This window comes from Rhodamnia argentea, chromosome 4, assembly GCF_020921035.1.
Source record: "Rhodamnia argentea isolate NSW1041297 chromosome 4, ASM2092103v1, whole genome shotgun sequence".
In the NCBI taxonomy this organism is placed as follows: Eukaryota; Viridiplantae; Streptophyta; class Magnoliopsida; order Myrtales; family Myrtaceae; genus Rhodamnia; species Rhodamnia argentea.
The window spans coordinates 26,836,552-26,896,943 of NC_063153.1; the positions used below are offsets into that span (position 1 = coordinate 26,836,552).

Below are 60,392 nucleotides of genomic sequence, written 5' to 3' on the forward strand. Positions count from 1 at the left end.
TTATAAAGACCCAATATTGTAATCTTTTCCCTTAGAGCTTGCCGAGCTTCAACTCTCCTTGGCCTTTGGGGTGTTCTCGCATTTTGTCTTACCCATTGCATTGTTCCCGCAACGAATGCAGAACACAAATGGATTACGAAAATCTAATTATTTTGTAACTATTATGAACATATCATAACATATAAAATAATAGGTAAAACAAGACCCCTTAGTATTGACCAACAATACTTTTTTTTTTCCGGTCAACGGTCAAAGTTAACGGTCAACGGTCAAAGTCAACGGTCAACAGTCAACGGGTCAACAATCAACGGGTCAACGGTCAGACCGGGTCGGGTCTGTCACGGGCCCGGATCGAGGGCCGGTCTTAGTAAAAAATGAAATGGGCCGGCCCAATTTCCTCTCTCCTTTTTTATTATTAAATGGCCTGGGTTTTTAAGACAAAAGGGCTGGACTGGGCCTTTTTTGCTTCGGGCCTGTTTTTATAAAACAAAAGGGTTTTGTTATTGGGCTGGCCCCGACCCAATGCGCCACGGGCCTCCATCCATGCGCGCGGCCCAGCCTCCCCACGTGCGCCGCACGTGCGGCGTGTGGCTCACCGCGCGCAGCTCCGCCAGACGCGTGCCAGCGAGTGGCCGGCCGTCCGGCCTCCTCCGGCGACCAAATTTTCGCCAAAATTTTCGTCTTTTCGAGACGAACACGATGATATATTCATAACTCAAATATGACGAACAAAAATGGACATAAAAAGGACGAAACGCCACGGCCCCGCGGGACTTCGCCCTGTCGCGGCGCGTGGCGCGCATGTGGCGGCTTCCGGCGGACCCTCGGGGCCGACGACCACTCAAAACCATCGTCTCGACGAGCCCGTTCTAATGGTATGTTCAATTTACTATTTTGACCAACAAATCATAATCAAAAGGCTATGAACAGTAACTTCGCGATTAGGGTTAAAAATCTTCAAAACGCACCATATCAACACAAAAACGATCATGAATCAAGTAACACATGCTCTGATACCAATGATGGATACTAAATCCGATCTAATACATACTCATAAACAGCGGAAACATGCCCAATAAATCACCAATTTCAGCGATCGACGAAGATACATCACGAGAACATACCTTATTGATCACCGATTAGATGCCCTTTACGATCTCGGAGTTTTTCTCCGTCAAACGACAATCGACGATGGGAGGAGCGTTCTGCGTTTTTTTTTATTTTCTTGAAGTGACAAAATGAAGTTAGTGGTAGAGAACAACGGAGAGCACGTCGGTTATTGACGTAAAAAACCAACCAACGTAATCCTTCACGTTTGAGCGGATAATCGCTCAATGAGGTGTGGTTGCCCGCATGGGCGCACACCGTATCTCCTGTGGACCCCACTTTAATATTTAATCTAATAGAGGGAAAGAGCAGGATGTCTCCTATACTCTCTCTCTCTCTCTCTCTCTCTCTCTCTCTCTCTCTCTCTCTCTCTCTCTCTCTCTCTATACAACCACCGTATTCGCATGGCTCGACGATTGGGAGGAATTGCGGGGATGAACACTGGAATCTGGTTCTTGCCGAGGTGCTTCTCGGGAAGACAACCCTACTCACGAAGAAAATCCTATCGTAGCTAGGCACCGGCTTCGCGAAGAAGTGCTCGGTAGACATTCTTCCTCCAAATCGATGGCAATCGTGTTGAGTGGTCTTGAGCCTCTCTTACCCGAAAAAACTAACTCGAAGGGTGAGGATTTCCCTCATATTTATAAACTAACCATCAGCCCTGTCCACAAACCGATGCGGGATAATCTTAATGTTCTTCTCCTCACACATCGAGCCATAGGTCAAAGCACCAACACTGCGTATCTCCCGTGTAACTATGTGGACCAGATATGTTGGCAATTCAGGTTCTGATATTAGTGTTGGGTGGTCTTAGACCTCTCACCCCAAAAGTTAACTCATAGGGTGGGACTTTTTCTTATGCTTATAAACTGAACACCAACCCCATCCACAAGCGATATGGAATAACCCCGACAAATCCTATCTAGAAGGCCATTTGCATTATATGTAGCATTGTGCAAATGGAAAATCAGCAATCGAGACAAGCGACTTGAGGAGGCACCGGCGCCAACCCGAGGAAGAGAGATGCTTTCTTTTCCGCTTTTCCCTATATGGGATCAAACTTTAGGCTGTGTTTGGTCATCCAAATTTCTAACTAGGATAGGATTGGATAGAATATGAAATCAAAGGATTTTGTCATATCCTATTCACTATTTGATGAATCGCAAGATAAAATCGAATATGTTCATATCACATTATGAAAAATATAATTTAAATATAATTATTAGCATTAGAATGCAAATATAATTTAAATTTTATTATTATTTAAATTTTATTTTTTAAGAAGTTCTTTATTAAAAAAAATAATTTTTATATCATGAATAGAAGAAATCATATCCACCTCTATCCCACCTCCCCCCATGGAATAATTTTACCTAGGCCATATCCCACTTTATCTTGTCTTGAACAGGAACCAAATGCGGGATATGACAAATTTTATCATATCCCGATTTTTATCATGACTACCAAACATAACCTTAGTAACCATGTCCCGCAAACTCATACGTTTGGTGATGCACTTTAGAGTCCGGATAAGTTCGGAATGAGCATTGGCCCGAGCACGATTGGCCCATGTTTGACTTTTAAAACATCAACTTAATTTTTTTATGAGAATAATTGATATAGTAAAAACCATTAACTGAGAAAAAATCATGGAGAAAAACCCATTTAATTATATATGGAAATGCAAGTACATCTTGAAATAATTTGATTAAAAAAAAAAGAAAAAGAAATGGTGGTTACTCAATAATGATTATGCAAAAATTACATCATATAGAATACCTAATAAGTTGGTGTGTTCGGGGCCAAGTTCCTCATTATGATTTATATGATACAATGTCGTCGTGGTCCTCCTACTCATCTTGGGCACGTTCGTCTTTCTTGCAATAAGAACCAACAATGCCCTACAACAGCCAATTCTACATTTTTGCAGACAAGCCGGACTTCGTATCTTCTAATATCCTTTGGCTAGTATTGAACGCAGACTCCGACACCCCCCACTAGAGGTGGCCATTTGGAACCATGGGCCCGGAATCGGCCCGTTAACCGGGCCCACGGTTCCATAATTTTGGGAACCGGCCCGGAACCGCTAGTTTCGAGCCGGTTCCGACCCATTAGTTATTATTAAAAAAAAAAAGAATATTGTGGTTGGGCTCTTTGCCCCCCCCAACCAACAGGGCCACAACAGCTCTTTGGGCCGTTGGCCCAAAGTGCCGTTGCCTTAAAATATATATATGAATTATTTTTAACTCTTCCCTATAAATACCTATCATCTCCCTTTCATTTTTCTCACAAATCCTCTCAATAATTCTCTCAAATCCTCTCAATTCACTCAAATTCTCTAAATTCGCTCAATTCTCTCAATCCCGCCTCAATTCTCTCAATCGGATTTTCGATCAATTCTCTCAAAAATGGCAAGTGGAAGTAGAAATACCGACAATGGCAAGATGACTATGGAAGATTCCGAGTATCCCATTCTTGATAATGATCCTCGTGAGTATGCATGTTGAGAAGACAATAACGATAATATCAACTATATCCCGATTCCGAACGTCGAGCACATCCCAACACAAGAAAGTCTTCATTCTCCCACCGGTGTCGAAGAAACGTCAACGGCAAATGAGCCGGAACGGAAGGGCCGAGATAATACATCCGACTTGTGGCTACACTTTGACAAGGTACGTGATGAAGGCGAAAGTAAGTTTAATATAAAATGTAAATATTGTTTGCAAACATATAAATTTACGAAAGGAGACGGCTACGGAACATTCCATCGGTATCTGACGAAAAAACATCCAACGCAAGCGGGGATGGACAATACGCAACAACAAATTTTCAGGTACGCCACTTCTAATCATCATCCTCTATTCCATTACATCGATGCACTTTAAAAACAAACATTAGCTGAATATCTTGCCCTTGATCATATTCCGTTTAATACTGGTGAAAATTTTAATATGAAATATTTGATAAACACTGCGTTGGTTCCGCAAGCACCAACTATTCCAAAAAATACTATTAAACGCGAAGTTTTTCATCTTTATAAAAAAGGAAAAAAATCTTTAGCAAAATTTTTTGCGGAATTCAATGGACGTGTGCATATAGATAGCGATATTCGGAGTGATCCTCGGCAAATTCATTCTTATATGAGTGTCACGTATCATTGGATATGTGACGATTGGACCATTCAAAAAAGACTTATTGCATTCCGAGTTTTTGATGAAAGACATTCGGCTCATAATATTTATATAATAATTAGGCAAGTTTTAGAAGAATATAATTTGATAAATAAAGTATTTTCAATTGTTTTGATAATGCCGCAGCAAATACCGTTTCTATTCCCGAATTAGAAAATATTTGCAAACCCACTTTTGGCGGACAATTTTTTCACATTAGATGTGCTTGTCATGTTTTAAATTTGTGTGTACAAGATGGTTTACGAACTCTTAACACTTCTCTCGCCCCAATAAAGGGTGCAATTAAATTTTTATGGAGTCGTCTCCATTTTATGAAATCATGGGGAAAATTTTGTAAATAACATGGGAGAATGGCAAGAAGATTTCCAAAGATATTCCGACTCGTTGGAATTCTACATACGAGTTGTTTCGGCAAACTTTTGATTACAAATATTTATTATGTATGTTTATTTCAAAAAATATTCCCGAAATTACTTTACTTCCGCAACATTGGGACGTTTGCAAAAAAAATTTAAATTTTTTGAAAATTTTTAATGATGCTACTAAGACTTTATCTGGTATTTATTATCCTACTACGCATTTATTTTTAATAGAGTGTGTTAATATTGGAAGTGTTTTTAGTGAATATGAAAATGATACTGAATTAGTTCGAACTATTTTAGTAATATGAGAAAAATGGTTGCATTATTATTTGCAAATTCCTCTTGTCTATTTAGTTTGTATTGTTTTTTATTCACGTATTAAATTAGACGGTTTACTAGATTATTTGAATGTGTATTATCATGATTGTTTACATTTGGAAGATTCAATAGATATTTCAAATATACAAGGAGATGTTAAAAAATCTATAGTAGTATTATATGGAGAATTTTGTAGTAGATATGGTTTAAGTGATTATGGATCTTTACAATCTACTGTCTCACGTAGCGAAGGTGGTAGTTCACTTAGTAGAGGGTATAATATGCTCAAGAGTAGGCAAAAAAATAAAAATAAAAAGGGGCAACATGTAGTATTTTTGAATTAGAAAAATATTTAACCACTCAATTTGAGTTTCGTGATGCAGAACATAGTACATATTTCGAAATCCTAAAGTGGTGGAAGAGTTACCAAACCGATTACCCAGTTCTCGCCATCATCGCTCGTCAAATATTAGCAATCCCTTCTTCAACAGTTGTAGTTGAACAAGCATTTAGCGCTGGAGGATTAGTTTTGGACTCTCGCCGTTCAAGATTAAGCTCGGAGTCTGTGGAAGCTCAAGCTTGTGTCGACGATTGGACGAGGGCGAAATTTCGACACCAAGAACTGAATCGAGAACACTAATTTTTTAGCGAGAATTGCGGAGATACCACCGCCACAGGTACCACAACGGGTAGCGACGATTGACGATGAGGTAAGTTGGAATTATCAAAGGTAAAAGAACTACATGGATTTTGATTCTTCTATCCCCAAGAAGATACGTAGGCGCTTAATGATAATTCATTAAGTTCAAGCCCATTCCTCCTCTCTCTCTTTTTTCCCCACATTTTATTACAATGAATAAATTTGATTATATTTTATAATTTATAATTTATTATATTTATTTTATTAATTATTATTTTAAAAATTAAAATTAAAAAAGAAACTGGAATGAATTGGCTCGGGAACCGGCCCGGAACCGCCAATTCCGGTTCGGAACCGAAACTGGTATTTTCAACGGCCGGTTCCGATTCCACCTTTTTGTGGAACCGGAACCGGCCATCTATACCCCCACCGCCCCAACCCGAACCCGACTCGAACCCGCGATCCAATATGTTTGATATGAAATACGCATGCGAGATGTCTTGGTAATATTTGAGCACATCTATCGATCTCACGGCCCTTATTATGTCTGAATCCTCGAGACATAGTTTATAGATAAAATCCATGCAGTAATTTCTCCTATATAAGCCAATGCCCTCTTATTTTCTCCACGAAGAATCTGAAATTTCCAAGTCCGTACTTGGCAGAGCACGCCGGATGCCAATAATCATTAGGAATCTGTCTCGATTTCATAATTGAAAAAGACAAGGTCATGAATCATTTTGTAATACCAGATTAATCACGTTTTCAAAAGCACTAGGACTAAATTTTAATGTATCTCATGCATGATGAGCCTATTTGATATCCCTTGCGGTCCATATTAAAATATGATTAGGAAACGATACAGAGCTAAGTCTACATTTCTCATGCATGCATCGTGCGTTGTTCACTCTTTCTCCGTCTAACGAAACGAAAATAAACAAACAGAAGTTCCAGCTGATAAGTTCTGTTGTGTAATGCCACGTTCATTGTAATTGCCAACTCCATCAGATCCTTAAGGGCACCTAGTTTTAGTAAGTAATTGGGGTCGAACATGTCAAGAACCCAAGGAACACAGGAGAGACAAGAAAGAACAGGAAAGCCAGCAGTAGATGAAAACAAGAATGAGCAGAACAGAAAATTACAAAAAAAAAAAAAAGTCTCCAGTTTATTGTAATTGTGTTAATTCAATCCTAAACCTTTTTTTTTTCTTGCCAATTCAATCCATAGGGCCAACTTTGGCCGGCCGGTACTGACGTGGCAATTTTTTGTAATATTTTAATATATTACCAATTTTTTTATTGTTTATTTATTTGTTATTTTTTTACCTTTTTTATTTTCTTTATTTTTCTTTATTTTTTCTCCTTCTTACTCCGGTCGATCGCCAAATCGGCGAATAGCCAGAGGCGATGGTCGAGGAGGGTGGCCTCGCCGACCACCGGCTAAGTCGAGCCTCGTACAATGACGACGAGGCTTGAGTCGCCTCATCGGCCTCGTCGACCAGCCCTCGCCTCTTGCCGATCTTGCTACAAGCTGGAGAAAGAAGGAAAAGAAAAAGAAAGAAAAAGAAAGGAAAGAAAAAATTAATAAATGTATAATTTTAAAAAATATTGAAATATTCTTAAAAATTATTCATTTCAAAGCCAAACGACCAATCAAAGTGGTTTGATTGGACTAAATTGGCACAAATACAAAAAGTTTAAAACTAAATTGATAAAAAAAAAATTTAGACTGAAGTGACACGATTACAATATATTTGAGAATTTTTTGATACTTTTCTCCCTAAAATATCTTGCCAAAGTGATTGGGTCAACGGAAGTATTATGATATATAAGGGAAACGAAATAACCACAATGATAAATGATATGCCTGGAGATTTGGGGGTCCAGGAAATAAAGAACCCTAAGAGAGAGACAGAGGGAGAGAGTAGCTAGGGTTAGAGCACAGGGAGAGATCTAGGCTTGAGATCTCAATTGGAATATTTGGTTGGAGACCATTCAATTTTGGGAGCAATAATAGGGGGTGCGCTTTTTGTTTGTTCTTCCTTCCATTTATCATCCTCCAGCTCTCGCTGTTCCAGAACATTTTGTCAGTCAACTCAAACTCAGGGCTCCATGTTCAAGTGGACTCTTCGTGCGGTTCTCTGCCCTTTGCTCTTTACTGTCCTTTTCTCGAGGCAAATGTCCAATCAGTTCTAAATCAAGAAAAGTGTCCAAAAAATTTTAAATTTATTATATTAATATCGATTCAGTCTTAAATATTTTAATTTGACCAATTTAATCTTAAACCTTTTTACATTCATAGAAATTCAATCTATCATAACAATTTAGCTTGAAAAGTGCTGACGTGGACGTCATTCCTCCTACGTAGCACAAGTAGGCTCGACATGGACTTTTTTTTTTGTTGTAATTTTTAACATTTTATAGTTTCTTTCCTTTTTCCTTTATTTTTCTGCTGGTGGCTAGCAAGGCTTCGTAAGGCTGCCCTGGCTTGAGCAAGGGTCAGCCTTGCTGGCCATTGACAAAAAGATAAGGGAAAGAAAAAAAAAAGAAAAAAAATATGAAAAAAAATGTCCACTTCAATATTGGTCTTACCACGTATGATGGTAAGCATCCACGTCAATAATTTTCGATCTAAATTAGCTAAATAGCCTGAATTAGTATCGATGTAAAAATGTTCAACACTAAACTAGCACAATTGAAAGATTTATAACCGATGTGATAATAATGCAATAGGTTTAGGACTTTTTGGGTACTTTTTTTATTCTAAACCTATTGTAAATATGTCAATTCAGCCCTAAACTTTTTAATCTTACAAATTTAAGCCTAAGTCTTTGTGAGAAATTTCGATGTAGTTCTTTAGAACAATTTTTGCCAAAAATTGCCAAAATGACGAAGTGTCACATGGGATAGCCGACAACGTCCGAACTACCGCGTTAGCGATTTTCTGCGAAAATTGACTATAATGACTCCATTGGAATTTAAAGCATATGTGTAAGATTAAATTGACAAAATTGATACAATTGAAAAGTTTAAGATTGAATTTTATCAATTCTATCATGGCAGGCTCTGGCATGGACTTTTTTTCTATGTAATTTTTAATATTTTATAATTTGTTCCTTTTTTTCTTTTATTTCTCAGCTGGTGGCTAGCAAGGCCTGGTAAGGCTACCCTAGCTTGAGTAAGGGTTGGCTTGTCGGCTGGCAAAAAGATAATGGAAAGAAAAAAAAGGAAAGTTATGAAAAAAAAATGTCCACGTCAATGATAATCCTGTCATGTAGGATAGTAGGCATCTACGTCAATGATTTTAGGCCTAAACTAGTCGAATAACCTAAATTGGTATTAATGCGAAAAGGTTTCAGACTAAACTAGCACAATTTGAAAGATTTAGGGCTGATGTGATAATAATGCAATAGGTTTAGGACTTTTTGAATACTTTTTTTGTTCTAAACCTCATGTACATATGTCAATTCAGTCATAAATTTTTTAATCTTACTAATTTAATTGTAAGCATTTGCGAGAAATTTCAATGTAGTTCTTCCGGACAATTTTTGTCAAAAATTGCCAACATGACGTTGTGCCACATGGAATGGCCGACAACATCTAAACTGCCACATTAGCGATTTTCTGCAAAAATTGACCGAAAGGGCTACATTGAAATTTAAAGCATATGTTTAGAATTAAATTGAAAAAATTGATATCAAATTGATAAACCTGTGATAAACCTATGGCAAAAACCCTAAACTAGTATATCTGTCAGCTACCCTATGTCATCCAACTCAACAATTTGATAGTTAAGTTTAATAAAAACTAATAGAGGGTAAATTTGTTATAAGTATATCGGTTTGGGATAAATTTGTTATAAGTGTACCAGTTTGAGATTTTTTGTGATAAAAATTTTTTTTAAGTAAATTTATCATAGATGTATCAGTTTGAGGTTTTCCGTGATATTAATCCCTATTAACTATGATGGTCAAACTTATAGCAAACAAAATGATGATAAAGAGGTAAAGGAAAAAAACGAGACTTAGCTCGGAAAAAAAAAAAATCTATCCTTGCAGAATGAGTCGGCCGTGAATAATGATAGTGACGTGGTTAATAGGTGAGCCGGATCATCGACAAGGCCCAATTGCCTTGACCTGATCATGATTTAAAAATAACAAATTCTCTTCATAAAAATCAACAGACTTTACCACGTGGGTTAAGGATCAAGAAAGAAACACCCGCGCCAAATAAGACGACTTAACACTCCGTTTGTTTTCCGAAACATATTTTTCGGTGAGATATTTTTCTCATTACGTGGGGTTTGGTTCGCTTAGTAAAATGAGTTAATTGAAAATGTTTTCCTAGTCAACCGGAAAACCTATACTTGAATTAAGGAAAATAATTTCCTCTTAAAAAATCAAAATTATTTTCCAAAATATGACTAGGTATCAGCATTTGGACCCGAAATTCTATGCTTGGACACGTAAAGCCCAATGCTGGTTCACTTGTCCTTGACATCCGGGACCGGATCTCCAAGACACGGGCCCAAGTCCATCAAGGTCGGTTTCGGGACCCCGACGGTTGTGCATGGGTCCATCTAGGCCGAGCTCGAGATCCTAGTACCTCGGCCTAAGCCCCCGGCACCTGTGCCCGAGTCCATCGAGGTCGGTCCTAAAGCCTCAATGCTCGTGCCCGGTGTTTTGACACCCGAACCCGTATCCACAAAGGTCAAGTGTGGGATCTTGATACCCAAGCTCGAATCCCCAACACTCGAGCTCGGGTCCACAAAGGTCGTGCCTAGATCCACAAAGGTCGTGCTCGTGACCTTGGTGCCCACACTTAAGTCCATAGAGACCGTGCTCGAGACCCAAATGCTCATACCTCTATCCCCAACACCCGGTCAAGGTCCATCTAGACCGAACTCGGGAGTCCGGTGTCCGTACGTAATTTTCAGTTGCCCATGCACAAGTTATTATCGCCCAAATTGTATATGTCTATTTGGGAAAATCAAATAAGATTTTTCATGCTAAACGACGGAAAATATTTTCTATTTCATTTTCGGGTTTCAAACAAATGCCAGAAAAATATTGTTATTTTCCTGAAAAATGGTTTTCCGAAAAACATTTTTCTAGCTGTCAATTTTTTTGCGAAACAAATAGAGCATAAGATTATGTTTACATGTTTACACTTCAAATCGAGTAGATTCTAGTTTTGCTTACATATTATTCAAACTTTAAAATATCACAACAAAATTGTAAGAAAATCTGCGTGTCAATATCTGATCGGCTTAAAAAACAATCAAACAGGTAAAATTCAGATAAAATAAAAGAAGTAACCTCCGAAAATCAATTGAAAATTGTCCAACAAAAGAAGAAATCGATTCTGCATTGTCTAGACCTACGAAATGACAAAAAACGACCTGCCGACTTGACGTTAATGAGCCACGTCGCCTACGACACGTTAGCCCTCGAAGTGACCCGGGGTCATGCGAGAAAATATTGGGTACAGACGTGGGAAATCCGACGTGGTCCGGATCATCAGTCAGTGCGTGACAAGTGGCGCATAAGGGTCCCACCACAAAAAAGAAAAACAAAAATTCTCTCCTCTCTCTCCACTGTCTCTCTCTCGTTGCATCTCGACCGGAAAATCAAGAAGACGTCGGCTGCCATGGCTACGGAGCTCGAGCTCCACAGCCATGGCGGCTGCGACTTTTGTGGCCGGGACGCCGACTGACGAGCTCATGCCACCACGGGCGAGGAGCTCGAGCGCACAGGTCGTGGCCGCCATGGCGACGGAGCTCGAGCTCTCGAGCTGCATAGCCATGGGGGCCGGGAGCCGTGGGCTCGAGTTTCGCGGCCAGAGACCCAGAAGACGTCGGCCCCCTTCGCAGAGCTCGAGCTCGCGGCCGCCATGGCCGCGGACCTCGAGTTCTCGAGCTCGACAGCCATGGCGGTCGCGAGCCGTGAGCTCGAGCTTCGCGACCAGGGGCAGAGAAGACGTCGGCCACAACAGCAGAGCTCGAGCCCACGGCTCCCGGCGGCCATGGCCGCGTAGCTCGAGCTCGAGCTCCACAGCCATGGCGGCCGGGAGCCTTAGGCTCGAGCTTCGCGGTAAGACGTCGGCGAACGAAGGGACAGAATCCATCAGCGGCGAGTCAGTTGTCAAAGACTCCGAGGGCGCCCTTCGACGCGGTCCGTAGCGGCTGTGGCTCGGTTTGAGGTCGGAAAAGGATAAAGAAATTAGCCGGAGGAAAGGGTGGATAGGAGGTCGGAGAGGTCCGGCGAAAGAGAGAGAGAGAGAGAGAGATAGAGTGGCAAGACAGAGAGAGGAGAGAAATTTTTCCTTTTTTCCTGCGTGGTGGACCCTATTCGACACGTGTCGTCAATTGAATGGCGAACTGGGCCACGTAAGCTTTACAAGGTCTGTACCCAATATTTTCTCGGGTCACGGCATTGACCATGACTTGGCCAACGCTCGATTTGATGGTTGAGGGCACTATCGTAATCTCGAGCGGTGCCACGTGTCGAAATCCCAATTCGCTCCTTCGGGGTCTGTCTTTTGTCTTGATCCGGGAGGGGTTTTGACTCGGGGTATGCATACATCCCCAACAATCAGGGAAAAAATTTAGGATTCGATGGATGATGAATGGATCAAGATTTCTTAATTTTTTTTTTACTTTTCATTTTGAAACGAATCCTAATTAGTGAATTATTTTTTTTTTAATGTAGGAAAATTCCCACCTGTGAGGAATATGGAAAAACCAAAAAATAAGAAGAAGTAATTATCGGTTTCGGGACTGCGGTTCCAAAATTGAGTAGGCCTGTTCTCAATTCTACAAACTGAAAATCGATCAACTCGATGCGATTTCAATCGCAATTTTGGGCTCCAATTCGGAGCTACGCGTCACTAGATGTTACTCGAACTTGAACCGTCCGATTAGGGTGGAGATGGGATCTAAAGGCCGGGGGGCATTAGAGTGCATAGTGCTTCCAAATCAGGACAAAAATATGGTCATGGTCCGGCGAGAGTCGGTCAACTCCAAAAGTGTTTCCCCGTGACGTCAGCATGACGGAGCGCGTGCAGGATTGAGAGTACACGGGGCGGCATGCAGCGCGCAAAATGTAAGCACACGTACAAGGACACGTCAATTAATTAAATGGGAATAGTAATTGGTTATTTTTTTTGGTGGGTCCTAGGAAATATTAATTGTTGGAACCAATACATAGTTTAGGCAAAATGATAAATAGCGCCCTTTTAAGAAAATGTTGTATTTTTCAATGCAACGTCCGCCCTCTCACAATACATTAAAAATCAAAACTTTACTTGATTAAGTATGCTTAACAAGTGACCGAAGCATTAGTCCATAAGACCCATACATAATACATGTTCTTTTTGCAAGATGACAGAAAGAGAACTACACCCCTGTTTAGGATGTAAATAATAATTACCAATTCGAGCTTTTAAGTATGGCATAACGAATCTCATCCAAGCTCGCGATTTCTTTTTTCTGGTAAGGTACAAATTAAAGGAATTATAGTCTAAAGTCTACAATCCCAACTTTATCACTAAACAAAATATGAGATAATTCCTTAGGAGGCCGCAAGTAAAACACAGTATCCAATCATTTCGCTATGCCAATATTGGCAAAGGAATCTTCTAATATTTTTTAAGCAGTGATGATAATGTGGTATCCGCCATACTCTTCTGATTATCCACTATACCATAGCGCCCATAATTCTGCCTTTGAAGATGAACATATTTCAAGAAATGATGTATAACCGCCAAGCCGGTCACACCATTCATTTCGGAATAATTCTCCAACTCGTGCAAGTCCATGATTCTTTTTTTATTTTGATAATATGACTGAATTGTGAAAACTCAATATCGAAATCATTCCTAAATTATTAACTTGAAATGCAAGATATTCGACTCAACCGTGGAACGGTATTATCCTTCCGATCTTAAGGATCTTTAACGGGGCATATCATCATTGGAGAAGTATTTCTACACCTAAATCAACGTTTTTCTATGGAAAAAATAAATATCCCACACATGCATAATAGCTTTTCTTTTTTTTATTTTGACGAAATGATGTTGACATTGGGGAATTTCTATGATACCGTTAATGATACCACAGAGTCATCATTTCAGCCGTCGGATTAGAGATGGAGCGAAGGAGTACGATGCAACATGTTGGAAATCATATTTTCCATGATGCCATATATCTTTTAGAATTGCCGATTATCTTCATTGATTAATATGATTGATTGGAAATGATATATTGATTACTCCATATAATTATTCCGTAAAACCTATAAATAGTGCCAATGCACTCTTCGTGATATATCAAAATATAGAAATTTCACAATTCTATTTTCGGCTTTATTATTATTATCTTGGTATCACAGCTCTTGATGTCCGAGGAAGTATCCATCGAGTCTTGTACAAGATTGTGGTCTTAGCAACGAGTCAACCACACCGGTTCCTTTTTGTTGGATTTGACGAGATACATCCAAATATGTGGCCTATCAAATTTATTATTTAATTCAATATAATACGGACATATATTTGCTATAGATTTGTTACATCCAATTAGGCTTATAGAACCATTATATTTAAACCTTGGTGGACGGTTGAGATTTGACAACTCTAGAGTTGGTCTCATCACTCTCTCTTTATAAGATTTCTTTTTGGAGCATAGCTATCTCTTTCTTACGCTTCCACATTCTTGCGCTTCTGTTTCTTCCACAAAATCACAAGCGAGAAAAAAATACACATTCCATCATAATTATTATAGAGGAAAGCGATAAAGATTCATACTCAGAAGAAAACATCTTATCTCTCATCAAATAAGAAACCGACTTCTTTTAATTCGGATATATTTATTTATCAATTTATATTCATGTGAGTCAAAGGTTCGACAAACTAACGCTTTTTTCCATCGAGGCAGTGTTTCATTATTTTTCCGTTGCTTATTTCTAAAAACCAACACGACAATCAGACGCATCGCTCGCCCTTAGACAAGCCGGATCCTAAAATTTCGTGGCAATCGGTCACTGCACGCGTTGTCACGCGCCACTTTGAGTGGGATTTACGCGCCTCCACCAAGCCAAGGCCTTTGAGGCTTTGAGTGCTACTTCGATGCTTTTTGGTGGCTTCTGACAAGTTAGATCCTGAAGAGCCTCGCCCCCTACCGTTGATGCATGCGGCTGCGTACGCCAGCATGTGCCACTGAGACTGAGACCTACCTACGCCAGACACCTTTCCCCGCGTCGCCGACGTCATCACCGACGTCACTCAAGTGCCGCCCACGTGCACGCTCCAGTTGAGTTGTTGACGTCACCCCACCTCATCATCGCGACATTATCCTACCACCTCATCAGTTCATGTTTAGCAGTTGATCGTTGATCAGTTCGGTTGCTTTTCGACCGTTCTTGGGATTTTTGACTAGCTCCTAAGGTATTTGGATGCTTCGAGTCCCATTTTTGCCTTACCTTTTCGCATATTTGTCCTTTGATCTGCCTCATGAAAAGTTTACTATAAATGGTAAATGGTGAATAAGAACAAAACAAAAGATAGATGGCACGGTGGAATGCCACAAGGCTTGACTAGTAGTAGAAGGCTTCACTCCAGTATGTGCCAGTGACTATGGTGAGACTTTTCCTCCAGTTGCTCATTTCACTTCTATTCCAAGTCTTCTTGTTGTCACCTTTGTTAAGCGAAGGCCTCTTTCCCAATGGATGTGAAAAATTGATTCCTTAATGGCCATCTGACTGAGGAAATATATATGAAACCTAAACGCTCCTAACAAAGTGTGTCAATTATGTTGAGCATTGTATATCTTGAAGCAAGCACCTCGTGCATGGTATTCCAAGTTCAATTCCATCAAGGAATGTCTTGGATTTACATCTGGGGAATGCACTCTTTGTTCAACGAACAACTCGTTAGTGTATTTTGCTACTATTGTATATGGACAATATGGTTATCAATGCGTGATGATCATGCCGGCATCGCAAAACTCTGGTAATATCTCAATCAACAATTTGAAAATGAAAGATTTCGAGTGACTTAGCTTTTGTCTATGCTTGAAGTTTGCTTCAAATTCAGACATCTATTATCTTTTTTCAAGAAAAATATGCCAGTGATTTTCTTTCTAGAGTGGAACTCACTGATAATAAAATTGCTGCAACTCCCGTTGAGATTAATGCCAAATTTAATGATAGAGATGGTACTCCTCTTTCAAATGATGTACTTTATTGACAATTGAAATATCTCGTTGTTATAAAACTTGACATTGCCCATGCTGTTTACGCTCTCAGTTTGGCTCAAGTTGGCACCGCATAGTCCCACACGACTCACTTTTGTCGTTGTTCTTTGAATTCTTCGTTACACATCCTGACATGCCATGGTCTTCACCTTTTCTGCTCACTCTACCTTACAGTAGGACGCGTTGTTTCCTGACCCCCCTACCCCGAATCCACCTTACCCTCCTCGCCTTGTGCGGGCTCGATCTTGCATCGCACAACTTTTTAGGGCAATCTGCCCCCACTCAACTTGTTCCGTCTTTATATGAGCGAAAAACTTAAATTTAGTATGCCCAGTAAAAATATCTAGTTGGAACTTCCTCAAATCAATTTGAAGCTCCTCACTGTACATTGATGTGAGACTCTTTCGCTGAGCACCCTTTCACTTGTATCTTAATGATCTCTTCCTCATTTGGGAGCCCTCTTGTATAAACCTTGCCTAAAAAGGTCACCAAACGGAGCCCAAGTCCCAAACCGTTAAACGATTTGGTTGCACTCATGCTTATTCAAAAGCTAAGCCTTTATTAAATATATCAATGCTCCTCGATACGATAATCGTCGGATGTGGAACTCTTTTCCCTATTACCGAATGCACCTCGACAGACAACATAACTAGTGTAGATAAAATGTAGGGTATTCGTTAAAAACCCCATTTTCAAGTGAGGATCGGAATGAAAACGAGAGAAGCAGAGTAGTTATCTTGCAGATAGAATACAAAGTCTGAAATGATATGTGAATCCACGCATGCATTGATTGGTTAGTTAGGAAATGAAGTGAAATTTAACCTTGACATACTTCACATTAGGAAATTCAACTTCAAATTTTAATTTTCTAAATTTCATATATCCTATTCGGGTCTATCTCACCTCCTAGGTGGACTTTTTTTATCTAGGTCATGGTCGGTCTATAATCCAAATATTTCGTCACTCTAGACACCGGGTAGGATAAAAGTTATCATATTCGAAATTTTATTTGGCCCACCAGACGCAGCCTTAATTTATTAGATGGCATGGAACTTTATATGTGATGCATACATATACATATAGAGAGAGACGATGCAGAATGTTCTCCTAGGAACCAACAATTGACGTCATAAGTCTGTACATGCTCTGGAGTCAGGAGCATGGTGCAACTGAAGAGATCTCCATACGAAGTTGGGATATGCTCTAGGGTTTCCTGGTGCCCTTGTTCCAGCTATAGCTTTGCTGGAATGCATGCAGAAGCCCTGAGCTAGGACCAAGCCCTAGGGTTTCGTGGTTATTCAGAGGGACGATCATGAGGGCGTGATTTGTAACGTGCGATTCTCGGAGACCGAGGCCCCACCGTTTAGATCCGACGGAATATTTTCTGAAGCTCCCCCACGAGGTAGAATATACTCAATCTTCTTGCCCTATCAAAGGGTCGTGACTGGATTCGCCATCGCCTCTCGTCCTCCATTGGCTCCCGGAGTCATGATTGTTCCGGATCTCCTGCCATAATGGCAGGGGAAACATTGCATCCCCACCCTCCACCCTCCATCCTTGTTTATGCGGGGGGGGATTGGGAAAATATTTTGGAGGGTGGGGATGGGGTATGTCACCTGCCTTTATGGCAGGGAATCCAGAGGCTTCTTCCATGGCCGGAGCCCAATAGTGGGTCGAGTCAGCATTCGCAATGGCCCTGTTTCTTTGCCATGTCTCCCTGCAATTTTTGCGAAGAAAACCAGTCGTCATTGCAAGTTGCCAAATGCGAGTCACGCTCAAGAAAAAGCAACTTCGTGTCCGTAGACTCGGTGGCCTGTCCTTTTTTCTTCTTCCCACTTTCTTGTTTTCGAAATAGAGACATGTAGGGAGAATCCGAAACCGGCCAATGGTGCTTCCATCTTTAGGGGTGGTCATGTTGAATCGACCTGTTCACAAGTAGTCGAGGTCGGGCTTGATAGTTGCTCGAAACCGGGCAGAAATCAAGGTGCCTGAGTTCGAGTTGAGTTGCTCGAGAATACTGTCGAGTGATCTGTTCAATAACATAGCATCTGTACCTTTGCACACCCACATATGCAGCAAAGGATGGCTCAAGTTTTGATCCATGCATTGCTTCGTTGTGATCAAGTCAAGCTTGAATAATTCGACATTTTATTTGGGATGATTTCGGGTAGCAAATCTAATACTTGATTGAGCACGAGAGACGGGTTTTGAGCGCTGAATATGTTTCCGGGGGAGGGGAAGCATAAGAATCCGATGGACAGTTCTCGGGTACAAAGTTAGGAATTTTATCATGCCTTAAGAAACGTGGGGTCTTGAAATTAAGATAGGAATGGCATCTCCAAATTTTCTATGGCCACATCGAACTTCATCTTCCTATAGAGAGAAGAGAAGCGTAATGGACGAAGGAGAAAATGGAAGAAAGAAAAATCAAAAGAAGTAGGTGATTATATCGAGAAAAATATGAAAGAAGTACTCGGAAGAATTATTTTAAATCTGAATTTTACTGGACACATTGTGACTTTACTTTTCGAACTTTTGAGATCGGGAAGTTGAAAATTAAAATATTTTTTTCCATTCCGACATTCTCAAAGTGCTTTTTGAATATTGCTAGCAAATATAGTGAAGAGAAGATAAATAGCATCAAACGCTAAAGCGTGATAAAGCTCTTCTTAAGGAATTATTTTCCCCACAACGTTGTTCATGGTTATTGGCAAACATCCTCCAACGTACAACAGAGTCTCAACCGAGAATGTTAGATATCAATTCTAATATTTCTCCAATAGCTCTCAAAGAAAATAATCAGAAAAGAAGGCTATATCTCTATGAAAAGAAACGATGTTCTATAAGTTGAAGTGAAGTGAACATCGAACAAAATTATAGTCGGTCTATATTAGCGAAATGTACAGAACTCTTCACTCCGAAAAGTCCCTTCTATCAAACAAGGCCATATACGAACAATAATTCCATACATAATATTATAGCACTATAGTCAGTACGCTAAAAAGACCTAAAGTTTCTTCACTTAATTGCTTAACAAGTGTTCTTGATATTTTTATAATTTTTTTTTTCCTATCATCTGAACGGCTTATATCGCATTCCCATATCTCACGTGGGGAAAAGTTCCTGGTTCGCTAGCCGAGAACCTTTATGGCAGGGAATCCAGAGGCATGCCCTAATGGGGTCAAAAGAGAATCTGCCAAAAAATCGTATCCCTAAGGATCGTGAATCTCCTTATTTTCCTTCGATTATTTATTTAATTATTGTAAATTTATTTATCAATCCTTTTTTTTTTAATTATCCAAAACAAGTTGTGCGGTGATTCTCGGAACATTAATGATACAGAGAAGTATATGTATCTTTTCAATTAAAAATTTGAAAAAACAATATGATCGACGGATTAATCGAACATTTCTTTTTTTAATTTCTTAAAAAAAAAAAGTATTTTGACCGCACTCGATGTTTCGCCAGAAAAAAATCTTGTATGCACTCGGACCAAGAGAAGACCCGCTTGGCTCTCGAGTGTGTGTGTGTGTGTACTACACAAAAAACTACATCAAAAGAGAAGCAAGTTGTGTAGTGATTTTCGGAATATTAATGATACAGAGAAGTATATATGTATACACACACACGTCCTTTCAATTAAAAAAAATAGTTTTTCCGCACTCGATGTTTTGCTAGAAAAAAATCTTGTATGCACTCGGACCAAGAGAAGACCCGCTTGGCTCTTGAGTGTGTGTGTACTACACAAAAAACTACATCAAAAGAGAATTTGCTAAAAATCGTATACCTAAGGATCACGAATCTCCTTATTTTCCTTTGATTATTTATTTAATTATTGTAAATTTATTTATCAATCTTTTTTTTTTAATTATCAGAAGCAAGTTGTGTAGTGGTTCTCGGAATATTAATGATACAGAGAAGCATATATATATATATATACACACGCACGCAAGGCCCTTTCAATTAAAAATTTGAAAAAACAATATGACTGATGGATTGATCGAACATTTCTTTTTTTAATTTCTTAAAAAAAAAAAACTATTTCGACCGCACTCTATATTTCGCTAGAAAAAATCTTGTATCCACCCGGACCAAGAGAAGACCCGCTTGGTTCTCGGGTAAACTGTTGCGACGCGATAGAGAGGTTCGTCCGCCGTGATTAGCTGGTTGGTCCAAGTTGAGACCGTGCCGGGGCCAGCTAGCGTCTTCACCCAAGCCCACCCATGAAGCAAACAAAGTGTTTGGGCCGAGCCCAAACGTCAATTATTCAAGATTGAAGCCGGCCCATTGGCCGCTCGCGCACGGTTGGGCCGAGCAGATACCAAAACGGAAATCGAAAAATGGAGCGAGGCTTTCGATTGGGCCTGGGACTCGTTCAAAATTGCTTAACGAGATGTGGGGCCCATGAAAGGCGTGGGTCCCTCTCTAGGCAGCCACGTGGCGTTGGACCACCTCCCTCCCGTTATTAAATTTTCTCGAAAAGGGGAATATCGAAAAGTCTTGTACTAAATTGGAGAAAAGAGGAACGTACTAACTGTACTGAAACGAAACCGGAACTAGCAAAAGTACGCCTGTATGTGGCAACGTTTTCGTTTGGACACCTCGTACGACAACGGTTCGCTAGACATGTCATTAAGCACCCCAAAAATTAATAATAATAGCTATGTTCCTCTTCATCTCTAAGCATGATCGTGATCCTCATGGTAACAAGATTGGAGCCCGACTTGAAGGCGAATAATTCATCCGAAGGGTTGAAACCCGATTGCAATTGGAATCACATCGATTACTTAAGATAGATGAGACGGATGTTCAACATGCACGACAAGAAGAATTGCGAGAAGCGAAAGTATAGTCATTTATGTATAGTTTGTAACGCAATTTTGTGTACATAATGGGCATGTGAGGTTACATGGAGAAGCATCTAGGGTTTGATATGGCGACCCCAAGATTGAGGGCTGGTGCGTCTTGGCGATCGGAGAAACCAACCGATTCCGACCTCCGGTGAGCGTGCGGCCTCGGGAGGTTCTCTGGCACGATGGTCTCGAGGGAGTTGAGCCTCCAAGGCGGGCAAGCCCTCTTCTCGCTCCACCGTGCGACCCTCGCGACCCCGTCCTCGGGGCGGCCGTCTCCCGGCGTCTCGAGAGCCATGGCCTCGGGGATCTCGCCGGCCCCCATGAAGGTGTTGCCCATCTCCACCAGCCCGATCACCACCATCGCCACTCTTGCCGCGGCGCCCGACCGCGCTCCGTTCCGGTTCCTGAAAGGAATCGCATTCGGGTCACGTCTAAGCAAAAAATGAAGAGACCCTTCGAATGGCAACTTAGGTAGCTAGAAACGAAAGTGAAGAAAACGAAGTGCGAGGGACCAATACTCACCATGGGACTTGTACTGTTCTTGAAGCCATGGAAGAAGAAGAAGAAGAAGAAGAAGAGTTGCTTGAACGTGGGGTGGGAGGAGAGGGATTGAGGCAGCAAGCAGCAGCCATGGCCATATCTCTCTCTCTCTAGAAAAATCTAATGCAATGCATAAGTATAAAGAGAAGTACAATTAAGGGTTTATATGGAGAGGAGAGAGAGGTTGAGTATTGGGTTAAGTCTTGTAAAGGTTGCTGAAAAGGACCCCAAAAGTGGATTTTTCCTTTTGGAAACGTGGGCTTGGACCCTTCCCTCCAATCAAGGCGCCAATTTTTGGCAGAATTTCGCTTCTAGATCTCGATTTATCGCGTCGAAATTCCGATAAAATGTCAGGAAAAACATGGTGGTTTTTTTTTTTCCGAAACAGGGTATGCGTGTGGCTTTGGTCATTCACGTGAGTAGTGAAATTTAGCTTTCGTTTTGAATTTGGAAGGAATCCCAAATATAGAGTCGGTACTTTCTTGATCCGGCAAAAAATCAAGAGTCGTTTACGGTTGGAGAAAAGTGGTGCTCACGAGTTAACCCCTCTCGTAAGTCGAACTCAGAAGACAGATCGAATCCCAAATCCCGAGCTTTCAAAGTGGCAAAGTCCGATCGTCTTCTATCAAATCGAATCTACAATTACAGTAGGTTTAGGACTTTTTTTTTCCCTCCCGGGTTTAGAGACAAAGAACTCTTCTCGTTTTCCACGAGGGACATGTTTTCTACAGCTTGCTTGCCGTCTTCCACGACTATGGGGGGGTTGGGAATCGTATTGGGAAGGGCTTCCTTGTGTTCAAAGAGTGTTGGGAGGGTAGACTGAGACAGGATAGACCCATCAACCTCGACTTCGTGAAAGCTTCCAAAAAAAAAAAAAATTCAATTTTGGGACTTTGTGAGATCCCGATGAGCTTTGCAAGTTTCATGTGCTTTTCCAATTCCGCAGCCCCCTCGGATGGTTTATCATCTTTCCCCCCGGATTGAAAATTCAAGTGCGGTTTCCTACTGTTGGATTATATGGATTGGTGGGCCGCTCAAGATGAGCTAATCCGGCTCATTATCCATAAGATTAATTACCTTTGGCAGTTAACATTCTCTCTCTCAGAGCTGAATCGGCGACATTTAATCTGTGAAAAGCGGGGCATGTTTGTTACATGGTATGCTTCTTCGATCGGTAATTCAAGTATGATTTTGAGTACGTTTTTCCGTGTAATTCGCTGTGTATATAATGAAAATGCGTTCCCTTCACCTACTCCCCCACACCACGTAGTCGGCCGCCCAAGGAACCATAGAAATGACATTTCCCGCTTCCTGCTCTATCGTTGTGGTTGCATTCTCTCTATAATTCACGGTTGATTTTGATTTTTAAACTATGTTTCGGTTTTCGTCGAGTTGATTTGGGATTTTTAAACAGGAGCCGTCGACTCCATTGCCAAAAGTCCTTTCGACCAAAGTGAGGCGTAAAAATTCCGAGGCCCAAAGGTCCAAAGTTACCGAACAATATTCCGATGAAAAAGGGTCCAGACGGGCCCATTGGGCCTTGGCCCAATCATTATGGATCCCGTAAAGCATAATTCCGAAAAAAATTAGAGGATTTGATTGAACAAATTAGCGATCAAACCCAGAAACCGGAACCACCGAGTTTGTATTTATTCAATTTTTTTTTTCACATCATGGGCCTTGACATGGAATTTTTAGTGAATTTCTTCTCTTATTACCCAACAGATTCTTTCAAAGAGCTCGACACAAAAAAAAAAAAAAATTACTCATATGATTCGCACAATATTTTTGTAATCCGAGTCTTTCGCCTCGGTGAGCTTTCTTGTCTAGAGTTCAATTCGTATCATTGTCGATTTTCTATGACCGCTCACAAGAGCAACGGAGAATCGTGTGGCTTAGCAACTACTCGATCGATTGGAGACGGGATTTCGCCGTACTTAACGAGAGCCTCGTCGGTGGCCTACTAATCCCTAACGATGTCAATCATTTCTTCTCGAGGAGAAAACCGCGTCTTAACTTTTCTCTTGATCGGGTCTCGGATCATTTCCTTTCCGGATCTATGATTTTTTTTTTTTAATGTTCTAGATTTAGAACTTCATGCTTTACGATATCCAATGTAATCGATTGAGATAGATGGGTATATGTTAACGGGGTAAAGTAAAGCGAGATTTTTATATGATGCGAAAAAAGGATTAAGTAATGGTTCAGACGACGTCGTCGTTTTCACGTGTTGTATCGGCAGCATAAATTACTTCTTCTATTTGCAAAGGCTGTCTCTTTCTTGTCTCTCTCTCTCTACAGTGCTGCTTCTTCTGCTTCCAACTGCTTCCGATAGCCGCCCCCTTCTCTCGTTCTTCCCAATTCAAACTTCACTGTTACAAACTCTCTCTCTCTCTCTCTCTCTTCTGGGTCTGTGGGTCTGAAGCGATAGGAGGAGGAGGAGGAAATGGGGGCGGGTCGAGAGGCGTCGATCTCGCTGGACGGCGTGAGGGACAAGAACGTGATGCAGCTCAAGAAGCTCAACACCGCCCTCTTCCCCGTCCGCTACAACGACAAGTACTACGCCGACGCCATCGCCTCCGGCGATTTCACCAAGCTAGGTCACCTCCCTCTGCTTTTCGCTCCCTACCTGTTCTGGGCTTTTCGCTTTTTTCGTGCTCCCGATCGCTTTGCGTTGCTCTCGGTAATGTGCCCATAATTTCCTGGGTCTGGCGGCCAGTTGGAGGGTTTTTCTTCCCGAATCGATCGCATTCTGGGTCCCGGTTTTTGTTTCGCCGTGCTTCGTGTTTGGCCTGGTGCTTTCTTGCCCCGCACTTCATCGGGGTGTTCTGGATTTTAGGGGTTTGGTTCCTTGAACAGTGGAAGGGTTGAGGGCTGAGTGGGAGAGGGAAGTGAGATGGCGGAGTTGCCCATGCCGAATTGGAGCTTGCGAGCAACTTTGAATTGTTTCTAGCCTGTCCTCTTGAGAAATGTTATTTGTAATCGAGTTGCGTTCGGGGTTGGAGTTGCATTGGAATTGTGAATTGTAGCTCCCGTTCCTCTTCCTACGGCTGGGTGGATTATGTTGGGACGGAAAGGGACGTGCAAGCGCGCATAACCCCACATAAGACTCTGCTTTATTTCTCTCTTTTTTCCCAGGACTGTATAGTACATCCCACTGACCTTGCCTATGTGATAGTCGCATTTCATGTTTTCTGCTGTTATGCTGCTTTATGTTCCGAAATCTAGCCCATTGGGATGAAGTATTTTTGGACTGGCATGGTTTCGCTTCCGTGTCTTGAACATTCTTGTTGTTCCCCACTTTTTGCTTTTCCTGATTTTGCATTTTCAGCACTTGCTTTTGTAACCTCAATTATGTTTGGGGTGTCTGAACCTAGAAGATCCTCCAACACGCATATATGTTGGCTATTGAGTGTCTGTCGTGTTCTGTTTGAATGTGTATTTGTTCAACTTTTCTCTTAGTCTTGTTTACTAATGTCCATTTGAGGTAAAGAAATTAGCTGGGATTATTGTGTTTTATGCCATCGGCTGTACTTTATCTAAGATTTTACCTTTTTAGACATGGCTCATACTTTTATTTTACTCACAGTGCATATCCTTTTAATTCGGTATGTTTCTGCGTTCAAACTCTAAGATGTTCTTTGCATTAAGATAGGCATTAGTTTTTTCAGTTAGTGCGAGATTTATTCTTTTCATCTGAATTGCCATATTTCCTATGTTCTGATGGTTAAATGTTGCATCGTAAGCTTGTTTGGTTATTGGTATACTTCGCATTATCGGCCGACCATCCTGGTCTTTGGTTAACTTGTTTGCTGTATATTATTGTTTTCCATATTTGGGTTAGCATGTGCTTTTCCGATTTTGTAGGACGATCTTGTTGTGATTACTTTTGATCTATTAGACCTGGTGGAGTGATCAGTGTTTCACATAAGAGTATGCTCTTCATTTCTTGTATGGTGTAGCAGTCCTTTCAAAATCTGTGAACAATATGCAGATGATCTCCACGATTTGTTGAATAATTTATGATGTTTTCCACTATTCGCATCGGGATTAATTCGTCTCAACGAAAACACCAGGGTCTGTTTTTGACCATTTTATATGTTTCAATTTAGGTCTTGGATTATTTATGTTGTCAATTTTTACCTTCAAAGTATGGATACAAATTAAGATAGTACATGCTTGGAGAAACATTTGTCTATGACTGGCGTCAAGCGTCATTTTGTGTCTTTTGGCTCATCTGTTGAGCCTTGTTTATTCACAGTTCTTGAGGAAAAAATTATAGCCGAAAACTGGATTGCAGTCTCTTCCATATTCATTGAAGATGGAATTTAGATGATTGGGTGATGATTCTGTTCATCTTTAGTTTAGAATTTCAGTACTTCTATCTGATGTAGGACTTTACAGCTTAATTTTTATGAAACGATTATTTCTTCAAGTTTTGATCGCTACCTCTCACCATTTTTACAAGTTGAAATGCTTTAATAGCTGGCATGGCATATCCTTCTGTCAGCATATATCTCGCAATTAGTTAGCTTAGTATAGCCATAGGACTGCTCATTTAAAAGGATGCTGTTGTGCTCCTCTTAAAAATTTCGGCATTAAATCCCCTCTCTCTCTGCATCCTGAACTAGTAGCTTACCTACAAGAGCAGCTATTTTAAGTAACATCTAACTTGTTTGCTTTGAAATTTCACAGCATATTACAATGACATTTGTGTTGGATCAATTGCTTGCCGTCTTGAGAAGAAGGAAGGCGGGGCAATCCGTGTATACATAATGACGCTGGGTGTTTTAGCGCCATATCGTGGGCTAGGGGTTGGTAAGTCTCTCTCTCCCTCTCTCTCTCTTCTTGTATTTAGAAATCACCCCAGAATCTTTTCTTTGGGGATTGGAACGTGTTAGCATGGCCGGGGTGACCGAGAAAGGGAACACATGTAGAGAGAGGATCAGGAATTGCAGGAATGTTAAGTGGAGCTCTGGATTGGTGCTTGGTGATTGAACTAGAGATGTTTCTTGCTTGTAGGCCTGTTGGGCACTTGCTTCACTACCGTTTTTACAGTCAGAATCGGTCAACTTGCTTCTCCAGTTATTTTGATGTCTGTTCTTTGATCTTAGACATGCATTAGTTTTTCAGTGATTTATCCTTTCTGTTCTGCAACCTGTCAAAACACTGTTTGTGGCCTCTGCAGATCTAATTAGCTTGATCTTCTGCAGGTACTAGGTTGTTGAATCATGTTCTTGATCTTTGCATCAGGCAGAACATTTCAGAGATCTACTTGCACGTGCAGACTAACAATGAGGATGCCATCAATTTCTATAAGAAGTTTGAATTTGAAATTACAGACACAATCCAGAACTATTACACGAACATTAGCCCACCAGACTGCTATGTCCTCACCAAGTTTGTTTCTCAGCCCTAAGGAAAGAAATGACAAATTTGCGGATTGGTTGGTTCTTGAAGTTGGGAGGTCTTGGTCAGTGTGCCATATTAGTTTACAACAGTGTCATTGGGGACTCTCTCTCTCTCTCTCTCTCTCTCTCTCTCTTCATATTCTTGATTCAATTACTTAAACTATTAAGTCACATCTGATGCATTGCTGAAAATTGAGTTACTCTTGCAACTTGTTTTTTTCCTTTTGTTACAAAGAGAAAAAAATCTAAATACTCTCTATTACGCGAAGGGCAGCCTAGAAATGGAGAAAGATGGAACTTTCAACTTTGTTACGATGTTCTTCGGCCTCAGTTTGAATTAACAAGCATTCTTGTACAGGAGGATCTGCCCTTTTGATTCTAGTAGCTATCTGGTTCTTTTATCTCTTTGTGACTAATATCTTGTGCTGTTAGATGGATTACTGACCTGTATAGCTTGAATGTCACCCGCCACATCTATAAGTTGCTTTTTCCTCTCTACTTTCTAATTGCCCTTGTCGTCGTATCTTCTGTTTGATGCTGCCAAAAATTTGCTGAAGATGGCGATCGTAAATGTGACCCATTGAAGATGGAATTTGTGAACGCCCTCAAAATTATTCTGAAGACCTTTATGGTGATCGCGAGGGATGCCTGGGCAGCTCCACATTGAAGGGCCTCTGTTAAGTCTCATGTGGAATTCATTTCTGTTGATGATATTCATTGTTGGTCTTTCGCTAGGATAATTGCTGGGGGTTGATCTGATGGGGCAACAATTGACCGAACATTTTTTTTTCCAATGAATCAATGAGGAGCTTGCTTCCAATGGGTTTTAGGCAGGTGCGCAGGAGAGCCGATAGACGATAACGATTGAATAAAGAAAACCAGAAAAGGGCAAAAGCATATCGATTCCATTTTCAACAACAATAAGGACCATGAATATGGACGAAGAAGGGGCCTTAAAGCAAAGATTAAGTGAAAGCAAACCGTTGACCAGAGGAAGAAATAGGGGAATCAAAGTTCATGAAAAGTCTTCACTCACAATTGAAAGCAAAAGCTAGCATTACCCTTAATTGAAGGTCTAATATTTACAACCGACCCTGGCCAAAGCTTCATTGACATTGGGCTTTCGTATTATTTGCTGTGTTAAGTACATATTATGAAGGCTGAGACACCGTCCATGTGTTATCTTGGGAGTTATGCTTATGTCTAGTTTATCTATACATCATAGGAGGCACTCGCCAATCAGTAAGCCAAACCACCGGAAAAGGCGTCTCCATCGTGAAGCAGAGATTCTGTCAGCCAATAACCGTCCCAAGAACCACCAACCCTCTGCAAGTTTAGAGCAGCAAAGAGATTAGCAGATTGCTAATTTGACAAGAGGACCAATCATTCCAACAACCATAAGCGTGCCTACAGAGTTAAGCAAGTCTGGGATTAGCAAGTATTTAGCAGCACAAGGTAAGGGCAACTATGCTAATCTGATAACAGGCCACAAAGAAATAATAGGCAAATCTGACAAGAGATGTCAATGATTCTCCAAAGGCAGAGAACTTGTTAGAAGCGCCGATGGTTCCATTGACTTGCTTCAAGATCAGGGCCTACAGTGACTAGTTCGTGCATTTTACCCACAACAAACAGAAGATCCATCTGAACACTACTTGAATTATGAACTAAAAGATTCAGCATGTCAGAGGCCTCATCAGCACACACCAAGAATTATGCTAAAAAGCAACAATTTTTGGACCAGTATAGGTTATGCGAGCACACCTGAACCAAGGTAAATTCAAATGTTTCTTCCTCTTCAGGACGTGATCCTTGTATCCATACCCGCTGCTTAAATCGATTCTGCAAAGCAGATGTGAAACAAATTAATTACTAGTGAAGACTGTACACGGTAGCAAAACTGTAAAACTGAAGCAAGGGAATCAACACTAAGCCTGATGAGAAACACATGGCCGGTTCACTTATTGACCCTACTTGCACATTGTTATTGAAAGTAAATGTGTACCTCTTTCACCAATAGGCTGCTCAAGATCTTCCTGTCTTTGTGACCAAGTAGAACTCGGTAAGTGGAATGGTGAAAGATACGCCTAAACCGCCCAAACTGAGAAGGCGAATGTCAAAAGGGGTCAGTGCGGAACCTTACATATCTCCAAAACACTCTTGCTTTGATGGAGAATATGTTGTCACTTGATGATAAAAGGCCATTTCATAGCATTAGAGGAGAAACTTAGTTTCCCAATCTGCAACATGGAGAACTTTTTAATGCTTGAAGACTTGAAGTATTTATGTAACCAACATGTACCAAACCGGAAGTGGCATTTGACCAATCACATGACACATTTGTTCAGCATTGCACATTTTAATAAAACAATGGTCAGAGAATGGCGTACTTTGACTACTCAGATACCCTTCAAAGAGGGAACAGCATAAATTTTCAAACTCAAAATTTCTACAAGGTAATGAAGTACCTAGGGAGTGATTTAGGACTTTATGCATACTCACCTGCCCCAGGTCGAAGAAGGGTCCGAAGTAAGGCGACCTCTCAAAAGGATCGAAACCAGCAAACTGGGGCAACAAGAAGTCACCCTTGTCAGATAACCTTCCAATTTGATGTGAAACCAATCTGTGAGGTATGAGATGTAGCCTACCCTGTACATAACCTCAATGCCATAATCTGGTCGGGGTTGGTCATTGTACTTCAGTGCGTCCAGCTGGTGCTGCACAGCTTCCTCTGCACTAAACTACAGGAAGAATCTAATCTTGATTGATGTACACTGAACAAGTGGCTCTACATTACATAGTTTGCAGAGAGGAAAATTTCTCTGTTAAGTATAAGACATTACATTTAGTCTTGGCCCAAAAGGTCTCTTCTTCCGAGATTCAAGCCTGCAATCCAAAACAATCCCGAATTCATGAAATGCACATATTCATTTTACCTTTCAACACAAAAGAGTCATAAGCTAATCTAGGTAGAAAATTTAAGCTTAAAGAAATACAGTGAAGTAGAGGACTACTTTCACACCCCCATGCTGATGCACACGTAAATGTGCATAGACATGAGCATGTAAATTGCCCTCAATATTTCCCGAATTAATACGTTTCATTTTAGTAGCCAAGGTGGGTATTTTCAAGACAAAAGGGGAGAAAAAAGGCCAGCGAGATCATAGTCACATTTGTTATGCTGCCTCTCTTGGACAGTCTAATGGGGTTCCAACACATTGAAAACTGAATGCCAGGGAAGTTTCTAGCCCCCTTCTACTTCTCTATCTATCCTTCTTTCTTTCCTGTTAGTGAAGACATACTAGCAAGATAAAATAACTGAAATACAGTCTTCGAATGCAGGCAACTGGTTGGCCGAGAAGGAGAACAAACAGGATGTATTTGCTCTATTGGCACTTTCATATGCAAGCAAGGTGACTGAGGAAATGGAGGAAAATATTTCCTGATGTCTGCGTTTCTACTTCCTTTCAAACCAAATAAGAGGAAATGGAGGAAGGAAGAAGTATCCTCCCTCCCAGACCGGGTCTGGCAATATTTTACATGAACTGACTGTTTGTTGAAGCAGATATGGGAACTCGGAAATAACATAAACTCATTAGAAACCAATTATTTAGCACATTCAACAACAATCATAAGACTTTGCAAAGACATGAATTAATAAGCGGAATTCGGCAGGTGAACACCAATTGTCACCCATAATGGGACAAAATTCATGGTCATGAAGTAGAACATTGAGCAGAACCAAATTTTAGCATTGTCCCCCCTCTCTTCCACATTACGAAGATCCCCACAAAACAAGTTCGGCGATGACGGTACAAGACGCGCTATTGACTCATAGGCTATATAAGGTGCAAGCGAAAACTAGAATTGGTGAGCCAAACGCAAATCTTTCGCACATGAAGGTGTGGAGAACCGAATGAACTTGTGCCATGAACCTAAAATCATACCCTATACCGTTTCTTGAACCACTAAACCAAGCTCAAGAACAAAGCCAGGAAACAACACGTCATATTCGTCTAGCTAAGCAACTAGCGGATTGGCCATCCACCATTGATGAATCGATGCCTCCGATTTCAAATCAAGAAAGAGCAAGGGCTAACAAACTCTCTGCAACAAGTCCGACCCATATATTTTCATTAGGAGAACGCCGAGGATCACAGGCCCTTTGCACCGCAAAACAATATAACGACGGGTCTCTGAAGAAACAGTACCAATCGGCGGAGAGGAAGTCAGGAACGTCGGCGGAGGCCTTGAAGCGTGGGCTGGCGGAGACGGTGGCGGCGTGCCTGTGGTCGCCATCGGACTGCTTGAGCTTGGAGAAGAGAGGGAAGGGCCGTGCAGATGATGACAGAGACGAGCAAAACGACATCGCCTCTGTTTCTCTTCGGTTTTCTAGTCGTGGACGGAAGATGCGAGGCTGGTGAGCAATGGCGTTTTCTTGAAGATGGGACGGGGGCTGTGTGGATCGAGATCCACCGTCGAAACGCTCGGCGACGGTGGGAATCCAACGGTTTCAACGGACAAGTGGAAGACGTGCACTCTTAGCAGGACACAGACAAGCTGCTTCGTCTAGTTTCTGACTTTCTTAAGAAAAAACTTATTTTTTGAGCATTTTTTGCTTGTACTATTTTAAGAGATTAATGGCAAAAAAAAAAAAAATCTCAAATTGGCATACCCATTTTATATGTTCCTTAAATTAATTTCCACCCAACAAAAATGTCGCAAATTGATATACTCGTATCATATATACTTCGAACTAATTTGTTTTTTCACAAAAAATTCTTAAAGCAGTACCCATGCTGCATTGATAAAAAAAAATTCGCTTTCCTAATTTGGGATTTTTATGCGAATTTTGTGGTAAATGTGGCACCGGTATCGGTTTGAGATTTTTTGTTAAAAAAAATAGTTTGGCTGTAAATAAATTCACGAGTTTGGAATTTTTTTTATGGTATTGACTGACAAATTCCAAACTAGTGAACTTTTATTAAGTAGCTTCCAATTTCTCTCCCCCCTTCGAGTTTCGACTACTCTCACTTTTTATTCCCTTTTTCAGACTTTTTTCCTACTTTTAATTTAGTGTTTTACTTATTTCATTGCAATCACCGGTTCGTAACTTTTTGTGAGACAAAAATTAATTTGGTACGTGTCATTGGATACTAATTGGAGATTTGTTTAGACGAAAAAAAATTAATTTCGGATAAATTTATCATGTGTACCGATTCAGATTTTTAATGATATCTTTCCAAAAAGAAAAAGCGGTACATTTCTTTTTCTGCCTTGCGACGGAGTATCATGAGACAATGACCAGAGCACAACCAATTTTTGTTCCCTAAACACAAAAGTAGATACGTGCATATTTTCACGTGCTTGCGCAGATTGTCTATAGCGTGCTACGGATTGTTACATTCTAATTTACACGCGTACGTAGTCATTGTACTCTTCATGTGTATTATACGGGAACCAAGAGAATTCTTAAAAGAGTATTCTGTGGTAGTAGTGCACAAGGGCTTCGATTTTTTTATTTATTCGCAGTTAGGGTATGCAATACCTACAAAAAAAACAATTAAAGAAAGAAAAAGATCTTACAAAGAATTATACATAGCTTAAGATTCCATGTATGGAGATTGAAATGTGATTAATAAGTATGTGTAAGCCTCAACATGCGAGCCTACGAAGAAGAAGATGCTAAAGGCCAATTGCCCAGAGTGCTATTCATAACTTTTGACAGGACAATTCGAGGTACAGAAAAAAAAAAAAAAATTCGAGTAATCTTACGTTCAGGGCTTAACTAAGGAAATGCCTGCCACTTTCGTATACCTAAAGCAGTTTCGAGATCATCCAAATCATGCGGTGATAATGCTTCTCTCGTCTTTTTATGGGGTTATTTTATATCAATTGTGGAAAGAGTGAAGGGATGATTAATTTATAAATATGAGAGGAATCTCACCTTTTGAGCTAGTTTTTGGAGGATGAGAGAAACTCAAGAGTAGCCAAAATTGGTATCAAAGCTTAGATTATCAAAAAGTCGAGTCCCGACAGTCACATGAGAGAGATACATGTTATTGATTTGATCTAAATGGGCTAGTGGTTAGAGCTCGGGTTACCAATCGGTTCGGACTCAATAGTCACACGGAAGATATGGAAGTACCTGTGTATTCAATAAGAAATCTTAGTGCATTTAGCATATCATTTTTTTTTCTAGGCCATTGCATTGAGCAGCTCTTTAATAAGGAAACCGCCACTACTCCGACCCAAAAGGATTGGCTGTGAGCGTGGAGTCCGACTGTGTTGAGAGCATGCAGAAGTCTCTTAAGTCCTGATCAACGCGTGCACTTATCACTCGAGCCCGTGCCTTTCCTTGCAGTAGGGAAACGAATTTAGTTGCTGATTGGATTGCTAGGGCCCAAGGCTCTGGAAGGTTGTCTTGCAATCGGGTCTTGTATCCCCTCCTGCTGTTTTTTGATTTATTTTGCTCTGAAGTTAAGGACTTGTATTTAGTAAACTATTCTACGTGAATGATATTCTTCTTTTGACGCAGAAAAACAACTATATATACTACCTCAAAGACGCATACTCTGTCCCTCCCATGCGAAATCGACAGCTCTCTGACAAGCTCAACCGAGCCCCATGGCGTCTCATCAAGTCTTTCACCATGATCTGATTTCCACTCCGCGGCAACCAGCTATCCGTGAAATATGACATTTTCACATTTCAAAACTGCTCGATTGAATAAGAAGATTTTGATTGATTATCAATCTCAAGAATTATCTACAATTGAAGATACTAATTATGCGTGATATCTTTTTATTTTCTATTTTCTTATCTTGTATGTTTACTATGATGTTACAATTACATTTATGAAGATAGGTGTTCGAGACGGCCCCTCGAAGAGATGCCATTTGAACGGCTGCCTCCTTATCTATAAAAGCTAATATATAACTTCCAAGGGGCAGTTTTTTTAACGAAAACTAACAAATATAAGAACAATGTACGAGTTTTTCTCTCCCTTACAAAACACAGACAAGCACACTAAAGGCAATAGATCGTTACTTTGAGAATCGGTCGGATTTACTTTGTGAAACATGAATATCTTCCTCTGTGATCATATTCGGACCATCGTGCATTGAAGATTCATGGAGGATGCGTAAGTGATTCAATGACATTCCATGGAAATTCTGCAATCAAACATCGATAGAGGTTAGTCAATTTTTTTGATATTAAAGTCCAACATTGGTATCAGAGCCTTAGTTAGAATCTATGCCTTGTTTCCATCGAGTTTTGGCTTGATTACTACGCCGAATTTTTGAATGAATCATTGAATACGAACGGGGTACGCAAGGCGAGTCTTGGGTTGTGGACCGTTCTGTTTGGTGTGTTTTGCGGATTATTCATTCGATGAAAATTATTTTTGAATACATGGTTGGACTGGTCTCATCGAGACAAGAAAAATGAGTGGTCGTTCACCTCCGGTGGAGGCCGAATGCTGCCGCACACGCTTTGACGGCGACGGCCCACCAACTCCATGGCGAAACGTCACTTGTGCGGGAAATTTGGTCCAATGAAAATTGTTTTTGAACATACCATCAGACTTGTTTCGTCGATACAAGAAAAATGAGTGATCGCCCGCTTCGAAGTGGCCGCACATGCCCCCACTCACTGTGATGGCAAGCGCCCAGTAACGAATCGGTGCGACCCGACCCTTTTGAACCGAACCGATTGACCGTTGACCCAGCCCATTTCGGACCCGATTGGCTATTGACCTAACTCGGTTGATCCGTTGACCGAACTCTGGTTTGACCTGGTTGACTTGTTGACCGGTCAAATGTTTACCGTTGACCCGAATGGTCAACATGGTTGATTGCTGGGTGTCACCAGTCTTCAAAACGCGCGTGTGAGCACGTATAAGTTCCGATCGAAGAATAATGCGGCACCCAAGAGAGTGAAAATCATCCTATTCAGAAAGCGCAATGGGAAGAAGGACAAGGCCAAGATAAAGTGCTACAATTGTGACAAGATGGGTCACTTTGCTCATGAAAGCACCGAGTCGAGAGAAGTAGCGAAATACTACATTGCTTTAAGCAATGCTTTTGTCATTAGCATTGTAATGCTCGTTGAATTACATCCTATGTGGATTGTAGACTTAGGAGCAACAGGCCATGTAGCTAGAGATCGAGAAGCATTTGTAGAGTACCGGCAGATACTACCCGGAATAGATATATATATGTTGTAAATAACTCAAGAATTGAGGTGAAAGATATTGGGACATGTAAATTGAACTTACATGGTGGTTGAACTCAATTCCTACATGATGTCCTCTATGATCCTATAATTCGACGGAACTTGGTTTTTGTTGTTGTCCTTCTAAACTTAGGTCATGTTTTGAATTTTTATGGTGATTGCGTTGATATTAAGTTTGGAACAGTTGATTATGGTTCTGGTTGTGAATTGAAGGATTTTTTGATTTTATACATTGACTATGATATGTTTAATGTCAATGTTGATAGTTGTTTTTCTTTAATCGCATCTTCCAGCAAGGTGAATATTGATACAAATGTTTGGCATGCTAGACTAGGTCATATTAGGTTAGAAAGAATAAAAATGTTCAGCTAGAGAAGGCCTTTTATGGTCACTCGCTAATATCGATCTACCTTGTATGTGAACATTGTCCAGCAGGAGAAACAACTAGAAAACCATTTGGTAAAGGAATCAGGCCCGAACTTCCATTGCAACTTGTACATTTTGATATTTGTGCCCATTGAATGTGAGGGTGGAGCATGGAGTATCATATTTCATCGTGTTTATAGATGACTTCATGTACTTCGGTTATGTTTTTATGATCTCCCATAAGTTAAAAGCATTGGATTGTTTTAGACGTTATATAAATTTGGTAGAGAATCAGTTAAACAAAACAATCAAGATATTAAAAACCGATCTCGGATGTGAGTATTTATTTGAGATATTCGAGCCTTTTTGTGATGAAAATGGTGTTATAAGAATTTAGGCTATTTCTTATACCTCACAACATCATAGGTTTGCTGAGAGAAGGAATATAACCCTATTGAAAATGATTAAGTCTATGATGGTACATGCAAATCTACCGATCTCATACTAGTGAGATGCGTTGGTGATTACCGCCCATATACTTAAGCGTGTGCCTTCTAAGTCAGTCACTTCCACTCATTATGAATTATGGACTAGTAGAAAATCATATTTGAGCAATCTGTGACCTTGTGAGTGTGCGAGATATGTACATGGCTCTTCCCATAAATATGAAAAATTATGTCCTAGAGGGACGAAAAGTATCTTTATTAGATACTTTGAACACTCTAAATGGTATGTGTTCATAGGTGAACAAGTTGATGGAAGTGTGACTGAAATGGAGTCACGAGAGGTCAAGTTCTTGGAGAATAATTTTCCTAGTAGAGGTGAGATTGATAAGGATTCCAGTTATATGAGATGGAAGATCATGATAACATACTCACTAATGTTGATTGAGGAAAATAATGATTTACCTCAATATATTAGACCTAGTGAGAGTGTTGCATCGTCTAGTAAACTGAATCCACATGGAGGTCGGTTACATAAGAGTAATCGTACAAGCATTCCCCATCTTCATTTTTGAGATTGAAGGGAAAGCATTTATGATTACTGCACAAGACGATGCATAGCCTATGATAGTTGAAGGCTCTCTCATCCCTTGATGAGGAAGAACAGAGAAATATTTTTGAGATCAAGCGTAGGGCGGATGAATCCGTTGAAAAGTATGAGCCTCGCATTGTGGCTAAAAGCTATACACAACAAGAGGGCATAGACTATGTAAAGACGACATTTCTCATTAGAGAATAGATGAGGAAATCTATGTGAAGCAACCAATAGATTTCATAGCTAAAGGTTAGGAGCGTAAACTTTGCAAGTTTCATCATTCGATAGATGGCTTTAAGTAATCATCTAGAAAGTGATACCTTCATTTTTCATCGAGCCATAAGTTCTTTTGGGTGTTCGACGATAAAAAAAAGACTACTGTGTATGTCAAACAAACCGATGATAAATTTGTGATTTGATCACTCTATATGGATGATATTCCGTTAGCTTGGAATGATAAGGATTTAGTTATCACCATAAAAGAATGGTTGTCCTTTCATTTTCAAAATGTCGGACATGGGAGAAGTTGCTTTTTATATGGGGAGTTAAGATACAAAGTGATTGTTCATGGGAGCCTTCTTGCTCTATCTTAAAAGTATTATATTAACAAGATTCTTGAACATTACAATACGCAACATTGTGATCCCAATGATATCCTTATCATACAAGGTGCATGCCCAAGCTCTGAGATGTGCTCTAAGATTCTTGTAGAAAAGAAAGAAATGAAAAATGTTCCTTACACTAGAGCAATCGGGAGTTTGATATATGCTATGATGTGTACTCAACTCAACATTTGTGATTCTATTAGGTTAATGAGTCACTACTAGTTAAATCCTGGTCAAGTACAATGGAAAGTAATGTAGAGAATTTTTAGATACTTTGAAAGGTAAATATGGATTAGCCACTCCATTATCAAGGGAATTATTCACGCTTAATGGGTTGCTTCGTTGCTGATTAAAGAGGAGACCTAGATAAGCGTAAATCGATATTTGAAATGTGTTCTTGCTCAATGAAGGTGCAAGTTCTTAAAGAAGCGAGAAACCGACATGCACAACTTTATGTATAATGGAGGCTGAATTTAATGGCATGCTCTGCTGTAGTGCAACAAATATTTTGGCTAAAATGTTCTTGAAAAATTTAGCCATTGTCACCGATGTTCCAAGACCAGTGACGGTTTATTATGGTAGTCAAGCTGATATTGCCTATGTGAAAGATTCTAAGTATCGTAGTACAATGAAGCGGGTTGACATAAATGATAACTTCATTAGAGATATAATAAGACTAGCACAAACACACATATATTGTTAAAAGGTATGTCCTCAGGCAATGATTGGCTCACTTACATGAGCAATCGCTTCAAGTGTTATGGTAAGCGAGTTGAGATGAGATGGTATGTACGAAGGATGCTTTGTGAGCAAATTCGGTACATAATATATTTACTTTGCCTTGATTGAAATCAAATGAGGTTTTTGATTAATATGTAATAAAATCGAACATGATAGTCTCACTATTATGTATATCCGATGGAAGCCGGAGGTGAGAGCTTAATTAGACGCCGTGGAGAGTGAGCCGATATAACACTCGAGCTAAACATATGTACGTGAGAAGCATGTAACTTTGTTTAGACTAAGATCTGTATAGTGGATATGTTTTGATAAATGATATATGCTTTTATGTGTTATATTTGACCTATAAGAGAGATGGGTATGATTGTCCCTATTTACTCATTGCGTGAGTCTTTGAGGTAAGTGATGAATTAATTACCTCATTTTGTACCCTAAGTTACTTCTGATTGTGTTCTCAAAGTGGTAGATCAATGTTGCTACTTTAGCATGTTACCGATGGTCATGAAATTAATATAGCTTTGTGGGACTTGTCTAGGAAAGCGATTGTTCTGAAATGAAGAGAGACATGAGCGCAAAAGAAGACTATTCTTGTTTTACATCTACACATGTATTTACTGGTCGACCAATTATATCGTCTATTGGGGATGCGGATTTAATTATAAATACACGATAAGTTAAGAATAGTCAAGTATACCTTTTAAAGGGATAGGTATACTTGGAATGATGTCACAAAATATGTCTAGGGTGTTGTGAGATATTGTTTTTCCTTTTGGGGTTGTAGCTATTATGTATTCATAATAGGTGTATAACTGAGATCCCAAGTGCGGGTGTACTCACTAATCACGTGACGTATTTGCAAGTATGAATTGTTTCTAAAGTAGTCGATGTTAATTGCCCCAGATTTTTGATAGAGGATTATCAAGCCCTTCATGTCCGAGTGGGAGATGCTACAATTACGTTCATGAAGAGAGGTGTTTGAGAAGGCCCCTCGAAGAAGTACCATTTGAATGGCTGCCTCCTTATTGATAAAAGCCAACAGATAGCTTCCAATGGGCAATTTTTTTTAACGAAAACTAACGAACATAAGAACGACGTACGTTCTTTTCTCTCCCTCTCAACACAGACGAGCACACTAAAGTCAAGATTGCTACTTTTAGAATTGATTGCATTTACATTGTGAAACATGAATATCTTCCTCTATGATCATATTCGGACTATCGTGGGTTGACGATTCATAGAGGACGCGTCGGTGAATCAACGACATTCTTGAGCAATTTTGCAGTCGAACAAGGATAGAGGTTAGTCGAATTTCTCGATATTAAATTCCAACATATGATATCACTCTTTGGCTACTTTTTTATAATGGTATCTCTGGTTCCATGGAAAGAAAGGCATACTCACACACCTTACTTGGTTTTTAGCCGACCCCAATAGAATCGTGACAACTCCATATTCATGTGAAATTCCACAATGTAGTCACTCCAACCAATTTTTATCAAATTACTGTTATGGCATAGTACGGGAGAAGTGAGAGCCGAAAACGGCAAAAGTGAAATACCACTACTTCTAACGTTATTTTACTTATTTCGTGAAACGAAAGAGGAGCAATGCCCCTTCTTTTAGAATTAAGGTCTGCGCATGCGGGCCGATTCGGGCGGAAGATGTTGTCGGGTGGCGAGTTTGGATGTAGGTGCCCCGGCCATTAACATGATGAGGAGCTCGTCAAAGGCCACGAACCACCGCTTGAGGAGGACGTTTCATTACTAATTATTTTAACCAATATATACTATCAATTTTAGGAAAATGAAGTTCAAATCATTTATTTTTTGTGAAACAAATGTTATCTTGATGTGTCCCTTAGTGCTGCCCATGAACATATTTTGGATGGTAGCATGAAAGAAATATTATCTTTGCTAAGTCTCGACATAAAAGAGGATACTACTGATACAAGTGGGCAATTAGTGCTTCTAAATAAGTCATAAGTGTAAATCTTAAATCTATGAAGATTGGTTTCTTTTTTTTAGTGAAGATTTTCAGTTTTTTCTCGTTCTCTTTCTCTAAGGCGGGTTTCGATAGGTTACGGCTTGAAATGGAGAGTTTTTTTTGTCTTGCATGATTTGCATGATGTCCTATGTTTTTTTTTTTAATCGAAGCATGATGTCCTATGTTGATTATAACTTTCTTTTCCCGATGACGTGGAAAATTTAATGTACAAACTTCTTTCAATTATTTAATCATTGATTTAAATATTACATCGTAACATTGTTAACATCGGGGTTGAATTGATATTTATATAATAATTTGAGTAGTGATTATTATAATTAGTGATAAACGTTGTCATTATAATCATGCCTAATAGTTGTATGGGACCTCCTCAAACCGCCTTTCCAAAGACCCTACCAACAATTCTCAAAATAGCTTCTCTCCGTTGACATTGGCTCACTTCTCCATAGGACAATTGCTGAGGGGAATCCAATAGAAAACTTATAATTCTTTCATCCTTTTTATTCTTTACACGTTTAGTGTACTTCAAAATTGGAATAGCTCTCAATGAGAGGGCTTTGGAGGGGATACAGAATTGGTAGCCGCGACACGGTTGTTCCACATGTCATTGCTCCTCTTGTAGAGATCGGAACTCGTCCCCTTGGGCGGCTTGTGGGTCGAGAGGATCAACTTCACGAATTGGTCATTGCAGGCTTTCCCCGCCTTCACGAGCTCACGACAACATTCATTAGTGGGTGCAGAGGTGTTGGCATAGACTACGATTTGAAAGAGATGATTTCCACAATCGGTAGTCATTCCCTTTGCGCAATCGGGGTTTCCAGCAAATGTAGCCCTTGGAAGCAATGCGACGGTGACGACCACCAAGATCATGATAGCAGACAAGTTTTTGAGCATAGCCATGATGATATTTTGGGGATGGGAGGGCTAGAAAATTGTTTCGGATCGTTGATTATTTGATGATGTACTTGATCTAGAGATGAAAATTTATATAGCTTGGGAGAAGTAGTGCATTAATGGATTCTTCAGTTATGATTGAGAAATTTATGTAGGAAACATCATAGTTTTTTCTCTTGCAATAAATTCTTCTTAGGTTTTACTATTCCTCAAGGATTGAGGGCCTTGTTATCTCACCATGTTTTCAAATCAGTCATTTGCCAATAAAATAGAAAGTAGTAATGAGTTGTTCGGTTGAAGAGAATTAGCCTGGAATGAATGAATACTCATTTCTGTTCTCATTTCCAATCCCGTGTTTTGTACATAATAGGAAATAGTCATCATGGGTTTGAAATAATTTTATGAAACTAGATTTGTTTAAAACATTTCAACATGAATAATTCCATAAATATGGCCACAATTAAGTTTGTAGAACTAATCCCAAACAGACCCTAAAACAGATAAGGGTACACAAAATAGGCGAGACAAATTAAGGAGGCGACACGAAATTGAGAAGTTTATCACATAAAATAGATCAAGATTGTAGCACCTTCGATGGTTCATTAGTCTCCAAAGTGGTTGAACCTTAAGGTATATTGAATTTTTTTGGAATTTCATAATGTTTTATTTAATTATCCATGATTTATTGATGCTATGATAGAAAATGATATGTTACATATCGTATCGATGTCATGAGTATCTTGAAGTTCATTTATTATAAGAACTTAGGGATTAACCCAAAGGTTAATCAATTTCTTATAATTTGTGAACGTAATGATTGGTTATTCATATGCTTATTAATTTTTTTTTGTATATCTAAAGATGGCAAATGAATTTTAATGAGGTATATTAGTAATTGCCCGATAAAAGTTAGCATCATTATGGTTTAATGTATGTTTGTATATCATAGGATCACCCAAAGGAGAACTATGATGTACATATTATGTTTAATTTGAATATGATTATGAGATATTCTCAAGGCGTTAATGTATGAACTTTTTCTTACGTATGCAGTAACGGTACCTGTTTCTCTTCATTTACATGCTTCATCTGTTCTCTTATTCAATGGAATGAATATCTCTGATTGGTGTGAACAAGTCCGGTTTCGCTTAGGTGTCCTGGATCTTGATTTAGTACTTCAAGTTAAACAATTGGCTGCTATTACCGATGAAAGTAGCGACGAGGAAATGACATTCCATAAAGTTTGAGAAAGGTCGAACATATTGATCTTAATGTTATGACGAATGACAGTTGCAAACAATTCAAAGACCTTACTTACCGAAATTGACAGTGCAAAGAAATTTATAAAATTTGTGGAAAAACGCTCTCAAATAGATGATAAGTCACTCACTGGTACATTGATGAGTTCTTTGACCACCATAAAATATGATGGTTCACATCCTATGCATGAACATGTACTTGAGATGACAAATCTAATAGCAAAGTTAAACACTTTGATAGTGAACGTGGATGGGTATTTTTCAATTCAGTTTATACCAAATTCTTTAGCTCGTGAACAATATGGGCCATTTCAGATTAATTACAATACTATAAACGATAAGTGAAATATAAATGAATTGGCCAGTAAGCTTGTTCTAGAGGAAACAAGGATAAAAAATCAAAAGGCTCATTCTGTTCATCTCTTAAGTCAACAAGAGTTTGAAAAAAAATTCAAGTGAAAAGGTGGGAAAGATAGAAAGAGAAAGAAGAAAGGATTACACATCCTGAATGACTTTTCTAAGGCTTCTCAAATTCACAAGAAATAACACAATATTATGAAGTGTTACTTTTGTAATAAAATTGGACACTTGAAGAAAGATTGTCTAAAGCTTAAAGTTTGGTTCGAAAAGAAATGTAAGCCTTGTTTTTTAGTATGTTTTGAATCAAACTTTACTGAAATTTCTCATAATACTTAGTGGATTGATTCGGGTGCTACCACTCATGTTTCCAATACGATGCAAGGATTCCTTATGATTCAAGCCTTAAAGCTAAATGAAAAACTATGTGTACATAGGGAATAGAAACAAAGCTTAGTTAAAGGCATTAGCACTTATCGTTTAGTCTTATATACTGGACATTATTTGGATTTGTTCCGAACTCTTTATGTACCTGCGTTTTCTTGCAATTTAATTTCTTTGCCAAAACTTGATGCAACGGGTTTTTCTTTTAAGTTTGGCTATGGATCTTTTAGTTTGTTTAAAAATGAGAATCTCATTGGAATTAGAATCTTATGTGATGGGCTCTACAAGTTTAAATCTGATAATGCGTTCGTTGAGACCATAATGACTTTGCATCATAATGTTAGCAATAAAAGCAATTTAGTTGATAGGAATTCTACTTCCTTGTGACATAAACGTTTAGGTCATACATCTAAAGAAAGAATGTAAAGATTAATGAAGAATGAAATTTTTCCAAATTTGGATTTTACTAATCTTGGAGCGTGTATTAATTATATTAAGGGTAAACAAACAAAATGCACCAAGAAAGGTGCCACAAGAAGCATAAAGCTTCTTGAGATTATACACACTGATTTATGTGGTCCTTTTGATGTTGCATTTTTTAGTAGAGAGCATTATTTTATTACCTTTATTGATGATGTTTCATATTATGGTTACGTTTATCTATTGGATGACAAATCTCAATCAGTGAATGCATTTGATGTATTTATTAAAGAGGTTGGGAGGCAATTAGATAAAAAAGTGAAAATAGTAAGGTCACATAAATGTGGTGAATATTATGGAAAGTATAATGACTCAAGACAATGTTTAGGTCCATTTGCTAAATTTCTTGAAAGACGTGGTATTTGTGGTCAACACACAATGCCAGGTACACCACAACAAAATGGTAGAGTGGAAATGCGTAATCATACTTTAATGAAAATGGTTAGGAGTATGATGAGTTATTCATCTTTACTCTTATCTTTGTGGATATATGTATTAAAGACTTCTTTGTACTTATTACACGGGGTTCCTAGTAAGGCAGTACCAAAGACTCTTTTGAAGTGTAGATGGATAGGAAACCTAGTTTACAACATCTAGATGTTTGGGACTGTCCAGCAGAAGTACGTATTTACAATCCACAAAAAAAAATGGATTTTATAATGACTAATGATTATTTCATTGGTTATGCAAAAAAAAAAAAAAATCTAAGGGGTGTTGATTTTATTGTATAATATGAAAATTGTTGAATTTGGAAATGTCGGGTTCATCAAGAATGGCGACATCGGTGGGAGTTAAAGAATGCCTGATGCTATCATTCAAGAAGTTAGAGTGGGGGTTCTTTTACCCAAAACTTATAAAGTTGTTGTTCATGATATTATTGTTTAACCAAACAATTATAAAAAACAACAAATAAATGATCAAACACACCATAATGAACATGTTGACAATGAACCCATAGTAGTTGAGCCACAAGAAATATGGTTTAAATGCACTACAAGTGCCAAAACTTGTGTACGACGCTCATTATAGTGCCAAAGCTTTCAAAACAATAACTTAAGTGTTGATTTTTTTGAAAAACGGTCACTTTGGTGCCAAAACTTTCAAAACGAACATTTAAGTGCCAATTTTTTTGAAAAACGCTTACTTCAATGCCAATTTCGGCGAGCCACGTTAACTCAAATATTAATATTAAAAAAAGGCCACATTGGATTTTGAGCAAGCCACGTCAGCTTAAATAGAAGTTGGTACTCGAAGTGAGCGTTTTTCAAAAAATTGGCACCAAAGTAATCTTTTTGAAAATTTTGGTACTAAAGTAAGTGCCGTACACAAGTTTTAGCACTTGCAGTGCACTTTAGCCCAAGAAATAACATTAAAAAGATCTCAAAGAGAAAATAAGTTAGGTATTTCTAATGACTACATGATTTATCTACAAGAGTCAGAAATTGACTTAGGAATTAGTAATAATCTAGATTCATTTTCACGGACCATGGAAAGTAATAATTCTACTAAGTGGTGTGATGCCAAAATCTATGCATCATAATCAAGTCTAGGATCTTGTTGAATTGCCTTGAGGATGCAAAAAGGTCGAGTGTAAATGGGTCTTTAAGACCAAACGCGACTCAAAAGGTGATATCGAACGGTATACGGTCAGACTTGTTGCTAAATGTTTTACTAAAAAAAGAAGGCATTAATTATGAGGAGACTTTTTCACTAGTCTCCGAGAAAGATTCATTTATAATCATTATGGCTTTGATGACTCATTACTATTTAGAGTTACACCAAATAGATGTGAAAATCGTCTTTCTTAATGGGAATTTCGAGGAAGAGGTTTATGTTGACCAACCTAAAGGCTTTTTAGTTAAAAGAAAGGAACACATGACGTGTAAATTAAAGAAATCAATATATAGACTTAAACAAGCTTCCCGACAATGGTATCTCAAGTTTAATAATACCATAACATCTTTTGGTTTTAAGGAAAATACCGTTGATCGATGTATATACATAAAGGTTAGTGGGAGCAAGTTTATTTTTCCAGTTCTATATGTTGATGATATTTTGCTTGCTGCTAGAAATCTTGGTTTGTTACATGAAACTAAGAAATTTCTCTCAGAATTTTGAAATGAAAAATATGGGTGAGGCAACATATGTGATACAAATAGAAATATTTCGCGATAAATCACAAGGATTGTTAAAGTTGTCTCGGAAAACCTATATTAATAAAATTTTAAAAAGATTCAATATGGACAAATGTTCAGCGGGAATAGTTCCAATTCAGAAAGGGGACAAATTTAGCCTTATGCAATGTCCGAAAAGTGAATTGGAATGAGAAAAAATGAAAAGTATTCCTTATGTATCCGTCGTCGAGAGCTTAATGTATGCCCAAACATGCACCAAATCGGACATCGGTTTTGTTGTTGGAATGCTGGGTATGTATCAAAGTGATCTAGGATGGGATCGGTGAAAAGTTACAAAGAAAGTTCGCCGATACTTGCAAGGAATGAAAGATTACATGTTCACTTATAAAAGATCCAATTATCTTGAGGTGATTGGATATTCGATTCAGACTTAACTTGGATGTGTCAATACAAGGAAATCAACATTTTGGTTATTTATTCCTTTTGGTTGGATGTCACGCTCCGCACCCATCGGGCACGCTAACATCCATTCTCGGTCGTTAAGTTGTGATGTTTCGGGACGTGTCACCGACTCACTCATTTTTTTTTTTATCTTTGATTAAGCGCATGTGGAACGTGCTACTTCCCCAGACAATTGTCACGATTTGAACCCCGCGAGGTCGCAAACATCCCCTTTGGCCATGACTACGTACAGTTCTCCAGGATTCAAATGCCAACAAAATTTAAAACACATGCGGAAGCAGAAACTATTCCCCGTACCGAAAACAACAACACTACGATAACTTGGGATGGTAAAAACAAACCTATGCACATATATACATAGTTGTTACAACCCTCAAACCTAAGGCTTCAGAGGCCACTGTACAAGCCTGTGACCACCTATAACAAAAAGATCTCGTGGTCGAAGCCTATTATACTTCAGAAAAAGAAAACACTCTACAACAGCTCAAGAGGCCAACTTCCCTAAGCCTCGTCCTCGCTATCGGGCACTATCTCGTCTATAGCTGCTAACTCATCCTCGTCTAATTCTGGAGGCTGCTCCGCATCGGAAGGCTCCACGACTTGCCCATCCACTTTTGGCGCCACGACCTCCGGGCTGGGCTCCACGTCATCGGGACCAGCGTCCGGGTGAACCACTACGCCATTAGGAGGTGGAGTGCTAGTGGGGTCCCATTCCCCAACACTGTTGTAGGGAATATCGAAACCCGTCAGCGGACCCACTAACAAGTCCCCGTGACGATAAGTCCAAGCCACATACATGTGGGTCTTCCAAAAGTGCTCTCCGGTATCCACCCAAATGGTAGTAATGTGCCTATAGTACACCTTGTCCTCTCCTACTGGATATTCTATCACCACGGTTTCCATGTCCCGCGGAATCCCGAACCTTTGAGGCGGGTCGTTCATTGTTGCAACGGAGGGTCTAAAAAAGAGAGCCCATGACGGGGTGAGATAAAATCTCAGCAAGAAAGCCCCTAATCCTAGATTAGGGCTCTAGTGCCTCCAGACACAACCTCGGTGAACAATTTCCAACAATTCTTCCTTGAGTCAAAAATTCCACAATTAAATTCCAAAATAATCCATTCTTTCTCCAAAAATTTCCACACCTTCCCAAATATTCTACGTTACTCCCATATCGGCGTTCCATGCCTCGGATTGTCAATAAAATATTCAACGTGCTCCAGAGCCTGCGTTTAACGCCTCAGGCTATAATATAAATATTCCACGCGAATCCAAAGCCCACGTTTAACGCATCAGGCTATCATATAAAATTTCACGTTGGTCCAGAGCCTGCGTTTAACGCATCATACTATATTATAACTGGACAAACCCGTGTAATAACGCCTCGGGCCATTATATATATTCCGGACCCGCGTAATAACGCATCGGGTCACTATCCCGCGTTTAACGCCTCGGGATAATATAATCAGCACCGCCCCGTGTTTAATGTCTTAGGATATAATAATAATAGCAGAGCCCGCATCATAACGCCTCGGGCAACTTATGGTCTTATAAAATACGAACCCCGCATCATCATGCCTCAAGGTAAAAATTCCACAATTCCTCTCAAATAATCCTCATAAAGACCATATACCACAACAATTCCTCGATCGCTCGTCCGATACCACACGATCTCTTAATTTCTTCCGATCGATCAATCTTCGCCACGTGATCCCGCTAAATTTCTCGATTAGCAGATCGAGACAATCTGGTCTACCAATTTTTCTTCAACAAAAGATCGGGACCATGCGATCTCTCCAATTTTCCTCAAGTTCCCAATCGAGGCCACTCAATTAAATTGTTCTGGGTAAATACTCAATCGGAACCACGTGATTCACTCACGTTAGAGAATTAATAAATCGGGATCATCCGATTATGTCACACAAGACCAATGGCCAATCGGGCCACACGATTAACTTTTGTCACTACAAAAAGTAATCTACGCCACACGATTGAAATAATACCGACGTAGCAATCAATACATACCGTACAAATATACTGTACTAACGTGGCATTTAATACGTACAATACAATTATACTATACTAATGTACATTTAATCAATAATATAGCAGGAATCAATCTCGGCCGTCGGATCAAGCTTCCTAAACAAGATTCAATGTGGGCCGTTGGATTAAAGCATAAAAAGCTAGATTAAATCCTAGCCGTCCAATGCTAATCATGCAAATCCACTATTCATTGAAGAACATCATCTTTTCTCTTTCCTCTCCCTCTCATTCTCGGCCAAGGCATGAAAATGGGCAAAACCAACCAATTTTTCACCCAATTCTACTCAATATAAAGTCCATTAGCCCCCTAGATACCTAATCAAGGTTAGGGACCAACTTACCACAAATTTAGCAAGTTTTCGGGCAAGAAAACGGGAGAAGTCTTGACCTCAATCCGGCGGCTCCGGCGACCCCCCTTTGATCGGCTAAAAACCCACAAAATCCGGCGGTTCAAGGCGGTTCGTGGTGGTAGTCGAGCTCCGGCGATCTAAGGCGAATCCGGCGAGGCTTGGGAATTTTGGCAATGGAGGTAGGAGAGGGAGAGAGAGAATTCGGCCAAGAGGGGGTGAGCAAGAGAGAGAATGTAGTCTTGAAAAATCTTGGAGAAGTAGACCAACATTTAATAATAAAAGGGTAGGATAATACTAGCGCTTGATATTTTTGGTGTCTTGAATGCAAGAGGGGCAAAAATGGAATTTCCCCCACAAAGACTAGTCAAATTTCAGCCAAGGGGGAGAAATGACCAAAATGCCCTTCCGTCCAAGTGAAAAATTGAGTATTCTTCAAGGGCAAATGGGTCTTTTCCCATTTCCAGTCCAAATTTTATTTTTCCCGAACCCTTTGGGCGAACCGCGGAGAAATTATACATTGGATGAGGAAAAGTTCAAAATTTAATTATTGAAACTCCCGAAAGTTCGACGTCAAATTACGAAGCTCGATTCGCGATCAATCTCGATCAATTGAAATTTCGGTGTATCTCAAACTAACGGGCGGTTTTTAAGAGTTACGCGTATCGACTCGTGATTAATGTCACATTTAAGAATTTCTCGAGCCATGGCGACTTTGATTGTCATTCAATTGCGAGGGTCAATCACTAGTCCCGATGGACACGATGTTAGAAAATAATTTAGGGACGTTCGGAACCCACACGAGGTCAAACGAAATCACCCGTGATCCAAGCGTAGGGTATTATCCAAATCGTTCATTAATCATTCTAGGATCGGCCTATATCGATCCAAAATATTCCCCCACAATTTTCATGGCCAAAGAGTCGATCCAATATCAAGTTCTTAGGTCTACGTACTTGATTTTCCTAGTTAGCCATTCCCATTTAGTTAGTCTGCTCAAGATGGATCAATTCCGAATAAAATTAGACTGAAATACATCAATGAGACTTTTCATTTATTTAACGCTTCAAAACGAGTTGGATTACAGGATGTCACAACAATATTTAAAACAATAGGGATAGAATAGCGGGCGGTCAAATCAATCAACATTCGCAAAAGATCACTTTTATTCACAAACTATTAACCCCGAAAGGTAAGTATACACAAGCCTTGCCTCATGACCACTTCCTGTTACCAAATAAAAGATACCGGGTCGAGGTCGGGGTTAGCACTACTCCAAACTACTCCAAAAAACGACCAACGTCCACGTCTCCACTCAGATTCGGTATAAAGCTATTCCATAGTTAAGGACTTGGAAATTGGTTAACAACAAGGGGTGATATATAAAATATCAGCAAGTTAACGGCCTAAGCCTTTGCAAGTGTTCAAACATGCAGTAAATAAATTGCACATGATCACTTACACGCAATTCAATTACCATTATTGAAAGTTACCAATCAATTTATTACATAAGCCAATTTATATGGTTGTTTCCAAAATCGACATCATAGTTTAATAGTGTAGTTTGTAAATGTAATGTCTAACTACCGAAAATTAATTTTCTTAATTAGAGAATAATAATTCTCAAATATTCCGATAGCTTATCATAAAAATACCGATAGCTTATCGTAAAAAATAACGATAGTTTATCATAAAGTAGGTGATTTCTTATCATAAAATTCTTGATAGCTTATCATAAAAATATGTGATAGCTTATCATAAAATTAGCGATAGCTTGTCACAAAAATAGCGATAGCTTATCGCATAAAATACCGATAGTCTATTGCTTCCTCGATAACTTATCAAGATCACTTATCAAGATCACTTATCACTTATCACCTATCATGATAGCTTATCAACTAATCACTAGTTAAATTAGTACTAAGCATACTTAGACTAATCTAAATTCATCCTAATCAAGTTTAACATACTAATCAAGGGATTAGGGCGATAACTCACCCGATTGCAAATTCGAGGACACCAGCGTGTCGGCGGCGATGAGGGCTACGCGTGGCTTAGTCCAAAAACCACACGAGACCGCCAAGGACAGCCGACTAGCAGCAAAATAGATTCGGTAGGGCTGTTTTTGCTTGACGAGGCTCGAATCGGCAACGGAAACGACTAGAACGAAGCGCGTACGGTAACGGGAGTTCACCGCGGAGCTTGGGTGACTTTGGCTGACTAAACACCAACCAAAGAGGAGAGATGGAGTTGAAATGAGGGCTGGCCAAAAACGAAATTGGGGAAAAGGGAGCTTCGGCCAAAATAATATATATATATATATATATATATATATATATATATGTAATATCCTAAAAGCTTCTTGAGCAAGCCTTGTCCAAGATAAGACCCCTCATTAAGACCATGCCACAAAAGTCTCCTATCATAAAAGCTTCTTGTCTTTTGCTAATAATGCAAGTAGGGAAATTTGGTCATTTCACAAGGTAAGGGCATTTTAATAATTTCACAAAGTATAGTATGAAGTACTATACGCGTATAAGATCTAATATTTTGTACTAATTCATATAAATTGAAATTGGGCTTAAAAGATAAGGTTTAGGCCTTAGAATGGCTTAATGAGTTTTAGAAAGGCTTAATGGGCTTTAGTGGGCTTTACTAGGTCTACTTGGCTTGCTCTTGGGCTTAGATGGCCGAACCACATTGGGCCTCCACGTCTAGCCCGCTTTCTCGTAGGCTCCAAATGTTGATCCGTTTATCCATATTCCGAGAGTCTCGAGAAAATCGATAAATACGTAGTTCAATGAGGTGACGTCCAATAGTTTAGTCATGAGATCCTTGAAGATTCGATACCCACATTCGGACTCTATTCCATGGTCAAAATTGATCGATCGTGACTATAGTTCATCTCGAGCTAATGAGCAGTTTCTAGAAGTTACGCGTAGTCGACTCGTAGTTGATTCGATATCAATCTACGTTTAGGCTGTCTTGAGCCATGGACAACCTCGGTTGTCATGTAACTATGAGGGTTCAATCCCTAGTTCCAATGTACACGATCATTAGGAGTTGGTTTAGGATCGTTTGCAATCCATACAACGGTCAAGCGGATTCACCCACGATCCGATTGTATACTATTGTCAAAACGTTCTATAGCCATTCCTTGATTGGTTTGTAATGGCTCAGAATTGTCCCTCGTTAATCCTTATGGTTGAACTGTCAGTCCATGGTTGAGTTCTCGGGTCATGTGTACTTAAATCCTTAATATCCTTTTCTTTTTGGTTAGCTTCTCATGAATGATCAATTCGGAGTGAGAATTACTAATAGTGCATCGATTAAAATCGTCATTTTATTACATCCCGAATAGGGTCGAATTTGAGGATGGCACACTGGAGGTACAATTTCATGGAGAAGTACAAAGCAATCGGTTATTATTGCATTCATTATGGAGGCTGAGTTTGTGGCATGCTTTGAGCCCACTATCTATGGATTATGGTTGTAGAAATTTATTTTAGGGCTGTGATTATCGACAGTATTGCCAGACTGCTGAAAATTTATTGTGATAATTTCGTAGCAGTTTTCTTCTCTAAGAACGACAAGTATTCTAAGGGTGCTAAACATATGAAAATCAAATATTTGCCTATCCATGAAGAAGTTCAGAAACAGAGAGTGTCAATTGAGCATATTAACACCAATTTTATGATTGCAGATCCATTAATAAAAGGACTACCGTCCAAAACATTTAATGAACATGTTGAAAGGATGGGTATTATTGAGCGTCATTAATGGCATTGTATTATGACTCTATTAATTTTATGTATTTGACATTTTGAACTCATTTGTGCGTGTTTGTTATATATCTTTTTTTTTCTATTTTGTATACATGATGAAAGTAGACGAATATTTGACAGGATAGTCTCTCACGGAGACATTAAGTTGGACCGTTGCTTATGTCTTATTTATGAATCATAATAAGTAGAGAGCTATAGTTGTAATACATAGAAGGTACTGTGTCGATTAACGACAGACAACCGCTATGACTCGCATTAGTCTTCTTTACTTTATTGTGATTATTATGTGATAGCTAATTTAAGGAAAAGTTATAACATGATGTCATTGTGCACATTATGGTATTTATTAAACCATGAAAAGAAACTCATATTGACCAAGTGGGAGAATGTAAAAATAAATGTGGCCGATATGATGTTATTAATAATGGTTTAATAATTATTTCATGCTATAATTAATTTGTGTTGGTTATTAAAGGCATAATTGAAAGATGCAACTCTTCTCTTGCTTTGATAGATGGCACCTGTTGAAGGCGTTTATTGATAGCTTATATTTAAAGGAAGTTTGGTCATCTCTCCACCCTATCGATAATGACGTTTAATGAACATATGTCAGTTTTGTTTTTATCATCCATCACATAATTAGCACAAAAGCACGGAGGGTTAAGGGAGAGAAATCGGATTCTTCATCTTCTCATGTTTTCCGAAATGATCATCCATTATAGAATTGATATGGAGAAAGGTCGGCCTTAATAATCTCGGAGCGTGAAAATCTTGATGATCAACGATCTTTGTGAATTTCCGCATATAGTTTTTACTATTAATCTCTAACAGAAAGAACCTGTTTTGTTCGGCTTTGAAGGAATGTTTTGAGAAAATGCAAAGGCCTTTGGGCTAAAGAGGTTTTCCGAAATGCAAATAGCTTTTGGTAAAGTATATTTTAAAAACACATTGGGATATAATTTGGTATTAACCTTTTCTAAAAAACAATTTTTACTTTGCTATGAAACTCAAAATCTCTATTAAAAATGAAAGTTAATAAAAAAAAACTGCAAGTGAACCTACGTATCAAAAAATTAAAATTGTGAAAGTTTTGGATGAATTGAAAAAGGAAAAGTAAAGAAAATGTGCAATATATTAGATTAAGTAGAAAGTAAAAAAGATGGAGGTGCGTTTTATTAAATAAAACCAAACACCTAATATACATTAAATAGGGTAGGTTGACAATCCGTCGACCAAACGTTAGGGAAAGTAGTTGTAGCTTCCAGGGCTACTCTCCCCTTTGAGTTTCGACTACCCTCAATTTTTATTCCTATTTTCAAACTTTTCTTTGTACTTTAATTTAGTGTTTTACTTATTTTGTTGCAATCACCGGTTTGTAATTTTTTGTGAGACGAAAACTAATTTGGAATGTGTCATTGGACACTAATTTTAGGTTTATAGGGATATCAACCCAAAACGAAAAAAAAGGTACATTTCTTCTTCTTCCTCGAGACGAAGCACCACGAGACAATGACTAGAGCAGAACCAATTTTTGTTCCCTAAACACGAAAATAAATATATGCATATTTTTACGTGCTTGCTCAGATTATCTATAGTATGCTATGGATTGTTACATTCTAATTCACACACGTGCGTAGTCAATATACTCATCCTATATATTATACAGGAGCCAAAAGAATACTTAAAAGAGTATTATGTGGTAGTGATGCACAAGGACTTTTAAAAATTATTATTTTTTCACAGTTAGAGTTGCAAAACTTACAAAATGATAATTTTGAAAAACAAGATCTTACAAAGAATTATATAGAGCTTAAGATTCCATGTGTCGTCAAGTATGTGTAAGCCTGAACTCGCGAACCTACAAAGTAGAAGATGATAAAAGCCAATGGTGCACTAGTGACCTATTCCACATCTCTAAAAGGACCAATGATGAGAATTTTAAGGACCCAGAGTGCTATTGATAACTTTTGATAGAAGAATCCGAGGTAAAAAAAAAATCGAACAATCTCACGTTCTGGAAAACAAGGAAATGCCTGCCACTTTAATGTACCTAAGGCTTCCCTTAAAAAAAAAAATTACCTAAAGCAGTTCGGAGTCCCTAGAGAGACCTTCCAAATCATCATGTGATAATGCTTCTCTCGTCTTCCTACACTGGGGTTATCTTCTATCGATTGTGGAAAGGATGGATAGACGATCAGTTATAATGTGAGAGGAAGCTCACTTTTTGAGCTAGCTTTTGGGCAATGGTTCATACCACTACTTTTATCATTATTTTACTTATTTCATGAAACAGAAGAGGAGCAATGCCTTTTTTTAGAACTAAGATCTGAGCACGCAGGCTGATCTGGGTGGAAGGCATTGTCACGCGGAGAGTTTAGATGTAGGTCCCCAGCCATTGACATGATGACGAGTGTGGCAAAGGCCATGAACCATCTCCCGAGGATGATGTTTCATTAACTAATATTTTGAGCAATTTATACGATTAATCTGAAGAAAATACGGTTCAAATCATTCACTTTTTGCAAAAAACACCTCGATGTGTTACTCAGTGCTGCCCATGAACATATTTTGGATGGTAGCATGAAAAAATATTATCTTTGCTAAGTCTCGAATAAAAGAGGATATGCTTTGGTTCCCTTTGAGGGAATGCCTTTGGGAAAATACAAAGGCCTTTGGGCTAAAGAGGTTTTTTCGAAATGCTAGTAGTATTTGGTAAAGTATATTTTGGAAACACATTAGGGCAAGACTTTGGTATTAACCTATTTTGAAAAGTAATTTTTACTTTGCAGTGAAAATTTAAAATATCTCTTGAAAATTAAAGTTAATAAAAAAAATTCAAGTGAATCTACGCATCAAAAAATTAAAATTAGAAAGCTTTGGATGATTTGAAATAGGAAATTTTTTTAAAAAAATTGCGCAATATAAGATTTGAGATTAAATAGAGAGTAAAAAGACGGAGGTGTTTTTTATTAAATAAAATCAAACACCTAATATGCATTAAATTGGGTAAATTGACAATCTGTTGACCATACATTAGGGAAAGTAGTTGTAACTTCTAATGCTAATCTCCCATTTGAGTTTCGACTACTCTCACTTTTTATTCCCATTTTCAAACTTTTCTTTGTACTTTAATCTAGTTTTTTCCTTATTTTGTTGTGATCACGGGTTTGTAATTTTTATGAGATGAAATTAATTTGGGATGTATCATTGGACACAAATTTGTGTTTAATTAATTTTGAGTGAATGCGAGTCAAACTAGATATATGGACGGGTTTGGACTTAAGCTCGCTCTTGGCGATCTTTTCGAGTAAATGTATCGGACTTACGTTGCGCGCTCCCAATAAATGATATCGGATCCGATGATTGATTGGTAGCCCGGTCCCAATATGTATCGGTATTTGGTGCATATATCATGAAAGGAATCTAGTGACCCACTCGATAACACAAGCCCTTGAGATATCTTCGTACAAAAGGATAAGGGGTGGAGCTCACACGAGCCCATGCGAGCCCAACAAGCGTTGGGCTTTGTTGGAGATTCAAGTTGAGATATCTGCGTGCAAAAGGATAATGGGGAGCGAACCTTATATTGGAGCTCACACGTGATGCGTCCAACTGGATATATCGACGGGCTCAAACTTGAGCTCTCTCTTTCCCCATGTGCGTTCCCAACACTTTTTCTGATGGTGCAAAAAATTTAAATGTACAGACTACTTTTGATTATCTAATAATTGATTTATGGATATCATTTAAAGTTAATAATATAGTATGCGGCTATACTGAAAAAATTAGTATATCATAGCATAGTTAACATTGATAATTAATATAATTAGTAATTAAGGTTATCATTATAATCATGCCAAATAGATATACGGGACCTCCTGAAACCACCTTTCCAAGAACCCCATCAACAATTCTCAAGACAGCTTCTCTCCGTCGACACCATCTCGCTTCTTTGGAGGACAGTTTCTGAGGGGAATCCAATAGAAAACTTATGCTTCTTTCTTCCTTTTTATTCTTTACACGTTTAGTGTACTTCAAAATTGGAATAGCTCTCAATGAGAGGGCTTTGGAGGGGATACATAATTGGTAGCCGCGACGCAGTAGTTCCACATGTCATTGCTTCTCTTGTAGAGATCGGAACTTGTCCCCTTGGGCGGCTTGTGGGTCGAGAGGATCAACTTCACGAATTGGTCGTTGCGGGCTTTCCCTGCCTTCACGAGCTCACGGCAACATTCATCGGTGGGTGCAGAGGTGTTGGCATAGACTACGATTTGAAAGAGATGATTTCCACAATCGGTAGTCATTCCCTTTGAGCAATCGGGGTTTCCAGCGAATGTAGCCCTTGGAAGCAATGCGACGGTGACAACCACCAATATCATGATAGCAAACAAGTTTTTGAGCATAGCCATGATGATATTTTGGGGACGGGAGGGCTAGAAAATTGTTTTCAGATTGTTGATTATTTGATGATGTACTTGATCTAGAGATGAAAACTTATATAGCTTGGGAGAAGTAGTGCATTGATGGATTCTTCAGTTATGATTGAGAAATTTATGTAGGAAACATCACAGTTATTTCTCTTGCGATAAATTCTTCTTAGGTTTTACTATTCTTCAAGGATTGAGGGCCTTGTTATCTCACCATGTTTTCGATTCAATCATTTGCCAATAAAATAAAAAGTGGTAATGAGTTGTTCGGTCGAAGAAAATTAGGCTGGAATGAACATTAATTCATTTCCAGCCTGATTTCCAATCCCATGTTTGGTGGATAAATGGAACTAGTCATGCGCCCGCATGGGTTCGAAATAATTTAACGGAATCGGATTTTCTTAGAACGTTTCAACATGTACACTTCCATGAATATGACCACAATTAAGTTTGTAGGAAAAATCTGCAATAGACTCTAAAACACGTAAGAATACATCATTCGACCCTCCTAATTTGACGATACAGCGAAGGAATATTGGAAACCGAATTTATTTTTTATTTTTGTTCGGTCGAAACAAAACAATTTCATTCATCAACGAGCAAAGATAGAACGAGTTAGACGAGGGTCCAAACAAAATAAATCCCAAAGAGATTGAGGGGGCAGTAAACAATAGAAGTTCCATTGAAATGGGCTAGCAAAAGTCTTACAATTATCCACTAAAATTTGGAAAATTTGGAGGGCTCATGGGCCGGGGGATAAGCCGTTCCATATCCACCGCCGGCTCGAAATGTGCTGAACGCCCAGTGACCAAAATACTCGAAATGATTCGGCTTGATTTTTGAAGAAACCCGAACTGAATCGAGTTGTTTGGATATACATTAGTTTTGAATCGAACTGTGATCCGAACCGAATATAACCGAATAAAAGACCCTGGTCGGTTTTTCGATATTTTTTTTTATGCCCTGGTCAACTTAACTCATTGGTCCGAGAATGCACCCACTTCAGTTTCTCTCTTCGTTTTTGTTAAGCGGATTGGTTTTTTTTTTTTTTTTTTTCAGTTCAGTTAACCTAACCGAAATTATCTGAATCGGGGAAAAAAGGGTCATTTTTTCATTATCCGAACCGAAAATGCATGAAATTTCGAGTCTGTTTGATTTTTGACACCCCTAAATTTGTGTTAGCATGAGAAAACTAATTCATGAGACAGTGAATAAAGCAACGACCTGTTCGTGTTGTACAGTAAAAGCAATAACGGCTTGGGAATTTCCAAATCTCCACGCGATTAAAGTTAATCTCCCGATAGATAATGGCCGGCCCACACGTAAGTTTTGCAACGTTAGTAAGGATCAATGTACGATTTCCACAGAAATAATATGCGTACACAAATGGTCCAAGCACGAGAAAACGAAGGACGAGTCATAATTGGTTTTCAACTGACGAAATTGAGAAGCTTATCTTATAAAATGGACAAAGATTGTAGCACCTTCAAAGCAACCAACTTTAACGAACGAGACATCTTGGATAGATCCCGTTACCTCTTTCAAATTTAAGAGTGCCTTATCCACTGAGCTAAGCATCAATGTCGGGCTAAATTGATCTCCGGTCACTTTCGTCATCTATTTTTACTTTGCAATCTTCCGAACAAAAGCAAGGGTTCCACTTTTGTGTTGTTCAAGCTTTTAATTTGACCTTTTCAAGTATTTGCAAGGTGATTAAGGCTGTAGTTGTTCCAGATCTCATTCAAGGTAAGTGAAAAACTCTAGAGGCTTAAGTTAGATTGATCTACTCGGTACTCTTGATTTGGCTGTTGATTGCTAATTTTTGTTTGACTTTTGATGTCAAGTGTTGGTAAGCGTCGATGCTGATATGTGAAATCTTTGTGTTTACTTGAATTGGATCGTTAAACTTGTTTCCTAGGATGTGTTTGATCGATTTCCTAGGAGGTATTTGTTTGTTTCTCTAAGATGTGATGGAAATTTTTAACGTGAAACACGTGGAAATGCAGAAACTACACCTGTAAGTGATTTCTTTGTGATTCAACTTAGTAATGTACCAGCTAAGTGTAGTCGATTAATCATGGGGTCGATGATTTAGGTTGTCGATGTTCATGGATTGTCGCTATTCACGTAGTCGATTATTTGGTTGGTCAATTTTCATGTTATCGATTCTCTATGTGTGATATCATGTCTTGCATGAGAAAAGAAAGCATGTAAGTATGGATGACCTGCGCATGTGACCATTGAAAAGGCAAGATAGTTGTATGTCGAAAATGATTCACACGAAAAGATGATGTGTTTCGGATGTTGATTCATGAAAATGGGTGTTGATTTCGTTATTGATGTAAGGGAGATGATAGGACTATGATATAATCATGTGTATTGTTAATGAATGATTAACTATGAAAAGTATAATGTTATCCCTCATCGTAGATGGTTCAGCCACGCCCGGTGCCACAAAATGATTGAGACCTACGAGGGGGTCGAAATGAATTTTGTTCTTTGCATTCAATAAATATTGCATGACCGGTCTGTGAAGATACGTTGTTAGGTTCTCCATTTTGTTCTCCCATTGAGGCCGAACCTAAACCTATGCTCGAGAGATAGCTATCCATACACTGATAAAGGATGTATGGATTCTCGAGAAGAGACGAGCAGTGGGGTTCCTTGGATCGTTTGGATCTCACGAGTGAATAGAAAGTTGGATTTACTTTGGATCTCATTTGAATCGCTCCATCTATCCTCCTAAGGAGAGGTTTGATTTCAAACCCGATTCGCATATGAAACTTTGAGTATCCAAAGATGCCCTTGTTATTCCCAATATGATGGCTTGATAATAGACTGATTCTTATATTTTCGTCACCCACATATTAATGGTGATGATGCCTCATGTGTCGGGATATCTTGGGAGTCGAGATGCCGACTCGAGATACCCCATAGTAGAAATACCCCGCGTGTTAGGATGGCACAGGAATGTTCGAGAGGAGAAGTAACAAATGTGATACATGTTTATGAGCATAAAATATATATATATATATATATATATATATATATATATATATATATATATGGGCCCACATGTCTATTACTGAATTAACTTGTGATAACCGAGCTTCATGATATGCCATGCTATCCTCTTGCATTTTAGTGAATAATCTCATGCAATATTGTTATCGATTTTCATGGACATATCATGATAAGAAAAATAATCCCATGCACTCGTCGTACATTGTAATTTTATATTGCTTTGGATTAACGTTGTATTGTATAAGGTTTAGTGAAGAGGTGATCTCCTACCTTAGATTTAGAGATTTCATTTATTGGGTTTGGACTCACTCTTTATTTGTTAGTTGGATGGTGCACCCTCCACTATTGCGGTTTGGAGTTCCTCTATATTTTGGTAGTAATTACCTCGAGGTGCTTATACCCGAATCAGTAATAGTTTACACTAAGTGTAGTTTTGTGATACGGTTGATGAGGAGCTTGTTGAACCACCTAGGGATTTCGACGGATCCCTAGTTTCGATGGCGATGGCTTGTCGTTGAACGAGGTTGTTGATTCATAGCGTTGACTTTAACTTTTGTGTAGCAAATTTTTTGGGCATATGAATGTTGTTTGAGATAGGTGACCCTGACCCTTCTTAGGACGTGTATGTTTTGTGTTTGTTTGGATGTTGTACAAATATATGGTAATACTGATGTTGCTGTTAAGGAGATGCATATGTATTTTAACTAAACTTGCGGAATTTTTTGTGAGTTGATGTGAATATTTCCTTGTGCTTCCCCATGCTAATGATAATAGTTACGACATACAATCGAAAAAGGCACGCTTCATGGGTGACGTCCTAGGGCATCACATTTGTCACATAAACTATTCTAATTTCATATAGCAAGTTTACTCATGCACATCACTATTGAATAATATAACTTTACCATTGAACAAAATCTCTTTAGCCAAGAAAAGAATAAATTAAATCAAATTAAGACTCTTAATTATAAATAAAGAAAGCCGCCTAACAAAAAGCAAATTGAACAAAATTGGAACAAAGTAAATACATACATTCTTAGTAGATAAACTACATATAACTTATTTTATTCAAATAATTCAATACCACACATCAAGAAAGTTGCATTGAATAAGACCAAATTTCACTAACT

At 39.1% G+C, this 60,392-nt stretch overlaps 5 protein-coding genes across 6 annotated transcripts; 1 reads left to right on the forward strand and 4 right to left on the reverse strand.

Moving 5' to 3' along the window:
* The first annotated feature begins 1,450 nt into the window (after positions 1-1,450).
* On the forward strand, positions 1,451-26,936 carry LOC115743536 (N-alpha-acetyltransferase 50). 2 transcript variants are annotated; one of them, XM_048277483.1, is made up of 4 exons: positions 1,451-1,467; positions 23,667-23,862; positions 25,958-26,080; positions 26,476-26,936. In XM_048277483.1, the coding sequence occupies exons 2-4, from the start codon at positions 23,709-23,711 to the stop codon at positions 26,679-26,681; spliced, it is 483 nt and encodes a 160-aa protein (XP_048133440.1). In that variant the 5' UTR covers positions 1,451-1,467; positions 23,667-23,708; the 3' UTR covers positions 26,682-26,936. The 2 variants fall into 2 exon arrangements, with proteins under 2 accessions (XP_048133440.1, XP_030534225.1); XM_030678365.2 differs by lacking the exon at positions 1,451-1,467 and having other exon boundaries at positions 23,542-23,862.
* Positions 20,654-21,504, reverse strand: LOC115743537. The gene is made up of 2 exons (XM_030678366.2): positions 21,245-21,504; positions 20,654-21,126 (listed from the first exon to the last, which is right to left on the reverse strand). Exons 1-2 carry the CDS (start codon positions 21,358-21,360, stop codon positions 20,775-20,777), a joined length of 468 nt encoding a protein of 155 aa, XP_030534226.2. The 5' UTR covers positions 21,361-21,504; the 3' UTR covers positions 20,654-20,774.
* A 751-nt stretch (positions 26,937-27,687) lies between the features above and the next one.
* LOC115743550 lies at positions 27,688-31,167 on the reverse strand. The gene is made up of 7 exons (XM_030678387.2): positions 30,885-31,167; positions 29,517-29,559; positions 29,322-29,414; positions 29,176-29,238; positions 28,679-28,774; positions 28,438-28,515; positions 27,688-27,999 (listed from the first exon to the last, which is right to left on the reverse strand). The coding sequence occupies exons 1-7, from the start codon at positions 31,040-31,042 to the stop codon at positions 27,913-27,915; spliced, it is 618 nt and encodes a 205-aa protein (XP_030534247.1). The 5' UTR covers positions 31,043-31,167; the 3' UTR covers positions 27,688-27,912.
* A 9,041-nt stretch (positions 31,168-40,208) lies between these two features.
* On the reverse strand, positions 40,209-40,565 carry LOC115743464. Its single transcript, XM_030678251.2, has one exon. The coding sequence runs from the start codon at positions 40,563-40,565 to the stop codon at positions 40,209-40,211; it is 357 nt and encodes a 118-aa protein (XP_030534111.2).
* Positions 40,566-55,863: 15,298 nt separating this feature from the next.
* Positions 55,864-56,220, reverse strand: LOC115743465. The gene has a single exon (XM_030678252.2). It carries the CDS (start codon positions 56,218-56,220, stop codon positions 55,864-55,866), a length of 357 nt encoding a protein of 118 aa, XP_030534112.2.
* Between the last annotated feature and the right edge of the window lie 4,172 nt (positions 56,221-60,392).

Bases quoted from the DNA above. Each gene is read 5' to 3' on its own strand.
- LOC115743537 (XM_030678366.2), bottom strand. From the start codon at position 21,360: ATGGCCATGGCTGCTGCTTGCTGCCTCAATCCCTCTCCTCCCACCCCA. The intron at 21,127-21,244 runs GTGAGTATTGGT...GATTCCTTTCAG, and splicing joins AGAACAGTACAAGTCCCATG to GAACCGGAACGGAGCGCGGT.
- LOC115743536 (XM_048277483.1), top strand. From the start codon at position 23,709: ATGGGGGCGGGTCGAGAGGCGTCGATCTCGCTGGACGGCGTGAGGGAC. The intron at 23,863-25,957 runs GTCACCTCCCTC...GAAATTTCACAG, and splicing joins CGGCGATTTCACCAAGCTAG to CATATTACAATGACATTTGT. The intron at 26,081-26,475 runs GTAAGTCTCTCT...GATCTTCTGCAG, and splicing joins ATATCGTGGGCTAGGGGTTG to GTACTAGGTTGTTGAATCAT.
- LOC115743550 (XM_030678387.2), bottom strand. From the start codon at position 31,042: ATGTCGTTTTGCTCGTCTCTGTCATCATCTGCACGGCCCTTCCCTCTC. The intron at 28,775-29,175 runs GTGAGTATGCAT...TCGCCTTCTCAG, and splicing joins CCTTCTTCGACCTGGGGCAG to TTTGGGCGGTTTAGGCGTAT. The intron at 28,516-28,678 runs GTACACATTTAC...TCTGCTTTGCAG, and splicing joins GCAGCCTATTGGTGAAAGAG to AATCGATTTAAGCAGCGGGT.
- LOC115743464 (XM_030678251.2), bottom strand. From the start codon at position 40,565: ATGGCTATGCTCAAAAACTTGTCTGCTATCATGATCTTGGTGGTCGTC.
- LOC115743465 (XM_030678252.2), bottom strand. From the start codon at position 56,220: ATGGCTATGCTCAAAAACTTGTTTGCTATCATGATATTGGTGGTTGTC.